Source organism: Micromys minutus (genome assembly GCF_963924665.1).
Source record: "Micromys minutus genome assembly, chromosome: 17".
Lineage (NCBI taxonomy): Eukaryota > Metazoa > Chordata > Mammalia > Rodentia > Muridae > Micromys > Micromys minutus.
The window spans coordinates 15,080,516-15,152,604 of NC_137952.1; positions in this window are offsets into that span (position 1 = coordinate 15,080,516).

A 72,089-nucleotide genomic window follows, 5' to 3' on the forward strand; every position below is an offset into this window, starting at 1 on the left:
GATAGATTTTTCCTTTGATGAGTATCAAATGTCCTTCCCTGTCTCTATGATTAATTTTGGTTGAAAGAATATTCCATTATGTATTAGAGTGGATACTCAAGCTTGGTTCCTGGGTCCATTTGCTTGAAAAACTTTTTAAAAGCTGTTTACTGTGAGATAATGTCTATCTTTATTTCTGAGGTGTGTTTTTTTTTTTCATTTTTTAATTTTTTTATTTTATTTTATTTTATTTTAATTGAAAAACATTATTTTAGAAAACGAAAATAAATGTACAAATTTTTAAACATTTTTGCACAAAATCATACGAATACATTTTTAAGGTTGTAATTAAGTATTTGTGGGTACATATGCATACACATATGTATATATGTAACAATAATATAGGAAAACAGGCTATTAATTTAAGAGGATAGGAGAGAAGCTGGGAAGGGCTGTAGGGAGGAAAGGGGATGTGATACAGTTCTATTTTAATTAAAATATATTCTATTTTTTTCTTGAACTTCATACAGTCTGTGAGATCTTTCTGGGGTGTTCAGAGCTTTCTAGGGTTAGTATCCCATTATCAGTGACTGCATATTAGGTCTGTTTTTTATGACTGGGTTATCTCACTCAGGATGATATTCTCTAGATGCATCCATTTTCTTAAGAACTTCTTTAAGCCATTGTTTCTGATAGCTGAGTAGTATTCCATTGTGTAAATGTACGACAATTTTTGTATCCAACCATCTACTGACAGACATCTGTGCTCTTTCCAGCTTCTGGCTATTATAAATAGAGCTGCAATGAACGTTGTGGTGCATGTATCTTTGTTGTATGTTGGAGCATCTCTAGGGTAAATGCCCAGAAGTGGAATAACAGGGTCTTCAGGTAGTACTATGTCTATTTTTCTGAGGAACTGTCAGACTGATTTCCAGAGTGGTTGTATCAGTTTACAACCCCATGAACAGTGGAGAAATGTTCCTCTTTTTCCACATCCTCACCAGCATCTGTTGTCATCTGAGTTTTGGATCTTGGCCAATATGACTGGTGTAAAGTGGAATCTCAGGGTTGTTTTGATTTGCATTTCCCTGATGGCTAAGGATGTTGAGCACTTCCTTAGATGTTTCTCAGCCATCGATATTCATTGATTGAGAACATTTTAAGTTCGTACCCCATTTTTTAATAGGGTTGTTTGATTCTCTGGTGTCTCGCTTTTGAGTTCTTTGTATACTTTGGATATTAGGCCTCTATCTAATGTGGAGTTGGTAATTATCTTTTCCCACTCTGTTGTCTGCCATTTTGTTTTCTTGACAATGTCCTTAGCCTTACAGAAACTTTGCAATCTCATTAAGTCCCATTTGTCAATCTTTGACCTTAGAGCTCGAGCCATTTGTGTTCTGTTCAGAAAATTTACTCCTGTGCCTATGAGTTCTAAGGTTTTCCCTATTTCTCTTCTAATAGTTTCAGTGTATCTGGTTTAATGTGGAGATCTTTGATCCACTTAAACTTGAGCTTTGTACAAGGAGATAAGAAAAAGTCTATTTTCATTCTTCTGCATGCTGAGTGTCAGTTGGACCAACACCATTTGTTGAATAGGCTGGCCGTCTTCCATTGAATGTTTACAGCTCCTTTGTCAAAAATCAGGTGACCATATATGTGAGGGCTCATTTCTGGAACTTCTATTCTATTTCATTGATCCACGTGCCTAATTCTGTACCAGTACTATGCAGTTTTCAGTACAATTGCCTTGTAATATAGCGTGAGGTCAGGGATAGTGATTCCTGCAGATATTTTCTTGTTGTTGAGAATAGATTTCACTATTCTAGATCTTTTGTTATTACAGATGAAATTGGACATTGCTCTTTCCAACTCAGTGAAGAACTGTGTTGGAATTTTGATGGGGATTGCATTGAATCTGTAGATTGCTTTTGGAAAGAGACCATTTTTAAAATGTTGATCCTTCCAATCCATGAGCATGGGAGATCTTTCCATTTTCTGAGATTTTCCTCGATTTCCTTCTTTAGAGGTTTGAAGTTCTTGTCATAGAGGTCCTTCACTTGCTTAGTTATAGTCACACAAAGGCATTTCATAGTTTTTATGACTATTGTGAAGGGTATCTTTTCCCTAATTTTTTTCTCCACATTTTTGTCCTTTGAATATAGGAAGGCTACTGATTTATTTGTATTAATTTTATATCCAGCCACTTTGCTGAACTTGTTTATCAGCTGTAGGAGGAAGTTGTGTGTCGTTTAAGTACACTACCATGTAATCTGCAAATAGTGATGTTTTTACTTCTTTCTTTCCAATTTGTATCCCTTTAATTTTCTTTTGCTGTCTAACTGCTCCTTCTAGGACTTCCAGTACTATGTTGAATAGATAGGGGGAGAGTGGGCAGCCTTGTCGAGTACCTGACTTTTGGGGATTGCTTCAAGTTTCCCATGTTTAAGTTTGAGGTTGGCTGTTGGTTTGCTGTATATTGCTTTTATTATGTTTAGGTATGGACCTTGGATTCCTGTTCTTTCCAAGACTTTTAACATGAAGGGGTGTTGAATTTTGTCAAAGGCTTTTTCAGCATCTATTGTGATGACCATGTGGTTTTTGTTCTTTGAGTTTGTTTATATGGTAGATTACAGTGATGGATTTTCTTATATTAAACCACCCCTGCATCCCAGGGATGAAGCCTACTTGATCATGGTGAATGATCGTTTTGATGTGTTCTTGGATTTGGTTTGCAAGGATTTTGTTGAGTATATTTGCATCAATGTTCATAGGTGAGATTGGTCTGAAGTTCTCTTTCCTTGTAGGGTTTTTCTGTGGTTTAGGAGTGAAAGTTATTTTAGCCTAAAAATTGAGTTAGGTAGTGTTCCATCTGATTCTATTTTGTGGAATAATTTGGAGAGTATTGGTATTATGTCATCAATAAATGTCTGATAAAATTCTGCACTGAACCCGTCTGGACCTGGGCTTTTTTTGTTTGGGAGGCTTTTGATGGCTGCTTCTATTTCTTTAGGTGTTATGGGATTATTTAGATGGTTTACTTGGTCCTGATTTAACTTTGGTATCTTGTATCTGTCTAGGAATTGACCCATTTCCTCCAGATTTTCTAGCTATGTTGAGTATAGGCTTTTGTAGTGGGATCTGATGATTTCTTGAATTTCCTCAGTTTCAGTCGTTATTTCTCCACTTTCCTTTCTGATTTTGTTTATTTGGATACTCTCTCTTTGCCCTCTAGTTAGTTTTTCAAAGGTTTTATCAATCTTGTTAATTTTCTCAAAGAAGCAGCTCTTGGTTTTGTTGATTCTTTGAATGGTTCTTTTTGTTTCTATTTTGTGAATTTCTGCTTTGAGTTTGATTATTTCTTGACATCTACTCCTCTTGAGTGTATCTGCTTTTTTTTTGTTCTAGAGCTTTCAACTGTGCTGCTCTCTCCAGTTTCTTTTTGGAAGCACTCAGAGCTATGAGTTTTCCTCTAAGTACTGCTTTCATTGCATCTCATAGGTTTGGGTATGTAGTGTTTTCATTTTCATTGAATTCCTAGAAAATCCTTAGTTTCTTTCTTTATTTCTTCGTTGACCCTGCTGTCCTTTCATAGAGCATTGTTTAATTTCCATGTTTATATGGGCTTTTTGTTGTCTTTGTTGTTATTAAAAACCAGCCTTAGACCATGGTGATCTGAAAGGATGCATGGGGGGGTATTTAAATCTTCTTGGTGGCTGATGGTCGGACCTCCTGTTGTGCACCCCAAAAGCTGCCAGCAGTCCTGTGTCTTTGGGTCTCTGCTTTTCCTGGTGGTGGATGGTCTGAGCACCTCTTCTGCACCCCAAAATTCACTGGGTGGGAACAGAGGCCCTGATGCTTGGTTCCTGGGTCTCTGGATCAAGCCGGGGAGGTGCACACTTTCCAAGTGCTCCACTGATATCTCTCTGCCCCCTGGCTAGTCAAAACCCATTCTCCTGAGGTGTGTTACTTGTATGCATTAGAGTAATGAATTCTATCTTGTTCTATCTTGGTATCTCTTTTGCTAACCTGTGACTTTATGGTGGAATTAAGTTAATTGACGTTGTAAGATAGTAATAAACAGTGATTGTTATTTCCTGTTATTTTAATGTTAGTAGTATTAGTGTGTGTGTGTGTGTGTGTGTGTGTGTGTGTGTGTGTGTGTGTGTGTGTGTGTGTGTATGTATGTATGTATGTGTGTGCCCTTTCCTTGATTTTGCTGGTATGGAATTACTTATTTCCTGTTATTTCTTGGGTATACTTATCCTTATTGGGTTGTGGTTTTCATTCAAGTATTTTCTGTAGGGCTGGATTTGTGGATAAATTTCGTTTGAATTTAGATTTTTCTTGAAATATCTTGTTTTCTACATCTATGGTGAATAAGAGTTTTGCTAGATTTAGTCTTTTACGTTGGCATCTGTGGTTTTTAGAGGTTGCAATATATCTATTCAGGCCCTTCTATATATTAGAATCTTCATTAGGAAGTTGGGTTTAATTCTGATAAGTCTGCTTTTGTATGTTACCTGGCCTTTTTCTTTTTTCTTTTTAAATATTCTTTCTTTCTTCTGTAGTTTATTTTATTTATGATGTACCAGGAGAACTTTTTTTTCCTGGATGAGTCCAATTGGTGTTTCATCAGCTTCTTGTATATTATAGGCATCTCTTTCTTTAGGTTGGAAAAGTTTTTCTCCACAGTTTTGCTGAGAATATTTTCTGGCCCTTGGAGCTGGGACCTTTCACCTTCTTCCATTCCTATTATTCTTAGGTTAAGTCTTTTCATGATGTCCCAAATTTCCTAGATATTTTGTATCAGGAATATTTTAGATTTGACATTTTCTTCAACTGATGTATCAATTTCTTCTATTGTATCTTGTATGCCTGAGATCGTCTCCTCCATCACCTATATTCTGTTGGTGATGCTTTCATCTATTGTAACTTCCTTTGGTTTTCCATCCCCAGGATTCCCTCAGTTTGTGTTTTCTTTATTGCTTCTATTTCTACTTTCAAGCCTTTAACTGTTATCATTATTTTTATTTCCTTCACCTTCTTACTTGTATTTTCCTGTATAGCTTAATTTTTTTTTATTCATTTCCTCTTTAAGGCTTATATCATCTTTATAAGATTGGATTTAATGTCATTTTCTTATTCAGTTCTGCTAGAATATACAGAACTTACTGTAGTAGGGTAGCTGTGCTCTGAAGGTGTCATAGTACACTGGCTTTTGTTGATTGTGTTCTTTTGAGGGTCTTTAGTCATCCGGATGGTGTTGGTACCTGGCTGTTCCTGTTATAATGGGTATTGGGAGAGGACCTTGATGGTCCTGGTGTGGCAGACTTCTGATGGGTAACCTTGGACTGTATGGTCCAGGACCTGCAGGTTTAATGAAGGCAGGGAGAGAAGTGGCAAGAGAATAGAGGTCCATTGGGCATAAAAGGATGCTCAGGGGAGCTTGGGGTGCCCCGAAAGAAGATAGGCTGGGGAAGGGAGGCTAATCTGTATGTTCAAGATCTGAAGGTGGTGAAGGTGGGCAAAGAGGTGGCCAGAGAATGAAGGTCCAGAGGTGATAGCAGGCTACTTAGAACAGTGTGGACTCCAAGAGCAGAGATCCCTCTGACTTTTTAATTATTTCTTAAAACTTGCCTTAGATAAAATTTTAATATGTAAATTGTATATTTATACTCTGTATACTTATAAACTGACTTTATATTTCTATATATACATATATAAAACTTTATGGAATATAATTTTCTATATTTTCAAACCAATTTTCACCCCCTGAGGGTGCTATCTCCCCCCAATGAAAATGCATAATTCATTCATCAATACAGATGAATATTTAAGAGAAACAAATATAAAATTCAAAACAAACATTGCATAGTATCTTATTTAGGATCCAAATATTTTGGGAAAAAATAAAGATTATAATAAATATAAAATTTCTTAGTTCCTTCTGCAGGGTAAGTAGACATAGGAATGGATAAATAATCAAGAATGCCTTGTTATTAGCAACGGTTTCATAAATTACTTGGTTACTACAATGGTGCTTTAAAATATTAATATCATTTAAAACACACACACACACACACACACACATATATATACACTATCTTAGTTACTTTTTATTGTTATAATAAGACCATGACCAAGGCAACTTATGAGAGAAAGCATTTAAATTGGGTCTTACAGTTTCAGAGAGTGACTGCCATGACAGAGAACATGGAAATAGACAGAAAAGCATGTGGAACATCAGTTGAGTTCACAGCTTGAACACAGAAAGAGCAAACTGGAAATTTCAGCAGTCTGTTGAAACCTCAAAGCCCATCCACAGTGACAAACCTTGTACAACAAGGCAACACCTCCCAGTCCTTCCCAAACAATTCTACCAACTGTGAAGCAAAGTAAGTTTTCAAACATTTGACCTTATAGGGGTCATTCTCATCCAAGCCACCACTTAATATCTTTGCATTTTTTGCAATCATGTTACAAAATAATTGCAACACAGTATGCTGATTGACAGGTGTCTGTAAGTAGATACAATAGATCACAGGGTAAACCACTTGCAGATTCAGAGAGATCTTTAGAGAGAGGAAGTACATGGACATGGTTGTAAAGTGCATGGGAAAGTTTTTCTATGAACAGAATTTAGATACAAAAAAGCTTGGGTTTTAGATACTTTAGAATACTTAAGTCCAGGGGCATATGAACCACAAATGCTTCATTAATACAGAAAGATTAAAACCACAGCAGGATGTTTCTTCATGACGGTTGCTTTCACACCTAAGAGTAGGATACAGTGTTAGGCTGAATTTTTTTCCTTGTAAATGAAGTTCCCAGCTCCACTTTAGGGCTTTCAGTTCTAATCTTTGACTACACAAGCTCTGAGCTGCTTTGTCATCTGTATCAGCTCGGCCTTCTTCCCATTTGCCCTTGCAAAATTGTTCTTTCTCAGAGTTCAAGATTTTTAATCCTTTTGGGCAAGGCTTCACTAATTAAAGCCCAAACAATCTGAAAAGTAAATTAGTATTTGGGAGCCCTGGGCACCATTCCATGGCTCTTGATGCGACACTCCAAAAGCCTTCTTTGTTTCAATCTGAGACTCTGCAAAAGCCCCTTTCTCACTTTGAGACTCTTCCCTCCTCTTGGCTCCAGTTCGGCTCCACACAATGCCACCTAAACGAAGCACATCTTTCTCGGGTCACGTGCTTTCTCTTTGTAAATACTTGGGACACATGCCAGACACTCAGCTTGGCTGCCTCGTGTAGTTACTTAAGAGTATAATTTCTGAGTCAGAGACTATAGATGCAACGTGCATGTTCGGTCCAAAGAGCAAGAAGAGTGAAAGAAAGAACTCTTGATATACTTCCTGAGCATATCTTAAAGAAGACTTACTTCCCCTTTGCCTTCCCCACACCCAGCCTTTAGGCCAGTTTCTATTTTGAGACACAACATCAAACTGTCTGGGAAAAGTCGGAGATTATGTAGGTATGGATATGGGATCCTGGGTAAAAGGGGCACTCACTTGGGAGATTACTAACAAAGAGCAAGAGTGCGAAAAATGGCAGGGACCCAAGGACCCAGGATGTCCTGATCGGGATTAAGTGCCTTGATTAGAGTGTCTCATTTCCTCTGTGACAAGCCTTAACTTCTTACCTTTGATAGGCACCATTTTCATTTAAAGACTTCCCATTGAGGTAAGAGGAGAGTAATTGCAGTACTCCGCTTAGGGAAACAATAAGGGAAAATGCCCATTATGTGGATTTTTCCACTCTTAAAAAAAATGCCAAGTAGCAAGTGTTATGTAAATGAACTGAGTTTAATAGTGTTAAGTTTATCTTCTCTGTCGTGTTCAGACAGACAAAATCAAAGCCTGTCTGACTGGCTTGACCATTTTTTTTCTACTTATATCTAAGTATTAGTTGTGTCTTTGAAAGTAATTGATAAATAGACCTCGATATAACAAAATGTCTTTTTCCCTCACCATGCCAGAAAAACAAAACAAACAAAAAAAAAACAAAAATAAAAACAAAAAACAAACAAAAACAAAAAACAAAAAAAAAAAAAAAAAGAAAAAAAATCTTTCTCTATGATGCTAGCCCAGCTTTTGGTGTTAGCACCTTCTGTCTACTTGGAAAGTGTCTAATGTTTCTTGACACACTTCTCTCTGGATATGCTAATCACCCACCAGCTCTGGACCTTTCGTCAAATTTAAGTTAATGTTTCAACTGACCTGGAAGGTTGGGCCTCTCCCTGATGACAATGGACTAAACCTCTAAACTGTAAGCCAACTCTAATTAAATGTTTTCTTTTTCAAGAATTCCCTTGGTCATGGTGTCTCTTCACAGAAATAAAACCCTAACTAAGACTCTGGGTGTTTCAGACATTTTTGCTGGATGATCATGAGGTCAAGGCCAGCTTATGTGATTTAGTGAGATCTTTTTTGTCTTAAAGTAAAAAGCAAGAAGAGGGTTCAGGCTGTACCTTATTGGCAGAGTTCTTCCTAGCATGCTTGAGGCACTAGGTCAATTGTGAGTGTCATAAAGACACTGCCTTCTTCTGCTATCCTGTAGGGCCTCTGTAGGGACAGGGTTTCAGTTTTCACAGCCTAATAAGAAGCACAAGTCTCTGCTCTTCTCCTTGGAGCTCTGATGTCTTGTCAGGGAACTTGAGCTCCTTTTTTTAGCCTCTTCCTCACCTTCTCTTTCCTCCTGTTTCTCACCTTCCTCTTTCCTTTTGTTTACACCTTCCCACCATACCCTGCAGTCCCCATTGCCCTCTCTTGGGCTCTCCAGGATATCAAGACCTTCTGGCTATTTTCTGAACAGCATGGCATTGCTCTACCCAGGTGGATAACTTAGGTCACAATTCAGGAGCACCAGCTCCTATACTGGGAGAAGACTGGATAGCTCAGGCTACCCTTCAGAAGTATCACCTCTTACACCCTGTCTTAGTCAGGATTTCTATTCCTGCACAAAACATCATGACCCAAAAGTAAGTTGAGAAGAAAAGGTTTTATTCAGCTTACACTTCCACATTGCTGTTCGTCACCAAAGGAAGTCAGGACTGGAATTCAAGCAGGTCAGGAAGCAGGAGCTCCTGCAGAGGCCGTGGAAGGATGTTACTAACTGGCTTGCTTCCCCTGCCTCACTCAATCTGTTTTCTTATAGAACCCAGGACCACCAGACTAGGGATGACACCACCCACAATGGGCTGGGCCCTCTCCCCTTGATCACTAGTTGAGAAAATGCCTTACAGCTGGATCTCATGGAGGCATTTCTTCAACTGAGGCTCCTTTCTCTGTGATAAGTCCAGCTTGTGTCAAGTTGACACACAAAACCAGCCAAAACACACTCTGAGAGGACTGCCCACATAGAGTCACTCTTCAAAGAATCCTACTCTTCAGGACTAGAAATACTTTGTAGCAGTTCTGATTTGAAAATGAATACTTTCTCTATCCTACTATTATTAAATAACCATAACACTAATAAATAAGGCCTAAGTGGACAATCAGCATAATTGCTTCATAAGTTTAGTTATAAAACAATTGTCTCTTCACAGGACCTTCTGCATCAGTTTCCTTATCTTAAAAAAGAAAAATTTTAAAAAATAGAATAATATAATGCAATGTGTGAAAAGCCATTAATGTAGTGCCTAGCGCTTTGTATAGTTCTTAACTAATGGTAGCTGCTGTTATCTCCACTAAAGAAATACCACCATCAGTGTTGCCTGCTTGCCAACATGGTTGACCAATGGTAGGAAAGAGAATATGTGTAAGCTTAGATTTGATCTCAGGTTGTTTGGATGCTTTAAAGTTCATCTTCTGCTTTTTTGAATCGAGCACTGTATTTGTTATCTTTCTAATTCTGTGACCAAATTCCCTCAAGAGGAAGAAAGGTTGATCTGGATTCAGGCTTTCAGAATCTCAGCCCAAAATTTCTCAGCCCTATGTCTTATCAAAGTTATGGCAGAGAATGTGCAGGGGAAGAGACTGTTCACATGGTGGCCAGGAAGTGGGGTAGGCCAGGTCCCCTCACGGTCCTCTAGGCCTTCCTCCTATTAGACCACACCTGGCAACGGTTTCTATACTCCCAAACAGTGCTAAGCTGAGGTCCAAACTTTTAACATGGGTTTTGTAGGGGCCACTCCAAACAAGCAAGGTTATATTCTTAATAAGGAGTAAACTTGTATCTTTGGTTTTAGGGTCAAGAGGTATGGAAAGAAAAATTTATAGGTTAAATTTAAAAACTGCATATTTAAGAATTAGAAATTTTTATGCATAACTTTAAACATAGGATTTTTCTCTTACAAATGAGGACTCTAGCCTGAGTCTGGGGCTAGAACCACCAGACAGAAGTGAGAATTGTTGAATTCTCAGACTGTGGCCTTTCAGAGTCACAGGCTCCAATGTTCCTTGCTTTGTTACTTTAGCAGCCTCATAAGTGACCTGGATGTACATCTGGCATCATTTGAGTAAAGTTTAGTTGTTAACCGATTCCCACTTCACGAGACTCAGGAAAAAAATATCCGGAGACTGGATTGAGCCATCTCTCCAGTGCTACAATAACAAAAGGCACAAATTCCTTCCACAACTGCATGTCTAACAGCTGTTTTCCCCCACTGATCCTGGCCACTGTCAAGTAAACGGAATTGAAAGACCCTGTACAATTCCTCAGGCCGTTTGCTCTGAGAGCTCTATCTGGGCTCTGAAAAGTCTCTAAACATGTCCATGGCACAGGTCTGGACACTAAGGAGTCTGTGGTCAAATTCATTACAGATCTGTTTAAGACATTTTCCAGAGAGCCTTTCCTTGACTCGCTGCAGTAAGATGCTAACCAGCCTCCCCAGCACCAACTCCCACAGCTTCAATTCATCCTGGACTCTACTGACAGAATAATCTGCTTCCAACATCGATCTTATTACAACCCTCACCTGCTCAAGACTCTACAGAACCTCTGTTACTGCTGCTTCCTCTCTACCCTCTGCAGTCCAGCATTCTCAACCCCCATCCATTGTGCTGTCCCTGTCGAACATGTCCAGCCTCATCACAAGTCTCCTCGGGACGCAATTCTTCTATAGATAAAATTCTGGGATGCTGGCTGGACCTTGTAAATTCATATCCATGTTTTACCTGACAAAAACCATCTCTAGATTTTATGGCAATCTAGTCACACCTATTTCTTTCTTTGTTCCCTTATCATGCTCATATTTAGTAAGTATGTGTCCCTGAAATTAGTCCAGTCTTCATTCTTGCTCCAAAGACACAATTTTCACAGTAATGCACATCACTTCCTAGTTTTGTGCTCCTAAAAGATATCACTCATCAATCACAGTGCAGCCTCTAAAGTTTTGCTCAGCATTAATCTCTAGGAAAATAGAACCACAAAACTATATGCTACCCAGTGTATTTGTGATTCATTTTTTAAAAAGAACATCATTAAAATGATAGCGATAGAAAGAAGAAAGTCCAGCAATAAAACTGAGAAAAGGAAGAGGGATTTTAGTTTTTCCTGCATTTTTCCCCCTGCCTTTCAGGTTCCTACTTGTGGTATGCATAGGTAATGGTTACTGTAAACACATTCAAGTGTTGGAGATATACCTCATTGACAAATGTTTGCCTAGCATGCACACAACTACAAGATCATAGAACTACCTCCACCCTCTCTCTTCTTCCTCCCTCCCTTACACCCTCCTCTCACACACATACACATACACAATAGGTAAGATTGGAAACTACCCACTATTAGTTTGTTTCAAAGGCTGCCTAGATTCAATATTTAAGTAGCTGCAGCCTTGCACATCATGCTATTTTAACAATAAATGAGAAAGATGTCCCACAAACCCTCCAGAAGTAAGAGGTTTCGTTAAATCTTGTGCTTCGTTAAATCTGCTAGAGTCACATGGCCATCCTTGTCCCAATCCCTTTACATGTGAGTAGGTATTAAAACACAAAATTCATGACTAAAAGAATAGCTTATAAACTTTTGCTCTGAGTGTTCATGAAAAACAAAGCAGAATGTGCTAGGAGGTCTGAAGGATGCTGGGTATTCCTTTTCTAAACGATTACGTATGCATGACTGCCGTTCACCAAGTTTATCGATCTTGTTCTCTGTTTGGGGATACAGAAAATAAACAACTGTGAACATAAGACCCCAGGGGAAGGTCATTGTACATAAAACCAGTGACTGTGATATAACATGGATTATGAGATATTAAAGGGGATGGGGGTCGCTATTGCATAGGATGCTTTGATGTAATACTTAAAATTTAACCAATGCAATTGAAGAAAAAATCTGACAGAGGTGCTATAAGAAAAAAAAAAAAGCCCCCTGCACACAGAAGGGACAGTAACTGGTGAGCACTAAATAGAAATGGAAGGACGTGAGCATTGAAAGATGAGTTGGTGATGAGGCTCCTTAAAGACTGGGAAGTGGAGACTTCCCAGGGAGCTGACATTGTAGAATCTTTGAGGGTACAGTGAAGGTTCTTGGCTGTGAGTGAGATAGAAAGCCACTGGCCAGACTGGAACCAATGGTACTCTACACTAAGATGGTTGTCTTAGAAAGAATCATTCTAGTTTCTCTTTGTAGTTAAAGTAGATTGGGGAAGGTGATTGGCTAGAAGCCCACTACAATTTGGGGAAAGAAAATTGAGATGAACGGGATGAATGAGAAATCGATAGTAAAAAGAAGATGCATGTGGGAAACATTTTGAATATAATGAAGATGAGAAGACCTGAGAGATTGGATGTGGGAGTGTGGAAAAAGGGGAGGCATAGATCTTCCCGAGGATAGAGCCAATAAAACATGGTGCTTTCTTCCACCGAGGAAGACTGGTCAAAACCAGGAGGTGGTGTTGAATATTTTAGATGTTAAGAAGAGAAATCCAGCAAAGAGTTACTACAAAAGTCTGAAGTTAAAAACAGAGGCATCAGTTGGCAATTTTAGGTACCAGGAGCTGTAGGCATCACACGAGTAAGGAAAGCCATGAGAAGAGATGAGAAAACAAATGAAGTCTTCACAGGTCTGACTCTGTGGCCTTCCCCACAGGAGCGGGGTGGCGTCCTGTATACAGCAGGTCTCTCCACAAGTACCACACACCTAGAATGTGTTTTTCCTATGGTTTGACTTTTTGCTGAACTCCAACTTTCCCATTTTGAATAGGACTTTTCTATTCCATTTTAAACGGTACGCGTGTTTTCCATGCATAGTTTCCTAAATATATTGACACACTAGGAAGGTCAGCCCATTTGGACTGCCAAAGCAAATGCTGACCTAGCCAAAGACAGAATTTGGGTTTATCTTGGATTTGTAGAACCACCATGGCCTGGCTACTACATCCAGTCCCTTCCTGGGCTCTTGGAAGTCATGAGAAGGCCATTTAGGTCAAATCCTAAACTTAGGCCTCTGAGGACCTGAGTCAGCATTCCTGTGACGGGTGCCAGACACACTGAGGGGCTCCTCCCTTATTGATGGCCAGCCTGATTAATCTGGCGCCTAATCAGACTCCTTTGAAGGGAGCTCAGAGGACAATGAAAGAATAACACACCTGTTTCCACTTGACTTCAATCCTGAAATAATTCTGTGGCCTCCTACAAGATTTGAAACAAATTAAATTTGAAAGGGCAGAGAGGGCAGCCTTGAATGGCTGGCTCTGTGGAGAATGTGGGGTTTTTGATCCAGGAAATGGCTGAATTGAGCTGTGGCAGCTGCTATAGTGTTAGTACAGGACAGCGACTCCAGCCTTCCGTGGTGGCTTCTTCTAACCTGTTGTCCCTGGCATCAAGCTTTGGCTTTGCTGGCCTTTGACAGCATAAGGAGGTTATAATAGTAGGAGGCAGAAGGCAACTGTCAAGAGGGAATAGTGTTGGTGCTATTTGTGGAGTCTCTGCGGAGACCCTTTTAGCCATAAAGGGAAGCAATGACAGGCACCATTCTACGAAGCCCAGAGGAAGATCTTCGCTGAGCAGGACACTTATCATTCCTCCAATCGAGATACCAAAGCCTGGAGAATTCTGCCACTACCCTCAACGCCAGGGTGTGGAAGGCAGGCCTTTCAGGCCAGAGCTCTACTTGGGTTTATCTGCCAAGTGTCCCCAGGGTGTTGTCACAGGAAGCGTTGTCAGAAGTGTCCCAGGCCTGCCTCTACCTCTGCAGAGTGGGAAGCAAGAGTAAGACAGAAGGACAGTTTTTCCAGCTGGACTGAAGGTCCAGAAAGTGCAAGAATAAGAGCCTGGCATTGCAGGCTTGAGATAGCACGGGTTCTTCTCTTTCCTGCTCACTCCGTGGCCAGAAACACTTATCAAGCATTTCCAGGTGACAGGTAGTGGGGTTTTAGCTTGGTAAATGGGTCTTTCCAGACTCACAGACCTGTCACTTTGATCTTTGTTGTAGATACAGCCAGATGTGATCAGTGCGCTAACCTGCTTCCTTGATCTTTTGCCAGGAAGGGGTTTGATGGAGAAGCTGAGCAATATGAGGCCACTGATTTCTAAGGTATCTGTTACTAATACCTCCTCAGCAATGGAGTTTTTCTGCCTGGGACCTGGGGCAGCTGATTAAGCACTCCTGTTAGCCTGGGTCTGGCCATGACTGATTTTTTTAAGGCCTCCCTTCATCCCTTACACAGAAAGAGGAACTAAAAACCTGATTTGCCAGGCCACTTTGACCTTTGCTTCCAGATCCTTGAGGGCTGGAACATTTCAATGAGGCAGAGCTCGAAGCTCTCTCTAATGAGGTTTGTCAGGACCTGCTGTTTGATAAGGGGTGGATTCTGTGACTGTCAATTTTCCTCTTCACTGATGTTCCCGTGGCCTTTGATAACTGAGATCACACACACGGAGGCGTGTCTTTCATGTTCCCCAGCCTCATGGGCAGGGGTCTGCCAAGCCATCATTAATATGCACCTTGGTGTGGCTGGTGGGAAAACGGATGGGAAATAAAGAAGCAGAGGCTGCCTTTTACCAGAGCCCGGTAAACCCAACACGCTCAGATGTTACAAAGGAGAGTGCTTGCCAGGAGACCAGAGAACAAATGAGAGTCAATTGACAGTGGCATTCTAAGATCAGAACTATTTACTGACGCCTTAAACACGAAGGAGTCGCCTTAAATCTCACCCGGGCTGGGATCCTCCCCACAGCCCTGTTTGCTTACCAGACACTGCTTTGGTAGGAGGTTTGGGGTTGGGGTCAATTGTGGAAAACTTAAGGGATATTAGACAAGGCTGGAAATGAGATTTAGAAATGGAATAGAAACCAGTTATGTTCTTCATTTAGGCAGAATTAACTATCACTAGCCACATTAACTACCACCTCTAGAGTGAATGTCTTCTATCCATAGCTCCACCCTTTCTCCATTAAGGAAAAGGAATTGGTGGGTTTTGGGGTGGGGGTTATACTATGAGTGTGGATTCTCAGAACATCCATCAGCAAAGCGACTGACATTTAGGGATCCAGTCATTCTAGTGCACGCTGCATGTTTCATGTGCTCCCGAAATCTCTTCCTGTCTGCCTAGCTCGTGGCCTTTCGAGGTGACATCTAAGTACCTTGGCAGGGTTGATGCCAGTAGCTAAGGAAAGAGCATATGAGATTCTCTGCATAAAATCTGGCACTTCAAGGAGCAATCGTTTTAATGGCATTTGAATCATAGTACCTCCCCCACCTGTGATCTCCCCACCTCCGACCCTTGATCCTTATCAATTGCTGGTGTGAACTTTCCAAACCGGAACCTCTCATTATGCCATGCCTCTGCTCAGAACCCCCAGGAGACCCCCTACTGCCTACAAAAGGATCTGAGATCAGCTGAGTCTAATCCCGCTTCTTTACTCTTCCCCCAGTAGCACCCCGTAAATGTTTAATAACCAGTACTCTGAGGAAGGGGAGGCAGGCAATTATGTGGGCATATGCACACTCTATTATAATGTTGTATTATCTAACAGATTGCAGCAAGCCCACAGTCTATGAATAAAGAGTATGTAACACCCCATTATAAATTTTACACCATCAGTTTAGTCATAGTGAATGCTTTTGTTCATCTTTGCTGAACAGTGTCTGTTGTCAACCTCTAGCTGGACTTAATGAACAAGTATAGCAGAGACACAAACACCAGGTGATGTTTCCTTTAACACGCAAGATGAAAGCAAAGCTCCGAAGCTTCACTTGTGCATCAAAAATTTATCCTTTTATCTATGTCAGAAATTCACAAATACCAAAGGAGTATTACTATTTTGCACAATTTGCAATGTGATGGCTAATAAAACGGAAAAAAAATAACTTGCTAAGATAGTATCACTTTCTCTTAGACGATCAAGAAAAATACAAACCAAGCCCGGAATGGTACTATTTGCCCATTTCTATAGCCAATTTCCAAAATGATATCACTGAAGTTTCCAACTTCTCCATGTACATTAGCTATAAATAATGTTTTATAAAAGTAAATTGGCTTAAATGTTTAGTGACCTGAGTTGCATACTTATTGCCTCTATCTTAATATAATTTTATTCTAAAATCAAGTCACATAATTTTTATAATGGCTGCATTTAACAGCCATGTTGTGAAATTCCTGACATTTTGATGATCGAATGCTGCAAGCCAGCTCACATTACTGCTCTATTGTATTTACCCATAAGGCCTAGCAAGAGGCCAATTAACAGTCCTTAGAGAATGTGAGTGAATGCAGGACTTTGCGAGACTCTGATAGGACTTTCTGATCTTCGCCCACTAGGCTTCCTCTTCTCTATTCACAAAAGAAGAAATGTTACTGGCCATTGGCTATTTTAATTTAATTTTATTTTATTTGCAGCACTGTCCTTTATCCTGGTGGTCAAACCTGGAATTTTCTTTAGAAGGCTCTCTCTCTTGTACTCTGTCTGTGAAGTTCATCTGGGGTCTCCCCACCTCCTTATACCTGGGTTGACATGTTGATACAAGTCTCTCTGTAGTGAGGGCGGAGTGGGCTGGGAGCAAACCAGTGGATCCAAGACAATGGCGCCAGGCTATTTTCTAGAATTACCGGCAGAGAGCTACTACTTCGCTGTGGAGATCACTTAGTTGGTTAAGCTACTTGGGGGAGGAGGGTGCTCCTGACCACTATATAGGGAGAGCCCATCTGAGTCAGAACCAGCAGAGGAAAAACAGAGCCAATAGCTAGAGAGTGGTTCTGGGGAGAATGCCCCGAGCGCCTAGACATGCTCAGACTCCAACATTTCATTTTGTGAAACAGAATAATACTAATGCTTCCTGTGAGCTGTATAAATTAAAATGTATAAAGCTCTCATTGGGTTATCTAAGCTGAACATCTACTCTGCCTAAAGAGGTGTTTTTCTCTCACAGGCCCCGGAGGAGGCAATTCCATGCCTAGTGAAGTATCAGTCCCCTTGCGAGACGTGACCTCCCTGTTGCCTCCAAGGTCTGTTTCTTTCTATCCCGCTTCCTTTCTCAGAACCCACGGTCAGATCAATCAGATCCCGTGCACAGAACAGTGAAAAACAACGGGTGAATGAGAGTTCCAGCATCTCTTGCATTAGCTATTGATCGCTGTGTAACGAATTACCCCAAAGCTCACTGCCTTGACAAGAGATATTTAAGTTTCAACTGTGTCTGCGGTCTGTGGATTTGGCACCTAGTTGGCTGGGCAGTTGTCCTGTGAAATCTCACAGTACGCGGAGTCAGAACGAAACAAGGACTGCAGTCTTCTGAAGTCTTTCTTCCAGCTGGAGGATGTTTGCAAGATGGCTCCATCACGTGGCTGGCAAATCGGTGCCGCCTTGGTTTCTCTCAACAGGTTTTCTTCAGCGACTCACAACTTGATGAGCAGCCTCCCCTAGAGACATGGCCCAGGAGAATAAGTGGGACACTGCAAAGCTTTCTGAAGCAATGCTGCACCTTACTTCTAAAGTCCGCAGACAGTACAGATAAGTCTACACTACCCCTTGTCCCACCTACTATCCCTGGCTCGCTTTGAGAAGAAAGAGTTCTAAGATGAGAATATCAGCGGACAAGGCCTGTATGGAGTCTCTTAAAGATGCCCTGCAGCATTCAGGAAGTCTAAATCCCCACTGCCATTCATGCCTTAGAGCAGATAGAGTGATCACTTTTAAGTTGCTTCCAGAGAGAGGAGTGGAGAGATAGGCAGAAGAGAAAGAATAGTGAACTGGGCCTGGCTTGAGCATCTAAGACCTCAAAAGCCAACCCTCTATGGCACACTTCAACCAATAAAAACGCACTTACTCCAGCGAGGCGGCACCTCTAATAACGCCATTCCCATGAGTCTCTGGGGCCTGTTTTCATGCAAACCATTACACGCTAGGAGGAAGGTTGCCACAGGGAAGTCTCTAACCAACAACATGTCTGCCTGTATGCTGTCATGCTTCCCTCCATGATGATAATAGACTACACTTCTGAACGGTAAGCCAGCCCCAATGACATATTTTCCTTTGTAAGTGTGTCCGTGGTCTTAATGTCTCTTCATAGCAATAGAAACCCTAAGCCACTGGGGTGAAGTGAAATCAAGCTTCAGTCGGTAATCCATAGTCTTTCTTAACCTCATCTATGCCCTGGCTTTAAGAGAGATGAGGGCATAGCACTTTAGAGAAAGAATGGCTCAGAGGGCTTTGTTGGCTCCTGAGAAACTTGGTAGAGCTGGTGTGTTAACTTCCTAAGGGTGTCTTTCCCTGGGAACTAGAATGGTCTGAGCCCTAGACTAGTTCAGGCTCCAACTTTTTCGTTTTACATAATAGAATAATGCCAATGCTTCCTGTGGGTCCTGTAGGTCGCTGGGAGGAGCTAGGCCTGTTTCTCCTGGGCCGAGCAGGTCTCACACACTGCACAGCCTGAGAAACCGGAAGAGGCTCGGTCTGGAATCCACTCTCCGCTTTCTTTCTTTGCTCTCGGGTCTACGAAGCCTCGAACTGCTTTTTGCTGTTCTACACAGACAGGGAGAATCTTCTACTAAAGATTTTCACATACCATTCGGAAATGTGGCAGCAAATGTTGTTTTGCAAAACTCCCCTGTCCAAAAGAAAAAAAAAAATTCTCCAAACTCTGATCATCTCTCTTCCGATCATGAATTAGAAATTCAAGGTTTTCCATACATGAAGCAAAGTTGGCATGTGGCTGGCTGGGCATGTGTCCTGAGTGTTATTGTTTCATCTGTGCTTCTGAAGTGTCAGATTCATGATCCATAGGACAAGGTGTCATAAGGTCATGTTCATACAGATGACTACTGTGCACTGAGCACACTCTTCCCCAGAGCCGCCTTGCTTCTCCCGTTTCTGCTCCTCCTGGCCCGTTTGTCCCCTTTGTTTATATAGACAGTCTCACTTGTGCATTAATGTTGTAAATATGTGCATGATTTTATGTACCTATATAAAATCAGAATCCGTGACAATGAGATATTTGTCTTCTGAAGACTGACTTGGCTCACTTTGGTTATCTCCAGTTGCATCTATCTTTTTTCCATCCAGATGGCATAGCTTCATTCTCCTTTGTGGCTGGGGAAATTCCATGTGTACAAGCACTGCGTTATTTTATCCACCCCTCTACTGAGGAGCTCTTACGTTGGTCTCATCACCTATCTATTGTAAACAATGCTGCAATAAACATACATGTACAAGCATTCTCTTCTGAAAGCACTAAAGAGAGATCTACTAAAGAGAGAGCTATGCCACTCTTGGGAATTTAATCAACGGTGTCAATGTCCACATATCATAGGGACCTTACACTGAGACTTTCTTTCAGATTCCCAAAGCACCTCTCCTCTTCAGACACAACTCATTCGGTACGTAGTTATAAATGCAGACATTGTGGCATCTGGTGTGAAATACACTGGAGACACAAACGGTTCCATGTGAAAGGAATAGTCTGTGTGTTCTATCTAGGACTGCGTGGCTCCTCTTGCCGACCTGACCATACATGGAATTAACTAAAACACACAAGTGAAGAGGGATTATTGCCTCGTTGGAAGTAGTGGGGGTCCCCTTCTAATCTGAATCTTTGTGGTGAGAATATACACTTTTAATCCAGATCTTTTAAGCTGGGAACTACATTGCTGGTCTGGGCCATACCTTTCTGCTAGAAGCTCATAGAAGTTCTTAGAAGAAGGAAGCTTTTGCTCTGTGCCTGCCTGCGCTTGGCTCACTAGCTTTATAGCAAGTGGAAAATTTTATTGTTGACCTTTCTTTCAGGACAAAAAAAAAAAAAAATCCCAAAAGGTTCTACTCCTTCAAATATGTAAAGGAAATAGAGATTCTTTTTCTATCTTTTAGGAGGAGGTTTGCAAAACTTCCTGCCCCCACCCTCTCTAATTGGCTCTCTCAGTCTCCATCTGCATACCTAACAGTGAAGCCACCAAATAAAGCAATAGCCCAAGAGTCACATAAGACAGAATCTGAGGACAACTGCTGTGGACAATGAGTAATCTATGTAAGTGAACATGTGATGTGGGTCTGTGTATGAGTGTGCACAAGTGGATGAATGTATGTGCATGTAATGTATATATTGTGTGTGTTAATTGGCATTATCACGGGGCTAAGTTTGCAAAGTAGACTAGGGATGATGGGAACGTTGACTGTGGGATCATAGAGACTCAGCTTAGAATGACTTGGTACCCCCTTCATAGCCTTTCCTTAGTATGACTGCCCAGACCTATATGAAGATAGCCAGTGACCAAATGACTGTGAGTCTCTTCTTGATCTGTTTGTACTGTATTCCTCTTAAGATAATTACGGCTGGAGGCAGCCTCTGTCTGCCTTTTTCTACTGTGTCTAGTGGGGGTCCAAGCATAAAACTCTCCATTAGTAGCAGTCCTTTCATGTTTGAGCAACTCAATGTTTATGAGGTTCTCCGTGCATGTCAAGCTTTGCACTTTGTAGTGGCGCTCCAAAATAAAGAAAGCCTTACCTTCAAAGAAGAAATGTGTCTTGAAGGTCCTTCTTATAACAACATCGTTACAACATAGCTGTGGGACACCAATTAAGAAATAATGAGTTCAGCCCGATTTTTTTTGAAGCTTGGAGAAGCCAAAGGGAGATTACATCTTCTCTTTTATACATAAACAAGTTAAATTCCATTTTGTTTAAAGACAAAAATGAACCAATGTTAAGGAAGAGCATTATGGGAAGTAGGGGTGAGATGAGCATGCTCTGGGGCTCTAAAAGCTCACCTTCAGCCCCTTCCTAACTCATTCATAACTCAGTCCATTCCAAGACTTCTAGTATAGCTTTGAACAACAGGCTTGTGTGAGTTGGTAACCCCACTACTCCACAAGCTACCCAACCTGCTACTGACTTGATTTACTGGGAAGTTAAATGCAAACAATAATGTTACCTACTTTACAGAGGTCGTTTTGAAAATTAATCTATCCAACTAGAAAAATGAGATCAAGTTTATGTAATAAGTGCCCCCAGAATGTTATCTGGCATTCTTTGAGGATATGGCTGTTCTAGATGGCAAATCATGGGTTCTACAAGTATTTCATAAATGTATTCATTTTTGACATGGAGATGGCTAGATACAGAAGGTTAGTGGAAAGATTGGCATTTCATCTGGTAGTCACTATCTCTGCCCTCAAACTACTTGTACTATGGTGTAAGCTGTGTCCGTTTGGGCTCAATGCAGATGGCCCCGTCCAGTCACACCTAGTCTCCCATGGGCTCCTTTGCAAAGTGTATTAGAACAGGCTCAGGAGCAAGTTGTCCTTTGCCTGGCAGTTGCAGATCCTGGCACAAGGACTGTGGATTCCAGAAGTAGCCACAGCGAGCTGGAGCCTCTCAGGGTTGGCATGCCTTTGAAGCTAAAGCCTTTGGGCATTTGCGTACTTTAGATAGAGGCCAGAGGCCACCAGGCTGAACAAGGTCACTGCTATCCCAAGAATGAGGACAGCATGCCCTTTTAGCCCAGGGGCCAACCTGCAGCTCTGGCTTGGATCCCTTAGACCTGAGGGATCAAGTGGATCCTAAATGACTCTTACTGTGCTATGACCGAGTCAGCTTTGAGTCAAGATACTCTGGCAAGTATGATCCGAACTGAGTGTGGGTCTTTTTTCCGTCATTTTAAAAGTAGATATAGCAACCCAGCCTGGATCCCCAACACTGTGTATTTCAGAGATTGATTGTGGGGATCAAATTAGTCTGTGAGTATGAACACCTCTCTAAAATAGTGGACTGGGCTATGAATGCAGTTCCCCTGATAGAGTACTTAGATACATACATGAGGCCCTGGGATTCAGCCCCAGAACCACATAAACTGGGTGTGGTGGAAAATATCTGTAATCCTTAGAAATGTAGAGGCAGAGAACCAAGAACCTTTGCTCATCTTTGGCTATGTTGAGCCTAGTCTGAACTAGACACTCTACCTTATCAACAACAAATGCCAGACTGTGTAGTTTCTGAGTGTTGTAAAATCTCACCCTTCCACCCTTACTGTTCAGCCTCTTGTCAATCACTAGCCATGGTTTATCCCTTCCTTTGTTCTGTTTGAAGTTTTGCTCATCACTTCTTCAGTGTAAACATTTTATATCTAAGTTTGATTTAAATGCTCTTACTAGGTAATTTAAAGAAATCTTTGTTCTTTCTGTCTCTCTGTCTCTGTCTCTATCTCTTGGTCTCTCTATGTCTATCTCTTTCTGTCTCTCTCTGTCTCTTTGTCTCTCTGTTTCTGTCTCTGTTTGTCTCTCTATGTGTCTCTGTTTCTGTGTGTGTGTATGTGTGTATGTATGCAAAGGCATATGTATGCACTGGAGATTGAACTCAGGGCCTTTCACATGTTAACAACTTATTCTATCACTGAAATACATCCTTACCTTCCAGGCACAATACTTTTTGTTTTCATGTTTTATGCAGGGTATCACTATGTAGCTTAGGCTACCCTTGAGCTAGTGTTCACCCTTCTCAGCTTTTCAAGTACTAGAATTCCAACATGCCCACTGTTCATATTACTTTTTATACTGTATTGAAATGACTTTTTAATCGGCTGTCTCAATGCAACAAGGTTGTATAAATTGCTCAGGGATGGATTGTCTCAAAAACCCTGTAATTGCTACAGCCCTAAAACAATCCAAGCATATATGTTTAATTTGAGTGAATGGATGGATGGATAGATTGACTGATGGATGAATGGATAGATGGATAAACTGATAAATGAATGCATGGAAGGACAGATGGATAGATGAATGGCTAAATTTTGATCAGCCAACATTTTGAGTGTGACTCCACTGTGTCTTTGTATTACTACAGAGGTGGACAAGAGTGTCACTTTCCCACATTCGTTCACAGAAGAACAGGAAAGACTAGTTTTTGGGTGGGTAAGGAACATGGTTGAAAATGAGGTCTGATGAGGGGTTGCCTTCTCTTTGTAGAGATGGATTCTGAGTGTGGGACTGAACCAGATTAGATGAGAGCTAATATTTCAAGGATATTTCTAATGAAATCAAGCTATCTGTATCTCAAGAAAAATAATTTCATAAAGCAATTTCAAGCAGCTAAGACATCTGGTAGGTATACCAGGATAAACTCTTGGCAAGGCTTTCTGCCCTTCTATTCCCACATAAAGGTTTTACTTTCCCAACCCTTCTCTTAAAATAGACTCCAGGAGAAATGGTGGCATTACCATTGATCTATTTTTAAATGAAGGCCAACATTCCCTCATCCTCTAATAGAATTCGCTTTTGATTAAGAAAATCTAGATCAATCTTCCTTGCTCTCTGGTTTAGTTAGTGGCCCTCTTCGCCTGACTTTTCTGTAGAGGTGGAATGAGTGGGCTCTATATTGGGATCCAGGGACCTTTGCTTTAAAACTATAATTAGTTCTCTGACCTTCAACAAGTCACTTAGTCACCAAAGCAGCTTCTTTATTTTTCAAGCAGGTCTTTTGATTCTTCAGAGTTTATTCAAGCCAAATGTGAGGTCCAGTGTCACCTTTGATGTCCCATTTTCACATAGCCACAACCCCAGACATCTTAAAAAAAACTTGATAATGTTAATATATGACATTTCTCATAATCATCATCATTTTTTCTACCCCAGGCATTACTTAAGACCTTGTCATTTATCAATCCATCATTTTGAGGACCCTGGGTGAAGGGTGAGGGATAAAGAAACAGCACCTAATTTGACAGGCTAAGAGAAACATGAGTGTGCAGGCTTCTGAGAATGTGCAGATCACATGGTTTAGATATAGTTTATAAAAAACACACCACCTTGTGGACTCTCAGGAGAGCCTGAACATCTCTGAGTCTCTGTTCCCTGGCCGTAGAGTGTGTCAAGTCAAGGAACAATACCAAGACGAGGAAAGACCAAGTGCAAGAAAACACTGGGCAGAGGGTGCTTTATCAGTGTCCCACACTCCTTGATTCACTGAGGTCTCAGCTCCCTTAGCACAGAGGCACTCTTTTTATGCACTTGGCCTATAACCATTGAAGGAAGAATGTAAATTCAGGTCTTTCAGCTTCGGGTCCTGCTGACTAGTGAAAGAACCAGGAAGTTCTCCCAACCGACTGGTACATACACGGGAGTCTGTTTCCAATATCTTTTGAGAGCCCAGTCAGACTTTGGCTGCTTTGAGTTCCCATCACACCAGTTCTTCTCTGTTTCCTTTTAATATTGACAGAGCTGAACATATGTGGAAAGGTCTCTCTACTGTATGTCATGATCCATCAGCTGTTCATTGTACTTCTTGTTCCTGATAATCTATATAAAACCTCGTACTAATTTGTGCCCCACTTTCTTAGACTAGACAGGTACATCTGATGAATTCTACCTTTGTTTTCAGATTAGCACTAAATTGGGCGTTAAAATATGGTCACATATGTAAGAGCACCTGCATTTAGTTATCTTCCTACTTTCAACTGCTAGCCTAAAGTCTTGGCTCTTATATATTTAAAACTGACATTGTTAAATACATAAGCACATCTGAATTATTTATATTTAGGTTGATACAGTCTCCAGCTGCAACCATATATTTCAATATCTTTAAATTCCACACTGCCATCTGGACTACATTGCTGCTAAATCAAATCAGATAAACGTTACCTTTCCACTACCCCTGATTTATATCAACCATTCATTTCCAAAAGCACAGCCCTGTTAAATCCAATCTACTTTCAAAAAGCTTATAAAATTAGCTCTGTTTTGAAGGTTTGATATGCTTCCTCTCAAGCTTCAGCTTTGAAAAGGGCCACTTGGATAGGCTGAGAAGCAGCCTGACCAGCAGCGACAGGAGTCCAAAATTTCATTGATTCTTGTGCAAATCTGAGCCTGACTTCATCCAATTACTCAAGACTTTCCCCTAATCAAGTTATTGTGAACTGGTTTATAGACCCCCCAAAATAGAACAGAAAGTGTTAGGGTGTTTCTTATAATTTAATTCCTAAAATTGAATCTGGCATCTCTCGGAGCTTGAGGAAAGTGTTAGGCAGATAGTCAAGCGTGAAGCTGAATGATGGGACTTTCGGAGTGATATATTTGTAGTTACTCTACCTGTACACTGTTCATACCTAGAGAATAAGGGTGACATTTTGCACTAAATAAATAGAAGTGAGTCACTTTCTACCAGAAAATTCCAGATCCTCATTTATTGGTAAAAATAACAATGATTTATAATTTGTCAATAAATGAAGTCAAAAGTAAAGCACCAGGGTGCTGGTTTGTTTTTTAATGTTTCATTACATGTATTTATTCTGTGTGCTTGGTGCATGTGATCATGTCTGTGTGTGTCACATGCGTGTGGGGCTCAGAAGACACTTTACAAGAATTAAGTCTTTTTTTTTTCCACCATGTGAGTCCTTGGAGATCAAACTCAAATGGTCAAGACTGTGACAAACACTTTTACCTGCCGAGACATCTAAGTGGCCCACCAGGGTGTATTGTATAGGAAGAAGGAGTAGGAAGGAGGAAAAGAAAAATCTAAACCCAAAACAAACTGAGCATCAGGTTGAACTCTGGAAGTCTACCTGGCTTGCACACGCACGTTGTCAATATTTTTATGCAGGCACCTGAAGACCTGCCATTCTCATCTCTGCATAGGATCCCAAGCCTGAACTCACTTAGCAAGCCTAATGACTGGAACATGAACTATTCTCCAAACAGCTCTGCTAGATGGATCTGCGGTTCATCATTGCACACTTGCAATGATGTCATACATAGCCACATTTTAATTCTTCCCTTGTTTCCTAAATGGGAGTAGAGAGCAGGCAGATGAAAGAAAGTGGTTCCCATGTGATATACTAGGCTCGAATACCTGGATGCAAGTCCTAAATGCAGAATTGGAAACCCATCCTTTCTCGGTGTGACTAATGCTAATTTTTCTCATACAGAAAAGAAATATCTCCCTCTTTAATGGTAAATTACCATTTATTGTAAATGTGCCATAGGAAGGAAGCCATAAGTCATTATTATTGGCCTATTATGATTCATTCTACTTTACCTTGAATTAAATAAAAATGCGCACATTAAGATAATACACTTTTAGTTCAAATGTTCCTTTGCTGGATGAGTGCCCGCTAGATTTTTCCAGTCTTTCCACTTTGGGGGCTGACACTTGACTTACAGAACAGCCATCCCATCATAACCACTGGAATTGTCTTTCTTTCATCCTGAGCACAGAGATGGTTTCTAATCTCTGACTTAATGGGCCCCCTCTCTGTGTATCATCTAAAATTCTATGTAGACTACGAACAAAGTCAAATCCTCAAGAATGTTAGTCCTGTGTGTCTTGTGGGATCGCAGAGGCCAGTGCAGAGGGAGGGGGAGCCCAGGGACTCATTTAACTGAGTGAAGATAAATATGTTCAGAGAAGTTGAGAGTAAGTTATTCTCAAAGGAGGGAGAAATTTAAACTAAGATGTTGAATGAAAGAAAAAGAGAACACATTCTGTTAACGAGTCCTCTACACAATAGTTGGTCTTGGTTGTAAACTTGACTAGATCTGAAACCAACAGAAAGACAAACTAGTGGTTACATCTGTAAGAGATCTTTCTTTTTTTTTTAAAACAACTTTATTTTACAAAACAAAGATAAATGTACAGATTTTAAACATTTTTTTGCTTAAAATTATACATTTTTGTCAGTACTTATTTTTCAGATTTTAACATAATTTTTACATAAAACTATATGAATATATTTTTTAGTCAGTACTTGATTTTTTTCAAGGTTTGATAGTATGCCTTGAAAACTTAATAGTTACAATGAGCATAAAGTACATGTAAAATAAGGTGTAACATGGAAATAGTTAAAGTTTTCTTGTTTTGTAAATATTTTTTTGTTTTGTTTTGTTTTCTTTATTTCTTGGACTTCATACAGTCTGTGAGTTGTTTCTGGGGGAGTACAAGCCTCTGGGGTTAGCATCCCACTATCAGTGACTGCATATTATGTCTGTTCTTTTGTGACTGGGTTATCTCACTCAGGATGATATTCTCTAGATGCAACCATTTTCTTAAGAATTTGGTTAAGTCATTGTTTCTGGTGGCTGAGTAGTATTCCATTGTGTATATGTACCACAATTTTTGTATCCATTCATCTTCTGAAGGACATCTGGGTTCCTTCCAGCTTTTGGCTATTATAAATAGAGCCGCTATGAACATTGTGGTGCATATATCTTTGTTGTGTATTAAAGTGTCTCTGGGGTATATGCCCAGCAGTGGAATAGCTGGGTCTTCAGGTAGTACTATATCCAATTTTCTGAGGTATCGCCAGACTGATTTCCAGAGTGGTTGTATTAGCTTGCAACCCCACCAACAGTGGAGAAGTGTTCCTCTTTCTCCGCAGCCTCGCCAGCATCTGCTGTCATCTGAGTTTTGAATCTTGGCCAATCTGACTGGTGTGAGGTGGAATCTCAGGGTTGTTTTGATTTGCATTTCCCTGATGGCTAAGGATGTCGAGCACTTCCTCAGGTGTTTCTCGGCCAATCAGTGTTCCTCAACTGAATACGTTTTGTTTAGCTCTGTACCCCATTTTTTAATAGGGTTATTTGATTCTCTGGTGTCTAGCTTTTTGAGTTCCTTGTATACCTTGGATATTAGACCTCTATCTGATGTGGTGTTGGTAAAGATCTTTTCTCATTCTGTTGGTTGCCGTTTTGTTTTTTTGACGATGTCCTTAGCCTTACAGAAACTTTGCAATCTCATTAAGTCCCATTTGTTAATCTTTGACCTTAGAGCTTGAGCCATTGGTGTTTTGTTCAGGAAATTTTCTCCTGTGCCTATGTGTTCTAAGGTTTTCCCTACTTTCTCATCTATTAGTTTCAGTGTATCTGGTTTAATGTGGAGATCTTTGATCCACTTGCACTTGAGCTTTGTGTAAGAGATGTTTCAATCCTGTTACTTGAAATGGAAAGATCTACTGGAAACATGGGTTGTACCCCCTCTCTAGGCAGCTGAAATAAAGGGGGATCTGAGAGGCAAATCAGGCTTTTGACCCCATTGCCTTTGGGTCTGCTGTTGCTGAGCTCACCTATTATTGTTTATGCTGCTGCCGATAGCTCAGTCATCAGATCCTTTGGGCTTCCAACATGGACCGAAGAGCAGTGATTTTCCTTCAGTACCTGGTTAAGACAGATAAGACATCCAGCCGTGTGGACTGAGAGACTGCTGGGTTCTCAGACTCCCCAGTGTAGAGACAGCCACTGCTGGACTGCTCAGGCAAATATAATAAATCACATTCTGATATTCATCCTATCAGTTCTGTTCCTCTGGAGAACCCCGACTAATACACTCCAGTTAAGAAAAATAAATATGAATTGTAAGTTGAAGAGCAGAAAGGGAAATTTTCTGTGGCACTTTAACTATGAAATGCCTCCCATAGGCTCAGATTTTGAATGCTTGGTTTCTAGCTGATAGTGTTCCTTGGGAAACTTGAAGACAATTCCAGCATTCGGGCCAATGCAGAGGAAGCTGGTACAGCTTTGAAGATGATACCAGGGCTCCAGTTGCTGTTTCCCATCTGCATGAACTCAGAAACTCCAAAGTGCTTTCCCACGATGATGGGTTGAACCTTCTGAAACAACTCAAAATAAACCTTTTCTCCCTTTAGTTATTTCTGTCAGGCATTAATTTACACAAACAATACGTGTGTGTGTGTGTGTGTGTGTGTGTGTATGTGTGTGCAAATCTATATGTGTGTGTATATATATGTGTGTGTGCACAAATTTATACATGTATATATATGTATGTGTACAAATAGATATATGTGTATATATGTGTGTATGTACAAATATATGTGTGTACACAAATATATATGCATGTGCATATATATGTGTGTGTATATATGTGTGTGTATGTACATGCACACATTCACTGAAAATTCATACATGTATACAGTACATTTTGGTCATATACCACCCACTCCTCCCGTATCTACCTCCATTACATTCTCCTTCCAACCTCACACACTTTTTTTTCTTCTTTTAAGCCACTTATCCAGTTAGTGCTGCCTGTACGTGCTCAGGTATAAGGCCGCCCACTGGAGCATATGCCTCAAAATATGTTCCCATCCTTGAAGAAAACTGGGTCTCTCTCTTCCCAACAGCTTCTTTATTAGTTAGAGCAAAGGACATTATCAATATTCTAAAGCAAACTCTACAGTGGTTATTACTGAGAGGAATAAAAGCAGTTTCACCTCCCCCCCCCGCCCACCTTCCAGGCCGAGTGTGTCTGCAAAGAGTATGTATTTCTAACTCAATAACATAGATTAGATTTTAAGGCTAATCTTAATTTGAACTAATTCAGACACAGTATGCTGATTTGCTATGAACTTTTGACAACGGAGATGTACCAAGTAAGCATCTTTATAGCCCACATGTTAGATACAGACAGAGAAATAGTGCCGGAGAAAAACTGTCCCTTTTGTCCAAATCCCCACCTTCTTCGTTTCCCAGCCAGAACGAAGCTACGTAAGGATGAATGAGAGAACAGGAAGGCAGATTGTAGCATCCAGAAAGGACCAGAGGTCTGCCTGTGCAGCACGTGGCTATTTTGACAGCGATGGTTCCTGTAAGGAAAGGAAGGGAGGAGAAATAGATGAACAAAAGGGGGAACCAAATGGTTTGGAGCAGTCATCCAAAACTTTTATCATCTATCAATGGAGAGTAAGCCTCGTTCAAGGGAAACAGACAGTGCACTGCCACCAACTAACCCCAAGTGTTACCAAATAGCACGAGATGTTTCCAGAAGATAGAAACAGAGGGTAAATAAAGGGCAGACCAGATAAATTACTGTAAGTATAAAAGTGTGCACGCGCCAATTAGTAATAAATATTATAGGAATAAAAATAGCCCTCGGCATGCAGAAGGAAGGTTACGTGGTAATTAAGGAAATTGAGAGGCTTATTGGACATCTAAAATATCGGGAAGGAAGATAATGAAAGCGTAATTGCAGATAAAATTATAAGAGTGTCAGAAATGACTGAGGAGCAGTGAAGTCGCAAATGGAATGGAAATATCAAAGCCATACAGATAACATATTACTCGTGTCTTAATTGCTATAGGTAAAAAAGAAAAGGGAAGAAATGATGACCGCGGAAAGCATATTTGAGAGGCACTCACCAAAGGGCAGATCACAGAGTGACAGCCCCAGACAGGGATGAAAGACAATTTATTCAAAGGTATTCTTTTTCAAGATAACCCGTTCCGAAGAACATGCCCAGCCAGGAATTCTGCTTTCTTTCCCCTTGCGGATGCTGTGAGGCTCAAGCCTGAGAGCTTACCAGTATTTGATGGCTACTGAACTGAAAATTTTGTATGGTCCTTTAAGAGAGTGTTTGGAGCCCCAGAGGCTTCACGCGGAGTTTTGTTTGTGCAGGATTTCCTGAGTTCTTTGCGGAGCGGAGCGCATTATTTTGTAGTTAGACGTAAGCCTGATGGAGCCAACGCTTTATTTCCCTTTGTTGTGTGTTAATCTCTCTGTTGTGGACATTGGTAGGTGCTACAATGTCCAGAAGAAGCAGTGTATAGTTTATTGTATGTCACTTATGACACACAAAGTTATGTTACCTCACTTAGTGGACTGACTCACTCACTCACTCACTCACTCACTCACTCCCTCCCTCCCTCCCTCTCTCTCTCTCTCTCTCTCTCTCTCTCTCTCTCTCCCTCAGTTAATTAACTAAAATCCATCCTCCTCCTACCTCAAATGTCTAAGTACTTAGCTTACAGGCATGAACCACTGTGACCATTTAATGGGGATCACAGATGCTAGGCAAGAGCCCTAATAACTGAGGTGCACCCCTAGCCTGAGAACTATATTTTTAACTTACATTTTACTCTGTATTATTACTATTATTGTTGTTGTTGTTGTTGTTTTCTGTTACAACTACTACTGGTGGTGGTGGTGAGGGTGGTGGGGGGTATATGCATGTGTGCACCAGGAAGAATGAACAGGTGCTCACATTGCCATATTACTCAAGTAGGAACGAGACAACTTTCAAATGTTGGTCCCTTCCTTCTACCAAGGCCACCAGGAATTGAACTCATTTCTTTAGGTTTGCACAGCAAGTGCCTTGTAAACCAGCCAGCTAGCATAAGACTATCTATCTCAGTTTAAACGTCGATAGCTTTGGGGAGTGGCACTTTGCTGGACGCTAATACATATACAGCTGTGGATGGGAATGTTAGACTACGTGCGACATCTTTCTATAACATTCCTCTTGTATTGGAGAATAAATAAAATAAACTACCAATACTGAGTCATTAAATGAGTCTAAAACTGCTTGATGGATTTTAATAAATATTTACATTAAGGGAAGCATTTCAGCATCCCTCAAGGGGTTATTACAGAGACTAATAAGACTAGACAGTTATTTTTCAGCAACAGCCAAATAATTGGTATTTGATAGAGTTGTCTGATTCACTGATAATTAAAATTATAAATGGGTCTTGTTTGAACTGACTGATTATGTTCATGGTTGGGTGATTCTGCCCTTTAAGTACTGGGGCATGTAATTAGACCCCTCTTTGACCTTTGACTATCACAGTGACCACATCTAGATTGTGACATCTATGGCCTAGATAAGCACTCAGAACCAGATGGCGTTTTCAGACAGAATTAATATGGGCTCCACTAACCATGCCATGGCTTGTCACGGACAGCAGGACCTGGGATGTCTCAGCTCGTGGGCATTGTATGCTATTCTATCTTATATCTTTTTTTTTATTCCCTGAAAAGATGCCTGTCTATAGGTAGATGACTCAAAATACCTTTCTTACCATTTCTTTTTCCTCATTGAATCATTTCCCCTGACAGGTGCTGTGATGTGTATGTGTTCCTAGTGCCTGACATGGTATCTCTAGGAACTAATACATTGGCCCATATGAAACTGGCAGTGTTCAGCATTCCTAGCCTCACCATCAATGCTGGATTTCCTGTATGTGTTCAGATTTAGAACCATGAGGATGGTGTTTCTATACCAATCTATCACTTTCAAAAGGAGGAAGCCGCGGTACACAGAGGTTGGAGATTCAGCAGCCTGCTGAGGGGAAGGCAGCTGCTGAACAAGGTAGGGATAGCTCAATGTCTTTTCTTTACCTTTGAACTTTCCCCCCGATGGTGACCTTTGACTGTTAAGAGACTGTTCTTCGTTACAGAAAGGTAAGTTGAATCGTTTCTTCTAATTTCTCCCTTTATGATATTTCAGTGTGATATTTTCAAGCATTTTATTCATAGTGCTGTCTTTTTTAGAGACATTACATAAGTTGTCTTGTGATGGGTCTCAGAATTACAGTAAGCTTCAATACCTTTCCATGAGAGAGCTTGGAGTAGAAATCCAGCTGATAGAAACCACACCCATCTTCTCACCAGAATAGTTCTGCTTTTGCATGTGAATACATGTTGATATTAACTTGCATTTTGGATGGTTGGTGATCACTAAAATTCATCAAATATTCAAGTACCCGGTGTATATTAAGTGAAAGGCTTACCTAAATTCAAAGTCTAACTGAAAAAAAGCAGTTGGCACTATAGCCAACAAATATAATCCCATCAGGATGCAGGCACATGGAATAGTTGCTGCTCATCACCTTCTGATGATGAGGTTTTTCCTTAAATATCATTGCATACTTATTTGAAGCCATTGCTTAAGGGAGACACTGCTTCATGCCACATAGCATTTGTAGAATTCTTTAACAATGAACAGCATCTGCTGTGTAATTTAAATAACTTGTACTCCATATGTAAGAGAGCAAATTACTTGTGAGTTGTAACAAGAAATATCAAGGTTTATATCTAACCCAAAAGTGGCCAGGGAGAGAAAGAAGCAAAGTCAGGATGCCTGAATGAGATAACATAAAAAGGCCATGGTGGAAATTCTGAAATAAGCAAATGCAACCACCTCCCATTTGTCAGTGGTCTGGCTACTCCAGTGCCACCTCTGTGTAAATGACTAAATGTCACTGATTATGGCAATTTGTTTTCTTGACATTGAAACAGCTAAATTATGATCCTGATGAAATTATAGCAGGTGAGTATGTGAGGCATTAATTAAAATCCTGATAAGGACAAGGGTTGTGTCACAGGAGAAGTCCAAAATGAAAATCATATTTTAAATATTATGATAATGAAGTCACAAAGACCACAATTTAAATAATCACTGAAATTATTTCTGGGTAATTTAATCTAAGTGCCAAAAATTAATTTATATGAATGGGCATTTTATTTCCTATTTTTAGTTAAAAGAAGACTGCAAGTATTAACTAATATTTAAAAAAATAAAAATCCTCCTAGCTGCTGTACACATCAATGTGGAGGTTCCTCAAAACAAAAACAAACCAAAATAGATCAACCATATGACCCAGCCATGCCACTCCTGGGTGTTGCCCCTTATGTCAGCTTATCACAGAGATACTAAATTCACTTCAATGTTTATTTTAGCATTGCACACAACAGTTACTTAAGGAGCTAACCTAGTGCTCCAGTGACAGAGGAATGGAAAGGAAAATATGGTGTGTGTGTACAATGGAATGCTTTTCAGCCCTTATAAGAAGTGGAGCTATGCTATTTGCAGAAAGATGAATATAACTAGAGATAGTTGTATTTATTGAATTAGGTAAATCTCAGAAAGGCAAATATAGTATTCTTATTCTCTCTATACATATGCATAGCAATACATAAAATTGTAAGGGATACATCACGTGACGGTAGAATGCGACCGAGTCTGGAACAAAGGGGACTAACAGAAGTGGGGGGGGGGAGGGAAGGATATAGCAGATGAGGAGAATATACTTAATGTACAAAATAGTATATGAAAATGTCCTTATGTACTATTGGATTATAGATTTCTTCACTTTCAGTCAGGTTCATTAACTTTCATTTTATTTAACACAATTGCTTATATTTATGGGCCACAGCATGGTCTTCCAGCACAAACATCCTGTTAGTTATCTTGTTGATGGAAGAAAATTTCTGAGTAAAGCAATCTAAGGAAGGGTTTATTGTGTTTCATGGTTCCAGGATACAGTCCATCCTCATGGGGTAGTCATGGCAGCCTGAGCTGGAGACCACTGGACACATTGTATCCACAGTAAAGAAGTATAGAGATACAGCGAAGGAAACACTTGTCCATTCTAATTTCTCCTTTTACCAGACCACATGATGGTACAATCTACAGTTCAAGTGGATTGTCCCACCTTAGTTAATCCAATCTAAATACATTGCTATAGGTATGTCAAGAGGCCAGTGAACCAGTCAAAAACAGGTCCAGAGGCCCATCTTCTAGAGATTTCTTTCAAGTTGACAATATTAACAATTACAACATATATATACCATTAGGTATCATCTCAGGGTAATTGACACATTCATCACAGACAGTTTTCATTCTCTGCATAAGAAGCATTTCAAATCCTTTCTCCTTCATATTAGAGAAAATACAGTTCCTTATCAATCATGACATGTCAAACATGTCAATCCACTGTTCTCTAGAATGTTAAAAGCTATTCCTTCTGTGAAAATTGCACCTTTAGACCCACTACCGATCCTCTCACCAGGTCTTTCCCCCTTTCCCCATCCAGTGTGAGCTGCTGGTAAGTAGTAAATATGCTGGCCTTGGAGGTCAGCTGTGAGAGCTTCCACTTCAAAGTGAGAATGCATGCAACTGTTCTTCCTGTGTCTGCCTTCTTCCACTTTACATAATGCCTTCCAGCATCATCAGCCAAAAATGACTTCTTCCGTGCTGTCTAGCGCTGCCCCATCCAACTCTTCACAACTGGTCGTTGAGCTTCAAAAGCCTTCTAGTTGATGACAATTATCACTATTTTTGCAATAATTTGTAAGGGATTTAGAATTGTTGTGAATTACTTTGTCTACATAATTTATTTCTTGCTTTTCAAAAATCTTCATACTATCACAATTTAATTTTAAATAAACACACACACACACACACACACACACACACACACACACACACATATCCCTTAATAATGTTTCTAACTCTTATTTAGGTAATTGGCTCTTAATTCACTAGAGCTAAACTTCCATGGTTGTTCTTAAAATCACATATATAAAATACTGTTGAAAAATGCTTCATGTGCCTAGGCAATGATGTACCTTGAAATTTTTTACTATTGCTCTTTCTACCAAAAATACAGATGCAACTTTTCATTTTGTGTATGCATAAACACACATGCAGATGTATGCAGTTGCAATAAGAGTAGTGTGCACTTTCCTCTATAAACATAAAGCATATCTGAAAAATTCAGATAAGCAGCAGAAAAATGTGAATGACCTACACCATTTAACCTATGCCTTTTAGCAGTTTTATATTCTTTCATGTGTTAAAATTACTTTAACCCTAAACATTTACTTTTTGTTATTATGTTGTTTCATAATCTCTTACTTACTGTTCATTAGCTCCCGTGCATGCAAAGGTCCTTCTTTAATTCTTTCTTTTTTATTTTATTTTATTTCTTTTATTTATTTTTATTTTTTGACAGGATTTCTCCTACATGCATCATGAATCTGCATTTCTACTTGAAATTAGAGCCACGTACCACAAGCAACGGACTTAGTCCCACAAGATAGCCCCCAGTTCAGATGCCAATAACAAGTTTGGGTCTCTAAAGGTATTGCATCACTAATTATAAATTGAGCTTTCCCAGCATTATCTCCTAGGGGCTTCATAATTAGCTAGGGCGGCTCACTAGAGTTGCTGAAACAGTCATTTGTGTTTCTGTTTACTACCAAAGGTGTTATTACCAAGGATACAGAGGAAAAGGGTGAGGTATGGATGGCCCTTATTACAAGATTGTTTTCCTTTCTTTTGGCATTACATGAACCACACAATTGGCAAGTAGATTTGCTTACAAGCTAAAAGTTATTCAAAACTTGCAGTTTAGTAATTGTTTATAGAAAGATGATAGATTATCATTAACTCAGTTTCCAGTTCCTATCCTATCTCAAAAGATGTCAGTGAAGCTGAGAGTTCAAAACTGCGAACATAGGTTGATTTTTTTTGGTAACTCTTCTCTATCAAGGAGTTAGGAAGAGTCACTTCCTTAATGTCCTGGCTGGTTTTCTGTCAACTTGACACAAGCTGGAGTTAGCACAGAGAAAGGAGTCTAAGTTGAGGAAATGCCTCCATGAGATCCAGCTGTAAGATCCACCTTTACTCAACTAGTGATCAAGTGGGGAGGGCCCAGCCCACTGTGGGTGGTGCCATCCCTGGGCTGGTAGACCTGGGTTCTATAAGAAAGTAGGCTGAGCAATCCAGAGGAAGCAACCCAGTAAATAACATCCCTCCATGGCCTCTGCATCAGCTCCTGCTTCCTGACCTGCTTGAGTTCCAGTCCTGACTTTCTTTGGTGATGAACAGTGATATGGAAGTGTGAGCTGAATAAACCCTTTCCTCCCCATCTGCACAATGATGTTTGTGTAGGATTAGAAACTCTAACTAATACACTTAAGAAATGTGACTTTTCCTGGTGGTAATGTCACACAAATGCTTATAATCTTGGTACTTGAGGCAGAGGCAGAGGCAAAGGCAGAGGCAGAGGCAGAGGCAGAGGCAGAGGCAGAGGCAGAGGCAGAGGCAGAGGCAGAGGCAGAGGCAGAGGCAGTGGCAGAGGCAGAGGCAGAGGCAGAGGCAGAGGCAGAAACAGAGGCAGTCAGATCTGTGAGTTTGAGGCCAGCCTGATCTATAGCGTGAGTTACAGGGCAGAGGCACATGGAGAAACCCTGTCTTGAAATACCAAAAACAAACAAACAAAAAGAAAATGTAGCTTTTCTATCATCTAAAATGGTAAGGGCTAGTTAGGATCTGGGATGAATGATTAGAATATTAGAATAAAAGATATATCCAGAATTCTCATTGGTCAGAATTAAAAGGTTTCTAGGAATTTTTTTAATGGAACAACTTCATTTTAAAAAACAGAGATAAATGTACAGACTTTAAAAGCATTTTTGCATAAAAGTATATGAATACATTTTTTCAGTACTTGATTTTTTTTAAACGTTTGATAGTATGCATTAAAGTCTTACTATTTACAATGAGCATAAAGTACATGTAAAACAACATGTAACCTGGAAACAGTCAAAGATTTCTTGGTGTGTAAAGATTAAGCAGGCTAGAACTGGGTGAGAACAGATTCCGACTAGCCAGGGGGCAAAAAGATCTCAGCAGAGCACAAGAAAAGTGTGCACCTGCCCAGCTCGATCCAGGGACCCAGGAACCCGGCAGCATTGGGTCCTCTGTTCCCAGCCGGCGACTTTTGAGGTACACAACAGGCGATTGGACCATCTGCCACCAGGAACAGCTGAGATCCAGGGACACAGGTCAGGTACAAGGGAAAGGCGAGAACCAATCACTGACAACAAAATGGCAAGATGAAAGTGAAAGAACATACCCCAGGGAAACCAAGAAAACCACTAGAACCCAGCTCTTCCATCACAACAAACAGCGGAATGCCAAACACTCCAGAAAAAGAAGACGCAGACAGGAAATCCTACCTCAAGATGATGATAGAGATGCTTAAACAAGAAGGGGAGGAAAATCATAAAGAATTAGAAGGTTTTAAAGAAGAAACAAGAAAAAAACCCAAAGAACTAGAAGAAAACAAAACAAAAGAGAAGAAGGAATGTAAGAAGGAACTTAAAATGGAAATAGACACAATAAAGAAAACACTAAAAGAGACAACCCTAGAGGTAGAAATCCTAAAAAAAAAAAAAAAATCAGGTGTCACAGATACAAGCATTTCCAACAGACTACAAGAGATGAAAGAGAGAATCTCAGGGGCTGAAGACGACATTGAAAACATAGACAAAACAGTCAGAGAAGATGCAAAAACCAAAAAACTTCTAACCCAAAATGTGCAGGAGATCCAGGACACAATGAGAAGACCAATCCTAAGGATAATAGGAATAGAAGAGAGCGAAGAATATCAACTAAGAGGTACAGTAAATATCTTCAACAAAATCCTGGAAGAAAACTTCCCTAGCCTTAAAAATGAGATGACCACAAGCATAAAAGAAGCCTACAGAACTGCAAATAGGTTGGACCATAAAAGAAATTCCTGCCGACACATAATAGTCAAAACACTAAGTGCCCAAAGCAAAGAAAGAATACTAAAAGCAGTAAGAGAAAAAGGTCACATAACATATAAAGGCAGGCCAATCAGAATCACACCCGATTTCTCAACAGAGACTATGAAAGCTAGAAGAGCCTGGACAGACATCATGCAGACCCTGAGAGAGCACAAGTGCCAGCCCAAGGTGCTATACCCAGCAAAACTCTCAATCACCATTGATGGAGAGAGCAAGATATTCCAGGACAAAACTAAATTTACACAATAACAGGCCACAAACCCAGGACTACAGTGAGTTATAGTTGGAAAGCCAAATACAATGAGGGGAACCACCTCATAATAAAAACAAGAAAACTTCTAAGGAAGAAAACCAAAAGAAGAAAGACACACAGGCACAATTCAACCTACCAAAGCAACAATAGCAGAAAACAGCAACCACTATTCCTTGATATCTATTAACATAAATGGACTCAACTCCCCAATAAAAAGATATAGGCTATCAGACTGGATACATAAACAAAACCCAGCATTTTGCTGCATACAGGAAACTCATCTCAGAGAAAAGACAGACATTATCTCAGAATAAAAGGTTGGGAAAAAAACCTTCCAAGCAAATGGCCCCAAGAAGCAAGCTGGAGTGGCCATTCTAATATTGAATAAAGTAGATTTTCAACCAAAAGTTATCAAAAAAGATAAGGAAGGATACTTCTTACTCATTACAGGGGAAATCTGTCAGGAGGAACTCTCAATCCTTAACATATATGCTCCAAATACAAAAAAAAAGCACCCATAGTCATAAAAGAAACCCTACTAAAGCTCAAAAGTACATGTTACCCCACACAATAATAGTGGGAGACTTTAATCCATGGAAACAGAAACTAAGCAAAGACACTGTAAAACGAGCAGAGACCAGGAACCAACTGGAATTAATAGATATCTATAGAACATTCATCCTAAAACTAAAGAATACACTTTCTACTCAGCACCTCACGGCATGTTCTCGAAAATTGACCACATAATTGGACACAGAACGAGCCTCAATTGATACAAGAAGATTGAAATACTCCCATGCATTCTTTCAGATCACCATGGTTTAAGGCTGTTCTTCAATAACAACAAAGACAACAAAAAGCCAGTACACACATGGAAACTAAACAGTGCTCTATTAAAGGATAGCATGGTCAAAGAAGAAATAAAGAAAGAAATTAGGGATTTTCTAGAATTCAATGAAAAATAAAACACTACATACCCAAACCTATGTGATGCAAAAAAAGCAGTACGGAGAGGAAAACTCATAGCTCTAAGTGCTTCCAAAAAGAAAATGGGGAGAGCATACACTAGCAACATGACAGCACAGTTGAAAGCTCTACAAGAAAAGGAAGCAGATACACCCAAGAGGAGTAGATGTCAAGAAATAATCAAACTCAGAGCAGAAATTCACAAAATAGAAACAAAAAGAACCATTCAAAGAATCAACAAAACCAAGAGCTGGTTCTTTGAGAAAATTAACAAGATTGATAAACCTTTAGCCACACTAACTAGAGGGCAAAGAGCGAGTATCCAAATTAACAAAATCAGAAAGGAAAGTGGAGACAAAACAACTGAAACTGAGGAAATTAAAAATCATCAGATTCTACTACAAAAGCCTATACTCAACAAAGTTGGAAAATTTGGAGGAAATGGATGAATTCCTAGACAGATACAAGATAACAAAGTTAAACAAGGACCAGGTAAACCAGCTAAATAATCCCATAACACCTAAAGAAATAAAAGCAGTCATCAAAAGCCTCCCTACCAAAAATAGCTCAGGTCCAGATGGGTTCAGGCAGAATTTTATCAGACATTTATTGACGACATAATACCAATACTCTCCAAACTATTCCACAAAATAGAATCCGAGGGTACACTACCTAACTCATTTTTTGAGGCTATAATTATCCTCATTCCTAAACCACACAAAGACCCTACAAGTATAGAGAACTTAAGACAAATCTCACTTATGAACATTGATGCAAAGATACCCAACAAAATTCTTGCAAACCGAATCCAAGAACACATCAAAACGATCATTCACCATGACCAAGTAGGCTTCATCCCTGGGATGCAGGGATGGTTTAATATAAGAGAACCCATCTATGTAATTCACCATATAAACTAACTCAAAGAAAAAAACCACATGGTTATCTCACTAGATGCTGAGAAAGCATTTGACAAAATCCAACACCACTTGATGTTAAAAGTCTTAAAATGAACAAAAATTTAAGGTCCATACTTAAACATAATAAAAGCAATATACAGCAAACCAACAGCCAACATCAAACTTAACAGTGGGAAACTTGAAGCAATCCCACTAAAATCAGGGACTTGACAATGCTGCCCGCTTTCCCCCTCCTTTTCAACATGGTACTGGAAGTCCTGGCTGGAGCAATTAGACAGCAAAAGGAAATCAAAGGGATACAAATTGGAAAGGAAGAAGCAAAAACATCACTATTTGCAGATGACATGATAGTATACTTAAGGTACCCCACAAATTCCACCAGAAAACTCCTACAGCTGATAAACAAATTCAGCAAAGTGGCTGGATATAAAATTAAAACAAACAAATCAGTAGCCTTCCTATATTCAAAGGACAGACATATGGAGAAAGAAATTGGGGAAAAGATACCCTTCATAATACTCACAAAAACTATGAAATACCTTGGTGTGTCTCTAACTAAGCAAGTGAAGGACCTCTATGATAAGAACTTCAAACTTCTAAAGAAGGAAATTGAGGAAGACCTCAGAAAATGGAAAGATCTCCCATGCTCATGGATTGGAAGGATCAACATTTTAAAAATGGCCATCTTACCAAAAGCAATCTACAGATTTAATGCAATCCCCGTCAAAATTCCAACCCAGTTGGAAAGAGCAATGTGGAATTTCATCTGGAATACCAAAAGACCTAGAATAGCAAAATCCATCCTCAACTACAAGAAAATATCTGCAGGAATCACTATCCCTGACCTCAAGCTATATTACAAGGCAATTGTGCTGAAAACTGCATGGTACTGGTACAGAAATAGGCACATGGATCAATGGAATAGAATAGAAGATCCAGAAGTGAGCCCTCACATATATGGTTACCTGATTTTTGACAAATGAACCGTAAACATTCAATGGAAAAAGGACAGCTTATTCAACAAATGGTGTTGGTCCAACTGGCACTGAGCATGTACAAGTATGAAAATAGACCCTTTCTTATCTCTTAGTACAAAGCTCAAGTGTAAGTGGATCAAAGATCTCCACATTAAACCAGGTACACTGAAACTATTAGATGAGAAAGTAGGAAAAACCTTAGAACACATAGGCATAGGAGAAAATTTCCTGAACAGAACACCAATGGCTCGAGTTCTAAGGTCAAAGATTGACAAATGGGACTTAATGAGATTGCAAAGTTTCTGTAAGGCTAAAGACACTGTCAAAAAAACAAAACGGCAGCCAACATAGTGGGAAAAGATCTTTACCAACCCCACATCAGATAGAGGTCTAATATCCAAGGTATACAAAGAACTCAAAAAGCGAGACATTAGAGAATTAAACAACCCTATTAAAAAATGGGGTACAGACTTAAACAAAAAGTTCACAATCGAGGAATATCAAATGGCTGAGAAACATCTAAGGAAGTGCTCAACATCCTTAGCCATCAGGGAAATGCAAATCAAAACAACCCTGAGATTCCACCTCACACCAGTCAGATTGGCCAAGATCCAAAACTGATGACAACAGATTCTGGTGAGGATGTGGAAAAAAGGAACACTTCTCCATGGTTGGTGGGGTTGTAAACTGATACAACCACTCTGGAAATCAGTCTGGTGGTTCCTCAGAAAAATGGACATAGTACTTACTCCCTGAAGACCCAGTTATTCGACTTCTGGGCATTTACCCCAGAGATGCTCTAACACACAACAAAGATACATGCAGCACAATGTTCATAGCAGCTCTATTTATAATAGCCAGAAGCTGGAAAGAACCCATATGTCCTTCAGTAGATGAATGGATACAAAAATTGTGGTACATTTACACAATGGAGTACCACTCAGCTATCAGAAACAATGACTTAACAAAATTCTTAAAAAATGGATGCATCTAGAGAATATCATCCTGAGTGAGATAACCCAGTCTCAAAAGAACAGACATAATATGCAGTCACTGATAATGGGATACTAACCCCAAAAAGCTCTGAACATCCCAAAAAACTCACAGACTGTGTGAAGTTCAAGAAAGAAAAAGAATATATTTTAATTAAAATAGAAACTGTATCATATCTCCCTTTCTTCCCTTCAGCCCCTCCTTGTATCTCTCCTATCCCCTCAAATTAATAGCCTCTTTTCCTATATTGTTGTTACATATATACATATGTGCATGTATATATACCCACAAATACTTAATTATAACCTTTAAAAATGTATTCATATACTTTTATGCAAAAATGCTGAAAATTTGTACATTTATCTTTGTTTTTTAAAATAAAGTTAAAAAAAGATTAAGCATAATGATTTTTCTTTTTTCATTTTTTTTTTTTGGCCTTTTTTTCCCTACAACTTCATATAGTCTGTGAGTTATTTCTGGAGTGTTAAGAGCTTTCTGGGGTTAGTATCCAATTATCAGTGACTGCATATTATGTCTGTTCTTTTGTGACTAGGTTATCTCACTCAGGATGATATTCTCTAGATGCATCCATTTTCTTAAGAATTTTGTTAAGTCATTGTTTCTGATGGCTGAGTAGTACTCCATTGTGTAAATGTACCACAATTTTTGTATCCATTCATCTACTGAAGGACATATGGGTTCTTTCCAGCTTCTGGCTATTATAAATAGAGCTGCTATGAACATTGTGGTGCATGTATCTTTGTTGTATGTTGGAGCGTCTTTGGGGTATATGCCCAGAAGTGGAGTAACTGGGTCTTCAGTTAGGACTATGTCCAGTTTTCTGAGGAACCACCCACAGTGGAGAAGTGTTCCTCTTTCTCCGCATCCTAGCCCACATCTTAGCCATTCTGACTGGTGTAAAATGGAATTTTAGGGTTGTTTTGATTTGCATTTCCCTGATGACTAAGTATGTCCCAGAAGATCTGAATACCCAAGAAAGAACTCAGAGACCATATGTCGTTCAACGAAAGAAAAGCTAAAAAGTGGAAGCCTCAGCCTTTCTTAGAAAAAAAATATAAGTGTATAGCACCCTCTCAGAGTGGGGGACAACTAGACATTAAAACATTAATAACTCAATAGCTAAGAAGATATTCTTGTGGCAATTTTTTTATTTAAAAATCGTCATGTTTAATCTATACACACCAAGAGAACTCTGACTGTTTCCATGTTATGTTCTATTCTAGATGTACTTTATGCTCATTGTAACTAGTAATATTTCAATGCATACTATCAAACCTTTAAAAAAAGTCAAGTACTGACAAAAATATATTCATATAGTTTTATGCCAAAATGCCTTTAAAATCTGTACATGTAGCCCTGTTTTTTAAAATAAAGTTGTAAGAAAAAAATTCAGATGGGTCATTAGCAGAAAGAGAATTACCTACACCATTTAATCCATGTACTTTAATACTTTTGTATTTCCATCTGATCTTTTTTCAATGCATTAAAACTATGTTCATAGTTACTCGAATATTATTAACTTTTCTTTTCAATTTGTTACTGTGCTACTTTATAATTTACTAACTGCCGCTAACCCCTATATAATCAATATCTAACTTCCGTATGTACCCCACATAATTTAATACAATTTTTGCCTGCTTTGAATGTTAAATTTGAGCCAGCATCCTCATTTATATTTAAATAAAGACCAAAAATAACTGTATTTGTTGTCTCTTTCCTAAGGCTGGTTTCCAGAAATAGAATTTATTAGCAAAAATAAGATTTCCTTTAGATTTATTTTCTGAGGTGTTCTTGACAGTTTTCCCTTTGGTATTTTTTAAAAAGTTACTTTGTTCTCCATGGCTGAAATTGAATTGGGAATAAAATACTGATTAGTAGCAACTACTGACTACTAATTGACTTTCTCTGTACCTGGGAAAAATAAAGTTTAGAAATCTCGAAGGAACCATGAGGGAATAAAGGATGGGGCAAGGGCTGACGTTCAAAAGGGTGTTTCAAGGACAAGAGCTGCAACCTCAGCACAAACAGCTCACTCTGCCCAAGAAGACAGCACCCACTCAGTGCCACAGTGTCTTTTCCTGTGACATGGTCACCCATAGACTCTGGTTCCTAGGGTTATGTGGACCTTAAATGAGAATAGGTTAATACTACTTCCATTTATTGGTGGCTTAAAAACTTTTTTTATGTTGTAAGCCTACATGAAGAAATCACATCAGTTTGCCTACATCGGAAACTTTCCTTGTGTTTTGGCATTGGCAGACTATGCATTGGCAGACAAAGGTCATGAACTTTGCCTGCCTTTGTATTTGTTCTATTTTATTTTTAATTTGTCACTGTACAACATTGCCAAAACAAAAGCTATACCACAGCTGTTCTATGGAGAGGTTTATGACCTGTCATCCCTTTCTCCTCCATCTATCTCATGGGTGGAAAACAGGCCTATGAGGTAGATTGTAAACCACATGGTATCACAAAATGACAGGACCTATGGAAACAGCTACAGTTTCTGACTCCTGTTCTTTCCTGTTCTGATGCTGCACCATGGGTAAGCCATTTACTTAATTCTCATGAGCCTTTTTCTTCTTCTAAGTAACTAGGAAGGATGGTGTGTTCCTGGGTTTCACTGAATAATAGTTAGCATCCAATTCTTTAATCATCTAAAATGATGATGCCCGAGTTCTAAGATTCTGTTTCACTACATCTATTCTACATACCTACATCAAAAGACCATTTCTAAATTATTCCTTGGAGTTCCTGGCATATCTTCTGCCTACACTTTACACATCCCTTCAACAAATATTGACCAAGGTCTTAAGCATATGCCATTGGAAATCAATAAAGGCAAATAAGGTACTTGCTTCTGGGATTCATTCTTAGTAAGAAAGCAGATGAAGGAACAACGTAAGTTGTGTATGACGCGATGAATACTATCAAGAATGTGAAACAGGATTTTGGTAGAAGGTGGAGAATGGGAAGTGAGGTACCTGAGGCATCTCTAGAGAGGGATGCTTCTGGAGCCATGTTTTACCTCTGTTTCTGTCCATGCCATTTTAGGGCGGGTACCAATGGTCCATGGCAGGACAGAGTTTACAGGAAAGCACAGCATAGTTTTCTTATATCTCTAATTCCCACTTTGGCCTCAGTCTGACTATATCACTGGGCTCCCCAATTAATGTCTTTCACTCTTTCATGCAACCAGATTCTTCATGCTTCCTCTCTTTCTATTTCAGGATGGTCAAAGCATTCACTTGAATTTGCTTCTTCTTCTAACCTTCCCCTCTCTAAATCCAGTCATTCCTTTTCTTTCAAAGCAGTTCCTTCCTTCTCACCTCCAAACTCTTCCTTGTTGTGCTGTATGTAATAAACAAACTGGCCAGGTTGCTGTTGGTGCCAATCCAGCAGAGCGCAGGGCCCAGCCAACCCAAGGCTGTGTCTGTGTGTCTGTCCTTTCTTCTTTCTTTCTTCAAGCCAGTTATGTTAATCCTAAAGCCTTGCAGGTCTTGGCACCTAAGGTTGCGTCTGACTTTCCCATCCAGTGGTTTTGAGATCCCAAGGCAAACTATTTAATGCTTCTGTCTCAGTGTATTTAATCTGGAAGAAAGAACAGGATAAGACTCGACCTCTTAGGCTCTTTCACAAGAATTCAACATGGACTCTCACTGCCTAGAAGGGAACACGGAAGTGATAGGGTTGTAGCTTAGTGATGGAACACTTGCCAGGCATGCATGAAGTCCTAGGTTCAATCTGCAATACAGAGCAGGGGCAGATAGAAGGATAAGAGCTTGTAGTTTGAATTTTGAGTAGTAGGAAGTCCTATGTGGACTATTGCTATGGTGACCAGACCTTGATATGTTATAGGACTTCTAATATCTTAACAACTTACAAAGGCAAGGAAAACAGTCAGTTAAAATCCAGTTGAAAATAGGAAAACCTGCCTCAGGGAAATTTGCAAAAAACATTTTTGGTTGGGGGGCGGGAGTGGAATGTTATTTGATTTAGTCCCAGTTCAAAACAATCTGAAAAAAAATTTTTTTAAAGGCCTGGGGACCTTAGGGGGCAGTCAGCTAGACTGCAATAAGTCAGAAACGAAATCTCTATCTTTAATGAAGCTCATTTGCTCATGTCCCAGGGAAGCAGGCAGCACTCCGCTTCATAATTTAATTGCTTTCTTTTCTTCACCATTTAAAGCCAGCATTAAGGTAAAAACACAAAACCCACCTTGCCCCTTAAGTGATGTTCAAAGAGGACGCAACTTCATCTGCATAACCTGGGAGTCAAAAGTCTTAGATCATCTCAGGAGCCTTCACCATACACAAACCAACCCTTGGAGGCTGCTATAGCTGGGTTGCCTCAGTAACCAGACTGCCTGAAGCTGTTTTCAAATTGTAAAGCCCATAAAGTGAAATTTATTGCACCTTGCTGTATTTTACTAGAGTTAGAGGGTTCAGATAAAATTTACTGGGTAGTTGTAAAGCTCCATTGATAGGAAAATGAACTGTTTTCACAGGCACTCACACCAGGCAGTTTTGATCACTGTAGTGAATCCAGGACCTGCCAGAAGGCTTCCCCACTGTTTCAGTTTAATTGAGGACAGGTAAATATACCAACTGCAGCTTCTCAGTCCTGGGCCAAGGCTTGGAAAGCTAATCTTACCAGTTACCCAAGGGCCCCAGCCAACAGCTTCTGTTAACCCTCACTGGCAGAGACTGAATATTTTCTCATCCTTCCTGCTCTGAACAATGGGGTGCTGAGAAACACAGTCTCACTAAGATGCTGCAAAGATAAGCATGTGACTGTGTGTCACCTTGCACCTAAAAGGGGCAGTTATTTGATAGGACCTTTGATTCTGATAGATATTACATTGGTGATCAGAAGTCATCCTGTTTAAATAAGGAAACTAGGGGAGCTGAGGTAGGAGCTATTTCTCTGAGGAGAGTGAAAGAGTGAGAAGGAAGGGAAGAGGAGACAGAAGGACAAATGGAAAGGAGAAAGAAGGGAGGGAAGAAAATGGTGTTAACAGAAAGAAAGGGGTAAAGACAATACTCCAAGAAAAAACCCAATTGTATTTTGTGTTCTGTACTACCTTAACCACCATCTGGGAAGTAACTACTCCTACTCCCGACATGAGTCAGGATGTTACTTCTGTGTGTGTCTAATATAATAAGGCCATATGGCCAAAAGTGTAAAAGTTGACCCACTAGTGGTACACAATTATTTTAGGTGAGATGTGGTGGATTCATTTTTTTACTTGTGATTTATTTTTATACAGTTCAGCAAAATACCATTATTTATTCATATAAGTAACAAAAGAACTGGTTTTATAAGATGAACAATGACAAAAGCCAATTCCAATGGGGAAATAACCTAAGACATAACAGCAAACATCACTCAGTGGTTCTAGGATTACTGACTATTGGCAAGCATTACCTTAGACGAACTGTAAACATCTAGGAGAATGGAGTTCCGTTATCTTTGTTTCACCTTCTATTCTACCCTGACTACTGTACTTCATGGGGCAGGGACAATGCTCTACACGCTATCACATTCCTCATGAGAACAGAAAGGGGATAAGTTCTTACTCTGTCACCCTGTGATTAACCTGGGTAACTGAAAAGGGTGTAGAGGGGAAGTTTGTCATTTTCATGCCAGCCCCTCAAACACTACTGTCTGTAACTTCTTCCTCCTTCTCCATGCCTTGTGGTGGGCTGCAGAGAATCTAGCCTGGGTTTATTATCTCTTTGGTAATATCAATATAAAAGAACCTAACAGCACCATAAGTCCAGTTAATAGACATGCAGAAAGGTTATAAAGTAAGACATTGGAGAGAAAAATGGAGATAGAGCTGAAACCCAAACTGAAGACTCAGAATGACATACCTGTGGCCCTAAGCTCTTATCACAGCTAGAACTGAAATGCTGGAGATGCAAAGTTGAGACCAGTTTGACTGCTGTGTGCAGTCCGATTAAATGCTGGGCTGAAAAGCAGGACATAAGTTAAGAAAGTAGACAAAGATGTTACTAGTAGCCACAGCAGGGCTTGGACCAGAGACAGAACTCCATCTTGCCTCCTGAAAAAGCCTGAGTTGTTCTTTCCAGAGACGTCCACTCAGATGATTCCAGGACTCTTGACTATGCTAAAGAAAAGCTGCAGGATGAGTCAGAGTGGAGTAGAGTTAGGTTTATTATGAATAAATATCACATGGGTTCACACATGAGGGTTATGAAAGAGATGGGTGCTCAGGGATCAGATAAGACCTAGTCATGCAAGTGTCAGCTTCTCAAGATGGAGCTTCCCTTAAGTGTCTTTAAAATAGTCAGTAGATGTGTATACAATATCAGTGGCTACTGAAGTCACATCTTAAAGAGTTATTAAGGAACTTAAACAACAGCCTGGCTCTCCACAACTAAGAAGCATAGATCAGTTCAAAGGAAGGTGTTTTTGCTGAGAACAGGGTTTATAATCGTGTTTGTGAGATTCTCAGACACTGGCAGGTGTACATCCAGAAATGGTGTAGGAACACAGAGGTAAGCCATGGGTCATATATATTCAGGTCTTAAGCATGATTCTTTGCTATTGTAACACTTGTGTTTGAAAACGTCAAAAGGAATACTGCCTGTGTCTGCAACCTTCACAGCAAATGTTGTTAGTTGTTGAATGTTTGAATGTCAGCTGGCAGGAGACAACAGGCCCAAGAAGCCCCCTTCCCTTTCTCTGCTCCCTTGATTTTCTGTTTTTTCTATCCCACTTCAACGCTGGTTTTTCACTAACACACCAGAGAGGCAAAGCATTTTAATGCTATGATTTAAAAAAAAAAAAAAAGAAAGACTACTTCATTTCTTGTTTAAAATAGATCATTCCATTTATATCATTAGAATTTACCGTGGTGAATGGGCTCTGTCTGTTTCAGCAATCGGAGTTAAGCACAGGGCTGACTCACCCCTTCCTACTGCCCAAGGGAAAAATGCCATAGTGTGGAATCCTGTATGGTAAAGGGAAAATGGGAAACAAGAACAACAATAATACAACTCCATTTCTCCTAGAAACCAGCAAATGGTTCTTAGAAATTCAAACCTGTACATCAGAAGAGGTCAGATCCCATAAGATGAATCTGACATGGATTGAAGATATAGTTTAGTAGATAGAGAGCTGGCCTTGCAGGCACAAAAGTATTGCCAGGATACCCAATGCCTAACAAACTAGTCATGGCGGCACAAGCCTATAATCCTAGTCCTTGAAAGATAGGCAAGAGGATCAGTTGTCCCAGGTCATATTCAGCTTATAGTAAACTCAAGGCCATTCTGCTACATGAGACAGTGTCTCAAAAAACAACAAAGAAACCCTCATCTAGAAATCACTGGCACAAAAAAAAATGCACAATGAGAAAACAGAGACAAAGGTATAATGAAGAACTAGGGAGTCAAAGGGGAAAGGATGGTGAGGCCTTGCTGAGATTGCTCTTGCTTTTAAAAAGATGGAGATACTAAGACGAGAACTCTCTATCAACTCAAAGGGCCCCTAGTTAGACTCAATGTAATTTGGTCACAAAGCAATCCTTTTAATACCCATTAAGTCTACATCACCAGGCTAGGTTCAATGGGATTCTGCACATAGGATTCCTAAGCACTCTTCCTCTTCCCAGGAAGACCATCCTTACTCTATATGTGTGATTATAAAGGAGGAGAAAAGAGGAAGAAGTATACCCAGGCAAATTCAAATATGGTTCTGCCTCTGCACCCTTTGAGACTAGATAGACACATAAGGGCCACTGTGATCAAATGGATTGAATGAGTTTGAACAAGCATGTAGGCAAATCATTAAAAGCTTCTCCTCTAAATTACCCAGTGTTGTTGGGGAGGGATATTCACTACACACACACACACACATACACACACACACACACACACACACACACACACACACACACTTTCCTAAGTCACCTGTGCTGGCAAAAGTATCCTCCATCTTTCCATTTTATTTTCTCAGTTTTAGGTTAGACCTGGTTTAGTCCTATTGAAACTAAGAAGAACAATAAATCCTTTTTTAAGATTCAAGGGCCACAAAACTGCACTGAAGTTAGACTGGACCTTGTAGAAGATTACATCCCAAGCCCCTTATTTTCAGTTGCAAAAAAAAATTAACCAGAGTGAAAAGAATGGATGTGTACAGATAGTTGTTGGCTGAGCAGGACCTGGAGTAAAGACCCTGCTCTCAAGTGCATCTCTCTCTCTACTGTACCACACACATCCTTACCTACAGGTTGCCCACCGAGGCTCAGCGGGCCTCTTGGTGAACAGAGATTTTAAATGTTTTCCTTCTGTGTCAAATAGCTTGCCACTCCATTGGCTACATTGGGTCCCTGGATTTAAAACCAGATCTTGAAACAAAATTGAACAAAGGCCACCAGTACCTAGTAAAGGCAGAATTCTACGAGCACCACAGTGTTGTTTCTTTAACATCGGAAACTCTTTCTGGATTTTTATGTGAGAGGGTCCTGGTGAGAAGGATGTACACACATTCAAGAGAACATCATAGAAGATCAGCACCATTTCCTTGCTTTAGTCTCTGAGTCAGAAACTTTGAACCTCTTCTCATATTTACCTTCCATAATCACTTTAGTCATGAACACGACTTGTACTGAGGCAGTAACAATTCTTGGGCATTTATTATTAGATGGTGAAAGCTACATTGAGTCGTGTGGTGTTAAATTAAAGGGGAAATGGCTAGAGAAATTCACTCCTGGCCTGAGAGATTATATGTCAAGCTGTAGCCTAAAGTGAATTTTTATAGCTGAGTTATAAACCTGCTAAAATACTGAGACACTTAACTGCAGCTGGCATCTTTATGATTGGATCAAGAGAAAATACCACCTTTAGAAACTGCCAGATTCTCTCTGGCTTTGGTGCAGTTGGGTGGGACACACCCGGAAATGAAGGGAAACTGTAGAAAAAGAGGAGCTGCACATGCCACCTCATGCTCAAGGGAAAGAACCATTGGAACCGGAGGAACAATGGGGGATGGGAGAGAAGGATAGAAAACAGGATAATAATACAGTCAGGGCACAAAACCACTTGAAAATCACAACAATTATAGATTTATAACTGTTGGAGAAACTATGAATCTATGACTCAAGGATGATATAAATGAAATCTTCTTTTTCATTTGTATGAAATGAAAGATGAAATTTGATCATAGCATGCCAATTAGAGACTTTAGAAAAAAAAAGATGGATGTGGAAAAACAATCATCATTCGGTGACTATTGCAGCAAAACCTGATTCTGGCAAAAATTAGTGAGTCGGCTAAAAATAATGGTTGAAAGTTACTAGACGTTAGTGACCCATTGTGACAGATGGTGATGGTATAGACGGGCTTTGATGCTCGGAAGACACAACACTGATTCAGTATTAATTCTGTCCCCAAGGATTTCAACCTGAACTTCATCATGATGACACGTCAGGAAAGCCTTAGCCAAAGAACATGTTCCCATGCAAGTAACTGATCGTACCTTTCACAGAGAAAATTAAAGGAAAGGGGAAAAAGGCAAAATTTTGTTATTTAACTCTATCTTAATGTTGTCTGAACTGATAAAGCAGCTAAATGATCTTAGATAGGATCTTGAAGGAGAAAAACAATGATATTGATACATGAATTTGAATATCGTTTGTAGATGAGTTACAGGTATTTCATTGATGAGGACTTCTTGTACATGATAACTTTACTGTAGTTATAAAAGGAAACACACTTGATTTTACAACTTGGTGGTTAAAGACTATTATTGTGTGTGCCACTAATTTTTAGAATAGCTCTAAAAAAATCGATATTCATGGAAAGCTAGATAGCAGGGGTGGAGGAGAAGGGAAGGAAAAAAGAGGAAGAGAGGGGGAGGCTGGGGCAGCCTGAACATGCATTATGTCAAGCCAGCCATTCAGGAAGTCCACTGAAGAGTGGGAATCTTGCAGTTTTCTTTCAGGACTTATACAGATCCAAAATAATCCTGAGGCTAAATTATCACTGGAGAGACAGAAGCAGCAAATGACCATTACAGAGGGAGTGAAGGAGACAAACATTAAACTTAGATAATAACAGAAGAGAAAATAAAGAATCACAATGGGAAGAATAAATGAAGAAATATACATTTCTAACAGAGAACCCTGGGGTTTGTATACTTAAAAATCATACTTCAGGCCAGTGAAATGACTCTGTGGGTAAAAGCTCATGCTATCAAGTCTGAGGACCTGAGTTCAATCCCCAGGACTTGTGTAATGGAAGGAAAGAACTAATTCTTACAGGTTGTACTCTCACATTTATACATAAACTGTGGTGTTTGCACACACCACACAGACAGACAGATGGATGGATGAATGATAGATAGATAGATAGATAGATAGATAGATAGATAGATAGATAGAATGACAGATAGATGATAGATAGATAGATAGATAGATAGAATGACAGACAGACAGACAGATAGACAATTGTAATCATATATATATATATATATATATATATATAATATTTTATTGTTTTTAATGGTCTAGAATGGATTTTTAGAGTCTAAAAACTCCCTGAAACACCTGTAAAATATTATAAGGAAGCATTTGAATTTTTCCTGGGGAACTCTTTCCTGGCTCTGTAGATCTGAAAATGTGACCAACCTTCCCTCTATCTATCTGCTGCAGCCTCAGAGTTTAAGAACCAGAGTTTTAAATAAATGCCACTAAATTTATTTGTGGCTGAGTCTACCAGAACTCTGTGTGTGTGTGTGTGTGTGTGTGTGTGTGTGTGTGTGTAGGGGGGTCCTCAGCCCCTCTCTTCCTCAAGGGTTCTGGGGAGGAAGAGAATAGTTTTATTCTATTCACAACAGGACAAGACTCACTGGAGCTTGTCCTGGAACTCCATGGAACCGGTATGCAAGAACCATTGGGAAGTACCTGTCCCTCTAGAATAGAACAGTCAAGTCCATGTCAAAGACAGAAAATAGTTAGAATGTGGTATTTCAAAGTTTTTTGTCCCTACAAGCGACATCTGTAATAGCTTTCAAAAAAGAGCTCTGTTTTGTTTTACAGTCAGAGAAGTTTTAGATCATGGCTAGGCCCATTTGCTCTGAGCCTGTTGTAGGGCCGCACAACCAGTTGGGAGCATATGCCAAACAAAGCACTTTGCATTGTGGCCACAGAAAGAAAGGAAGAGAGTAGGTTCTCACAATTTTCCTGGAGGGCACATCCCAAGAACTAAGCCTTCCCATCAGGCCCTACCTCTGAAAGTGTCCATCACCCACTAATAGCATCCCTTGAGGGACAGTCTTTAACACCCATAACATTAAGGAACACTTGATATTTAAATGATAGCCATGCTCAGAGGAGAAAATGGCAGAAAGACATCCTATGGAGGTCTAGACCTTTGTCATCCGCTTGTTTCTGTGGTAGAACAGCCATGCAGAGGTCTTTGGGAAGAAATATTATCTAGGCAAAATAGGCTGTCTACCTCTCAACAGTTTCTGTGGTATTCTAAATACCACTAGAGAAACCCCTGGTTGAATACAATCTTAAATAATAACCTCAGGCTCCAAGAGGCTCCTGGAACTGGACAGAGGTCCAGGCTACAGACATATGCCAAAATCTTAAAACAAACTAAGGAACATCAGTTTTTTATTCAAATACCTTCTTAATTTGTCTTCTGTTCTTCTTTCTGGAAGGTTTTCATAAGCAAAACTAGAATGGAACATTCCAGACAGGGAAAGCCGTGGAGCTTGGCTAGATAATTTCATAACTAAACCAGTGCTTCTTCTCTCTTCCCTCACCTCCCTTCCTGCTCGCTTCAGGATCAGGTACCTGTTCTCCATATGTGTTTCTGGATAGTCCTGGGTTTACTTGATTCTTCATTGGGGTGGTCACACATCATGGTGTGCCTAGGACAGACCCAGTTTATATTTATGCTAATGTTTTCAGTATGGCATCCCCCACCACTTTCAACCGTCTTCCTTTATGGATTGATCATTTACTTGACTCTGCTCCTTTAGATCTCAGGGGGAAGGACTACACTGAACTCCATGTTAATACTTCAATAAGGCCTCTGAACCTCTTGACCATCTCTGAAGCAATAATTGCCTTTGAGGGGATGACTATCCTGATTGGCCAACTGGGGTCATGTGCTTATCTCTGATATTGATAAGTCAGCCCAGTGTGATCAGTGGCCTCATTTGGGGAGACTTGGTGCGTAAAGTCAAAGAGGCTGAGCAAACCAGAAATCTAAAACTTACTATATGATCATTATGGAAACGTACCTGAGGAGACCTGGCCCTGGTTTTATTTATGGAACTAGCTGCTGATAGTAAATGTTTCCAATGGTTGCATCCCTCAGCTTAGCAACTTTCAGAAGCAATTCGCAGGTACAGATATGGATGACAAAGCTACATCCACAGGTACACACAGATCTTCCTCAGATGTCCTCTCAGCTCAAACCAAGTGTCCTCCTGATGTCCTTCTAAACAACTCAGACTTTAGTAATGACGTTGGGAAATTACCCCGTTTCTCATAACTATGCCGTGGCATGAATATTTCTCAGCCCTTGTGGAAATCTTGGCAAACCACATACCTTGTTGAGCAAAATAGTGGAAAGTCAAACATGGTTTTTACAGTTTAAAAATCTATGTTGTACCTCCAAGATCAGTGAACTTGGTTTTTTTTTTTTTTTTACAATCTTTTTCACTATGAAAAAAATGCAATTGCATTATGTCTGAGAAATGGCCTGGTTTCCCTTCAGTTTCTCCATGTCCCTTCTCTCCCCTCCATCCCTTTGTCTCTTACAATGTGTTTCACTCTCAGCTTTCCTTTAATGATATGCTGTGGTTTAAATGTTCCCTCTTAAAGTTGTGTGTTGGACTTAATCCCCAATTGGACAGTGCTGGGAGGCAGGGCCTAATCATGGACCTAAGTCACTAAAGTTGTTGTTTACTTTGAAGTTGCTGTGAAAGAATCCCCTTGCAAAAACAGGAAGGATTTTTTTTTGGCTTATGATTCCAAGTTCATCATTACTGGGAAGTCAAGACAGAAACTTAAAGTAGCTAGTCACATCCACATCCACAGTCACAGTCAAGAGAAAGAAGGATGCACACAGGGCTATTCACTCATTGCTCCCTTTTCACTTGAAAACAGTTCAGTGTCAGTTTATGAAGTGGTGCCACTCTCCCTGGGGAGGGGTGCTCTTCCCACTTTAATTAGCCCAATTAAGAAATATACACAGAAAAGCGCACAGGCTAATGAGACCTCATTGAGTGATTCCGCATTGAGACTCTCTTCCCAGGTGATTCTCAGTCTTGTCAAGTTGGCAGTCAATACTAACCATCACAACTGTACTCCTGTGAATGAATCAAAGTCACACACAAAGGGGCTCTGGCGGTGGCTTAGTCCTTCACTGCCTTATGAGGAGCAGCATTCCTCCAGTCTAGAGGATGCAGCTTTACGTGCGCCCCTCTAGAAGCAGCATAACCGGCCAGCTTCTTGATCTTGGACTTCCTAGCTTCTTGAACTCAGAAATACAGTCTCAGGTACATCATCATAGTACCACGAAAGTTACTATGACAATCGATAAGGTTATGTTATAGGCTGATTTGCAGAGCACCAAAATTCATCTGTGTCCCAGCTTCAGTTATTTAGACATAAGCCCTTTATAATGGTAATGGAAGTAAAGGAAGCAACAAGAGAAGGCCCCCAATGCCTAGTGTTTCTAAAGAATAAGCAACCTAAGATGTGAGAACACAAGGGATATCTACGTGAGAGTGCAGAGCAGATGAGGGGACACAGCCACCTGCCCACCTGTATGTCAGAAGGAGAGGCCTCACCAAAGCCCATTGTCACTGGTGTCTTGATCATGGACTTCCAACTTCTAAAACCAGAGGAAAGTACATTTCAGTTGTTTAGTCTGTACTGTTCTGTTTTGGGAGCTCAATTAAGGTAATATAAAACATATATCTTAATCAAAATTAAGATGATATGATAAATAGTATTTTGTATCCCATACCCCTAGGTTTTTAACTCTTTGATTTTTTTCAAAATGCATAATTATCTTTGAAATTCGATTTTTGAAATAAAGTAATATTTTTATCACATGGATTTAACCTTATTATATTAGGGAACATGTATTTGGTCTACAGCCCCATTTCCTAACAGAAAGCTCCAAAACTTCTTGGAGTCTCTAGAGAAATATTAGTGCCCTCTGTGTGGTAATGACAGGGCTGGTGGCCAGCAATCTTACCTAGCTTCAGGATGAAGGCTGGTTACTGAGAAGACCACGGCATGATTAAAAGCTTAGGATTTTCATCTTCCAAAAAGGGGTCAAGAACCAAAGGTTAAACTGATCATAGATGGCCAGTAATGGAATCAATCATGCATATATGATAAAGCCCATGTAATAACCCCAAAAGCACAGTGTTTGGGTGAGCTTGGGGTGGCCAAAGACATGCATGTTACCAGAAAGGAGCTTACCCGGAGAGAGTGTGGGAGGAAGCTTCACACCCTCCACCAACCCCCTTGCTCCATTCATTTCTGACTTCCTTTTTAACAAATGAACAGACACACATGCAGTATATTCCTGAGTTCTGTGAACTGATCCAGAGGAGGAATGACTGATCAATAGCTGGTCAGGTAAAGGCATAGGTGACAAGGACAGCTTGCTGCTAGCAGGGGGGTGTCTGTCTGAAGAGGGGATCCCTTGTGGGATTCAGCATTCAACCTGTGAAGTACAAGGGTTAACTCCAGGAAAACATGAGTCAGAATTAAACTGATTTGAAGGGTCACTGTGGATATGTGCGGAAAGTCCCCATTCATACACATGCACAAGGGGTGTCAGAATTGGGGGGGGTGGATATTTGATTTTTCTTTGTCCCCCAAGAGCTCTAGTCTGTAATCTAACCCTCGGTCTAAAAGGATGGGTTTCTATGTAAAGAACAGGAGGTTTTTCATTTAAAAAATGAATCCACAATAAAATTATTATAAGTTCAAATTGTCCTGAACCTGCAATGTTTTATTTATAGCACACGGAAGGAAAAGGTTAAAGTCTTGGCATGAATGCCAAATGGCCTCCCCAAACTGCTGCAGCACATTTTCCTTCCATACACATACTTTCCACCCTCAAGTAGGATTTTTTAAGTTACTAATTTGATGGGTGAAGAAGCTTTTCCTCTTATGTTTTAATGTACATTTATTTTGATGCTAATAAAAGGAAGAATTTTCTTATGTATATTAACCCTAACCTCTTCCTCTCCCTCCTTCCCCCACCGTGTGTGTGTGTGTGTGTGTGTGTGTGTGTGTGTGTGTGTAAACTGTCAATAACATTTGTAGTTGAGATTTTGCTTTTAAAATCACCCTTAACGTGAGTTACAGCTCATCTGTTTTAAACCCCCCCTTGGTTTTATGGTAATATTGGTTCCTATTTAAGCCATAAATGTACACTCAGATTTTTTTTTAAGTTCGTATTCTTTGTTATTTTTTAATCTGTGTGTTTGATATGAGTCTTATGTACCCCAGACTGACCTCAAAAGTGAGGTTTAGCAAAGGATGACCTTGGACTTCTTATCCTCCTGAGTGCTGGGATTACAGGCTGAGCTAACACAGGGCTGGAGAGCAAGCCCGGGGCTTTGCGCATGCTCAGCAAACCCTCTGTCCACCGAGCCACTCGCCCAGCCCCATCTCTGTTCTTCTAGTGCTACACACTTGTGAGATAGTCCCTGTGTTGCTGAAACTCCTCTGGCCTCCCAAGTCCTCAGAAACAAACTGAGGCGCCATGCCACCGAAGCTCATCTGGGGAATCAGTGAGTTTTATCGGGCTTCCTTACAGAACATAGGTGAGGGGTCACTCCTAGAGATGTGGGTAGGGCTTCACAGCCCACCGGGCCTAAAAACATCCAGCAGGCATGCGAGCTTTCCCAGTCACATAGACTCAAAGCCTCAACCTCCAAGTCCAGGCTTCCGGTCTTGCCCACCTCCCCAGGTACTCAGGCCCCGCCCCCAGGCCACATGCAGGGTTCCAGGTGAGAGGAAGCAGCTGGACTCTCAAGCAAAAATCTCCACTTCCTTCCCAAACCCTTCTGTGCCACGGAATATGCCAGCCCTGCTTGGAAAATCTTTCGCAGGTGTCGGGCTGGCACACAGCTGATCTCCCAAAGATAGCAAAGGCCTGTCGGTCACTTTTTAAGTTCGGTTGGGCCATATCAGACTCCCTGAACTAATTCCTGTTTGGTGGAGAGCCAACTTCTTACCTATCCTCCGATTTCTAACTCCAACAATGGCAGTAATGCTCTGTGTGGGGTAGAGGACTAGAATCCCTACTTACTGAAGGGACTCTGCCAAGCCCTTGCAAAGCTGGCCCTGAAATCGCCCTGAAATATTTAAAAGGCACTGTTTTAATCTGTAACACGACAACACTCCGAGGCTTTGACCATGATCAATAATTAAACTTTCTAACGGTTGCAAGAAATTCTTTTTTTTTTTTTGTTTCACTAAGGAACTGAGAATTCTACTATTTCACACCACATCTACTCTTTCAGGGTCATCATCTGACCCTCATGAAGAAACCTAAACAAACAAGGCCAGTGTTAGACCGACCTAGAGCAGTAATTCACCACAATAATGTGCCAAACTGGGTAGCATAATCTGAAATCCTATGGAGTCTTCTTGCTTTGCATCCTGCTCACATATTTAAATAATTACAGCAAGCCTCTCTTCCTGTCCTGTTTGTGATTGAGTAGACATAATCACATCTGTAAAGAATTTTCTGTATGCAGATTATAGTACAGACAGGAATCAAACAAAACAAAACAAAATGAAAAGAAAACCACTGGGTAAACCCTTGAATGGAACTAAAAGTGCTCCAATTTATAACCTAGCAGATGTATATTCAAATTCAGCAGCTACAATGAAGCATGGAGTAAGTCACTCAAATTTTTCCTCATTTTTATTCAGTAAAGAATAGTAATGGCTTCATATACATATGTAGCAGAGGATGGCCTTATCTGTCATCAGTGGGAGAGGAGGCCCTTAGTCCTGTGGAGACTTGATGCCCCAGTGTAGGGGGATGCTAAAGTAATGAGGCGGGATTGGGGAGGGGGTGAAGGAGCACCCTCATAGAGGAAAAGGGGAGGGGAGAGAGGGGTAGTATGGATGGGTGTGGAGGAGAAACCGGAAAGGGGAATATCATTTGAAATGTAAATGAATAAAATGATTAATAAAAACAGAATAGTAAAATCACAGATAGTATCTCACTGAGTAAGATACATCCTGTTTTCCCATAAGCCACACTCAACTCCTCAAGAACCTAGTAGACCATTGTTTGTCCAGCAATCATGTTTTGGTTAACACGCACGATTCTTGACAGCATAGAGTGTCTGCTGGAAGAGAGGGGCTTCCCAACACAGCACACTCACTGCTTTTCGAGGTCTCACTGACTACTTCCTGCTCTACACAAATCCTGAGTTACCTGACCCCAAACTATACTTCTTGAATCAGAGAACGGGGCTTGCAAGTGGGTTTTTTTTTTTTTTTTTTTCTTCTTTTTTTTTTTTTTTTTTTTTTTTGATAACAACAACTGGACAGATGTGAGAACCTGTTATTACTCATCTTTAAAAGAGCAACCCTGATACACGCAGAAGGTCTTCAGGGAAATTAAAAGCATTCACTTTCACAGCCACGGGCTGAACGATCACGCAGCAGCTTGCTTGGATTCCTGTCTAATTGTATGGTTTCCATGAATAACATTAAACACGAATAGGAATAAGCTGGGAAATTATTCAGTTTTCTCTCCCAGTCACACAGTGGGTGTGTCGTAAAGCTTTTCCTGCCCCAACACTTAAGACCCTATGAGGCATTCTTTTGTGAGAGTATAAGAAATTGTGTGTGCTGGCCCCACCATCCATGTGTGTCTGTGTGCAGCAAACTTTAGTAGTATTTAGATGTATGATTTTTAAAATACACTAATTATACAACTATAGGTTTTCACCCGTCCTAGCATATCTCCTTTTCTTTTCTTCCCTTTTTTTCTTCCCTTTGTCTCTGTTTTGTTTTGTTTCTTCCGTTGTCTGTTACAGCGGAATCTCTGTTGGGCTTTGGCAAACTATTAATCAAGGTGGATCCATTGACTAAGGCCCTTATGTGCCAGATGGGCCAATCAAATGCTTGTTCTCAGAACTGACTCTAGGGTGATGAGACCTAAGTAGAAAACAGCCAGAGCTGATTCTTTTTCCAGCTCCTATCCCAAAGGGTGGCTCTGGCTCTTCTCAAGAATTCTCTGACATTTTCTTTATTTTTTGAACCACCAAAGATCTTTTTAGCTAACACATTTTTTTTTTAAACACTAGATTCACTGGTAACAGCCTCTGCTTCTTGCAACTAAAAAAAAAATTATTCTTTTTCCTGGAGAAATGTAGCTTCTCCTCTCTCTGAATCTGCATGGTAGCATCAGCAAAGGCTCCTGGCAGGGAGGGGGCTACTGAAAGCCCACCTGCGGGAGAATTTTACATTCCCAGCTGAGGCCCTGATTTAGCCTGGCTTTATAATTCTTCAAGTCTCTTGATGCAGTCTGACAGTTTGTGGAGTACTGTTTCTCCACGATAAGAAAGCATTTGCCTTAGGGAGGAGGGAGAAGATTGAATGGAAGTGTTTTACATTCACTTGAACCACAATTATTTTGCTGACACAGGGCAAGGTACTAACAGGGCTTTGCTGTTAGGGAATTAAAAACCATTTGGCCTATTTCTTGTTCAGACATTTCTCATCTGTAACATTATGGCTTAAATATAGTAACATGTGGTTAAGAAAAATAATGAAACTATGCACCCTGACCTGTAGGAATATTCAAATGCCCCACTGATGGTGACGTCTAGTGAGGTCCCCTTTTTAAGGGCTAAGCTTTTAGCCTTCCATAGTCTCTTCCTGTTTTATCAGCCTCCTTCTCTCAAGTCTCCTTTCTCTGGCCACCTATCCTGTTGGATAAATACTAAGTATATATTTCAATCACTCAAAGATAATTTTTAAAGATTTATTTTGTTTTTATTGACGCACATGGGCGGGTAGCTGAGGGAAGCAGAGAGGACCCATGATCCTCTGAAGCTGGAGTTTCGAACAGCTGTGAACACAGTGGTATGGGAAACATACTGGGTCTGTTTCTGTTTCTATTTCTTTTTTTTTTTTTTCTTTCTCATAATCTAGGAAAAGTGTGGTGGCAGAAACACGAAGCACTGTATATAGGTAGAGACATAAATATTTAGAAGCAAATTTGCCAACATACCAGTTTATTTATAGGAAGCTCTCAAGCCAGTACTTCCGGTTCCTGGAACCCACTTTTGATAAGAAGATGTCATATAGTTCTCTGATTTCCCATCCCTAGCTTTTTGTTTACTCTTCTTCTTCTTCTTTTTCTGCTTGAAACTTTCAATTCTTTCTTGCCTTTTTCTCCAACTGTGAACTAATGATGTTACAGTGTTACTAGGATGCTCTTAGTACCCACTCTATGGCTTTTATTTCTAAAAACCGACTTTCCCTCTGATTAACCTAATATGACAATGACTTGTGCCCATGAGATGGAAATTACCTTCTGAGTTAGTAGCTTTGTGTGTGGCATGAAAAGTAACTCAAGAAGGAAGCCTTTGTTTTGTCTTTTCTGTCTTAATTCAAGGCCGGGTCCCCGGCCCATATTTGGAGTGAGTCTTTCTTCGCTAGTTAAACCTCTCCGGGCAAGTGTTCCCAACACATCTAAAAGTGTGTCTCTGAAGTGACTAACATCTGGGCCGTGTTGACAGTGAGCATGAGAGGTCACACTTCCGAGCTTTAGAGACTTTGAGAATAGTGAAGTAAGGATTAAAGGTCACTCTTTTGATTTTAGTCAATTGACACATCTTTGATCTTTTCTTTCCCCAAGTGATGTTTAACCTACAGTGGGGAGCTGAGGCCATTTAGAATCAAAATGGTGTTCCATCCCATGAAAAAGCTCATCATTGAAAGACCTCTGCTATGAAGGAGTGAGGGGATCTTTGGAAGATAATGAGAAGTGAACGAGTTTCCCTTGCACAGTGAAGGAGAAGGTAACTATATCTCTTTGCCAATGCCAAAAATGGTGGCAACTGTTCATTGACTTACGAGTGTCCCTGGAAATCCTGGATGCTGGACACTGGGGTATCCATGATATGAAAGGGTGACATACAATCCGAGAATTATCTGACTTCAAGGGATGCAGGAGTTGGTCCAGCACTGCAGACTGTGCACGCTGTGGTGGCATAGAATGACTGTGCCTCTCCTCCACATCCAAAGTATCAGAGCAGCATTTGAAAGCATTTTGCAATTTGAAAAGCTCTATGAGAAAATTGAGATTCCATTAGCTAGAGATTCGGAGACTTGGGATAAAATTTGAATTGATCTCAAGGAATAACACAAGTATAATATGTTTTCCTAACATGATTTTGTGAATTATGATCTATAGTCATATATACTTCAAATAATACTAAGGAAAAAAGTCATAAATATGGCCAGTGTGTCTGTAAGTACACTCACTATTGTCCTGGTTTGGTTCATCATTGTGATGACCACCATGACCAAAAGCAATTCGGAAAGGAATGAGTTAATTTCAGCTTACAGTGTGTCAAGAAGGGAAAGCAGGAGGAGTCTAGGCACAGGAACTGAAGCAGAGGCCATGGAAAAACTCTCTTTACTTCACTGATCTCCCTAGTTTCCTCAGCCTGCTTTCTTACACAGGCTAGGACCATCTGCCCACGAATGATACCATTCACAGTAGGCTGGGACCTTCCATATCAATCATGAGTCAAGAAAAAACTTCACAGACTTTCCTGCAGGCATGTTTGATGGAGACAGCTCCTCAGTTGAGGTTCCTTCTTCCAAGGAACAAGCACAACTATCCAGTGAACTATTTCATGGGTGAGATTTCATGAAGATATTCTCCTTTTTAGAAAGGTGTTCTATGGGCTGGAGATGTGGGTTATCGGGCAAAGGTGTTTACAAAGTAGCCCATACATTCTGATATCAATTCTGCCTGTCTGCTCCCATCTCACATGGTGAGGGGCTATACTAAAGCAGCAAGAATAATTATTTCTGCCTAGTGAGATCAAGGGAGTTTGAGCTTTATCTTTGCAGGTTTGTGAATTTTTCAAAGACGTGGTGGTTAAAAAGTACTTGTTGATATTAAATTAGGAATAATTTTAAGATATCTTAAAATTAAACAGTCTTAAAATGAAAAGCAAAGCTCCACACCTATATCTAGCTAGGAGCTGTGGCACACAAGTCTCTCGGACCAGGTCTTGATTTATCTGACATTTTGCTCTTCTTAAACCTCAAATGACAAACCTTTCTAGCTCTACCTGTTTTACTTACTATGGAATTTTTTGAGAAGTGCTATAGCTTCCTGCCAGAACTTTTTAACATTAATAACACCAATTCTTAGACTACAATTTAAGGGGCTGACCTGCTGAGTGTCATAAGGCATAAGTACCCAGTACTGAGGAGATGCCTGTGATCTGTGTTCTCTACTGAGTAGTTTTCTCTAATCCTCAACTTTCCATCTATACGGGCTGATAGCACCTCTCTTTGGATACTGGAAAGATGACCCATCTGGAACTTTTAATCCAGACATGCCTCTTTTGCTTTCTTCACTTTTAGATAACTCATTTGTGGCTTTTATTTCTTATGTGAGCAATGATGTTTAACTTCTGATCAGATAAAAACAAATTAAAACTGAAATGAGATAGTAGTCCATATCCACCCATGGATCAATGGCAACTCTCATAAATGGCTACATGAATTTCTGAGCATTGTAAATTGGATTGTCTGATAAAGTCAACGGCCTGAGCCTTGTCTGAAATTCTGCACCACATTATTTCAACTTCTAATCTTATGTTACACACTCATATATGTACCCGTGAACTAGAGCAGCATAGGGACTTGTATGTATACATGAATCAGAGCAGGCATGGGGAATGCTTACACCAGCAGTCTCTGAAGTATCGCTGAACTGAGAACAACACAAATGTCCACTGATGGAAGAATGGACAAAGGGTTGTGGTACGCCCATTCAGTGTGCTACTCTGTGGCAGATGGAAAGGTGTGCAGGCTCCAGATAAAGAAATGAATGTTGCAAGCATGAAAGGAATGAAACACAAAAGACCATCTGCAGCAGGATTTCATGTGTCTAGGTTTCAAAATCAGCACATTGGGATTATACACGAAGGCATAAGACTATTGTTTAGACAGACAAGAAAAATATTATTACTACCAAAAAATTAGTAGTATGTTAAAGAAGCAGGATATCCCTAGTCTTCTGCGAGGTTGCAATATTATTTGGTGAACCTTACAGGAGGGTTTGTTTGATAGTCATTTATTATACTGACATCTATGATTTATGCACATTTCTGCATGGATGTCCTATTTCATGTTTTAGGTCATTTAAATCATACTCATGGGACTGCTAGGTAAATTCCCCTGCGTGTGTTCCCACTGTCTCGGGAATCTTAGTTTCTACCCAACAGCTTCCTCCCCTGGCTTTGACAGGCAGCAGGGCCTGGGGGATAAGAACATGATTTGGGGTTTGCGGAGTTTAGTAAAGAAATGTGGGTCCATTGTCTTTCCTTAGGACTTGGAAGGGGGCTGGATTGATGTCAAATTTAGAATAAAATACTGTGAGCAATAGGAGGAAGCAACATTCTAAGAGGGAGCATAGCCTGCTCACAAGAGCACACTGGAAAGATTACGTCTCTCCCTTCTACGAGAGCATCTGGTCCCTGCTGTTTGCTACAGGACTAGCCACACAGATAGAGATGCTATTTGTATCTAGAATGTACCCATGGACTCGATTTGAGCCTCGGAGTAAGCAAAGGGAAACTGTTGTCCACGTAAGGAGTCCAGAGCAGTGAAGAAGAGGAGAATGAACACATAACATGCAGAAAGGTGGTTCCTATGCAAACAGAGGAGGCAACTCTGGAAATGGTTCAGTAAGAGCAACAAAGGTATTCAGAAGGTTCTATTTTTGAGCTAAAATTTTAATTTATAAACAGCGCGACACGGGAGAATTGGTATCTAAACGTAGGATAAATCTTTTAAAGCATTTCAAAAACACAGAGATGGAGACCCTGAGGCAAAAGCGAAAAGATCTCAAAGTGACTAAATAGGAAAAATAGAAAATCTAGAAACAGGGCTGGAGAGATGGCCCTATGATTAAAAGCATCTGAGGCTCTTCCAGAGGCCCTGCCTTTGGTTCCCAGTACCCACATGGTAGCTCACAGATGTCTGTATGTAACTCTAGTTCCAGGGCATCTGATGTCTACTTCTGGACTCCAAAGGTCCCAGGGATACACATACATACAGGTGAACATAAAATAAAATGAATACATCTTAAAAACAAAGAACTAGTAGAAAAAAAAAAAACAATATGGAGGAAGGCAATATGTAAAGCCCCTACTGGAAGGAGGGCCTCCCAAAAACCAAAGGAGTCACAAGAGAGAACTCAAGATAAGAGAAAAGGAAGAGGTAAAGAAACAATAAACCTTTCCAAGCACATACCTTAATAATTGTCAGAAAGCACCCATGTATTAGCTACTCAAGAATTCTTGATGCGCAAAGACAGAGTCAAGGAAAGACTGAGGCGTGGGTTCAGACTGAAAATGCCGCACACAGCAAATCTGAGTAGATTGTATATGGGAACGGAGTGCCTTCAGACGAAACAGAGGAAAAACAGGGCTCCACGAGCAAGCTGGGAGGGAAGACTTCATTATGTAGAAAAAAAAATGTACATTCAATTGGGAATTTCACAAAAGAGACACCCACCACTGAAGCAATAGAAATACAGTCAGCTTCTCTTCTGAATTAATGCATAAGAATTTAGTCACAGAAGTTGGAATTTTTTTTTTCTAATTAAAATTAGCAAAAGTACAATGAAAATAAGTAACCAAGACTCGGTACAAAATGTGTGTCATAAACTGTATTTTGGAGCTGAGAATAACAACAAGAAGAAGCCTGGCTCTGAACATTTTTATACTTTAGATCTCCATTTCTTCTCATCTACTTACTTTATATTGTTGAAGTGTAACTATTTTCACAAATTAATTGAAATTTTAATAAGGTATGGTACATATTTTGAAAAAATAATTATTTATTTTTTCTAACTTATGTGTCTTCCAGTAACAGCTCCAACCCAAATAAGCCCATTCAAAGAAAACCCAACTCAATTAATATGAATACAAGCAGCGCGCCTCGATTGGGCAGATCCACCACTGCACCACTCTGGTCCCCAGCTCTGGGATCCCTTATAACTTATGGATTTTTCAGGCCACGTGCTTCAGCTCCATCTTCCTTCTACCTCCTCTTCCTCCTTTCTCTCTCTTTTCCTTCAAACTTTTCCCTCCATCTTCCCTTCCCCTGTCCAATCACATGATCCAGTCTTTATTTCACAAGTTAAAATGGGGAGAAGGATCCATTGAAGTCACCTGAGTATGTGATTCACTTCTCTTCCTAGGCAGCCCTTCTTGGGGAAGCAGAATTAGCTCAAAAATACAAACAGCTCCAGGGAAATCCACAGCATTTCCTCCTTTTTGTCCAGTTAAAAGGCTCTTTTCCTTCAAATACAAAATGAATACATTTGTACTATTACCATTCTACAATGTATAAAGTATAAGATACACTTAACACCCAGTCCATCAATTTTGTCCATTAAATAGGCAAGCTACAACATTGGTGTAGGGGTATCTTGTCTCAGAGCATGTCTGTGTACTGTGTGTGTGCACCTGCTGGCTTGGAGGCCAGAAAGGGTGTTAGATCTCCTGGGGTTGGGGCTGAAACAGTTTTGAGTCACATATTGGTTCTTGGAGTTAAACATGAGGCCTCAGAAGAGCATCCAGTTCTCTTTATAGCTGAGCCCCAAAACTTCATCATACACACACACACACACACACACACACACACACACACACATACACACACACATTTATATATATATATATATATATATATATAACAAAAGCATACGTTTGGGAGGGTGGAGCATTAACATAATTAGCTATCACTATACTGGGGCCAATATCCTTTGTAGTCTGGTAGTGCTTGTTTGTGTAATTGGATATGTTGATATTGATATGAAGTGACCTTCTTTGCATCTTTTCATAATTCCATCTACATCATCGGACGGAAGCAGAGTAACTCTATCTTGCTTTCAAGCTCCATTTGTCTGGAACATCTTTTCCTACCCTCTCCTGTTAAGAACGTCCTTGCCAATGGGAGACCCATGTAAGATGTTAGATGGTACTTCTTAGTCCAGTCTTCTACTCTATTTCTTTTACAAGAAATGGCGATCATTAGTTCTCAATATTTGTTTATAGGTGTGCATAAATTCCTGTAGTGTGTAGTTTGATAACATTCTGTAAATTCTTAATCTTCATTTGGTTATCTATAGTTCTACTGAGATTTATTTGTTCCTGTATTCTCTTGGATGTGTTTGCTTTCCTCTTTGGCGAGTAGAATTTAATAGTGTCTATGATGGTAATTTAGTGGTCAGACATTATTTTAGTTTGTATTAATGGTTTTAGTTTTTTCCTTTTGTAATAGAGGGACTCTTCTGGATACACAAATCTCTTTCAGGGCTTGAAGTATATCAGTTGATGCTTTCATGTCAGTCAGGAAATCTGACATTATTTTGATGACTATGTCTTTATACACAGCGTGCTTTTTCTCTCTAGTAGCTTCCATATATCTAGTTCTGTTTCCCTAATGTTTTAACTATAATGAAATGAGGCCAATAAATTCATAGCTATTCATCATCTTTAGCCATTAGGGAAATGCAAATCACAACTACATGGAGACTTGATCTTACTCAAGTCAGAAGGTCTCTCATCAAGAAAACAAACAACCAAAAATTTGGGTAAGAAAGGAGGACAGACAGGGAAAATTTATTGGCTGCTGATGGGAATGGCAGTTCATCCAGCCAGTGTGTGAATTAGCCCATTGAGAATCCCCGCAAACTAAAAATAGGACTATATCATCTATTCATACCTCTTCTAGGTATGTACCAAGAGTCGGGGCAAAGGTTACTGAGATGTGTGCAGGCCTCTGCTTACTGAAACACTATTTGCAGTAGCCAGCTTGTAGAATGATGGATGGATGAAAATGAGAGATAGAGATGATAGAGGGAGATAAAATCACTGAACAAGAAGCAAGTTGGGGAGGGAAAGGATTTATTCAGCTTACACTTCCATATCGCTGTTCATCACCAAAGGAAGTCAGAACTGGAACTCAAATAAGTCAAGAAGCAGAAGCTGATACAGAGGCTATGGAGGGATGTTACTTACTGGCTTGCTTCCCCTGGCTTTCTCAGCCTGCTTTCTTACAGAACCCAGGTCTACCAGCCCAGGGATGGCACCACCACAATGGGCTGGGCCCTCTTCCCTTGATCACTAGTTGAGAAAATTTTTTATGGATGGATCTCATGGAGGCATTTCCTCAACTGAGGCTCCTTTCTCTCTGATAACTCCAGCTTGTGTCAAGTTGACACTAAACCAGCCAGTACAATCATATATAAAAGAATCAGAGATATAGATGAAGATGTAGGTAGGATAAAAACAGTCAAAGATAGACATAAATTCAGAATCAGAGATAGAGATAGGGATGATAGAGGTAGAGGGAAATATGTGAAAAAAACACTAGGGGTGTAGAAGAGGAATGGAAAGGGAGAGAGTAGATGATAAATGGTAATAGAAACTTTAGCATGATCAAATTACATAATCTCCCTACATAAAATAATATGATGAAGCCTCATATTTGTATATACTAATAGAATACTTTAGAAATAACTATATTCAAATCATATGGTGGAAATATAATAAAAAACAGATAAAATGTTTTACAATAAATTGACAAAACAATAAGAAAAACAGCAACTAAAAATAAAGAATAACAGTTGTCTTAGTTAGGGTTTTCTTTGCTGTGAAGAGACACCATGACCAAGGCATCTCTTATAAAGGACAACATTTAATTTTGGCTAACTTAGAGGTTCGCTGTTCAGTTTATTATCGTCAAGGTGGGAAGCATGGCAGCATCCAGGCAGACATGATGCTGGAGAAGGAGAGAGTTCCCCATCTTGATCAGAAGGCAACCAGAAGTCTACTGTCTTCCTCACAGCCAGGAGGAGCATCTCAAAGCCCACACTCAGTGATACACATCCTTCAACAAGGCCACGACTCCCAACAGTGCCAGTTCCTATGGACCAAGCATATTCAAACCACCACAACTGTGTTGTACTCAGGTAATTAATTTAGGTTCAAAATCCCAAAATGAAGGTATAATTGTTACAAGCATTTACGTATCAAACCATGTAGCAGCTGGATAAAAATCCAAGACGAATAGAAATGCAAAGTAGAGTAAGATCTACTGAATAGTGCATTCTTAAATGTGACTCTTAGAATCCCAGTAGAAATAGATTAAAAGGGGAGCATATGCTAAACAACTCTATCATGTTGAAATATAAAAATCAATTACACAGATGTCTACCAATTATATATAAAATTAGTCCATTTGAAAATATTAAGACCTGTGGTATAATATGATAAAGTTAAAAACTGATACTTTTTAAAAATAGAACTCACATGATATCATATAAAGGCTCTGCATTAATAAAGAAACTGACTATGAACCTATAAATGATCCAAAATGGAGTAAAAAGAAAAATACACCATCAAAATTGGAATTACCATGTTGAAGGTTGTGTTCAGGGTAGGGAGGGGATGAAATGTCATCAGTGACTTTGTCATGAAAAGGAAAAAAAGACTTAAAAAAAGAAGCTGAGGAAGAAATTTAATAAGTATTAAAATTTTTAATTTATTACATTATTGAGGATTTAAAAGAAATTAACAACAAAATCTAACAAAGCAGTAAATGAAAATTGATGATAATAAAAACTAAAATTCAGGGCTGGGTGATGGCTCAATCGGCAGTGTTCCTGCCTTGTGAGTGTAGCTCCCAGAACCTGCTGTGAGCATCTGGGTACAGTACTGTACAATTCCCAGTAAGGAGTTGCCTGTGGATTGCAGGAGCTACTGGCCAGCTAACCTAGTCAGTCTCCCTCTCTCTCTCTCTCTCTCTCTCTCTCTCTCTCACACACACACACACACACACACACACACACACAAAGATAGATGGAGGAACTGTGGCTGAGGTTGTCTTGTGACTTTGACATGCATGTACATGTATACAAAAGCACATAAACATACACCTACATAAACCTTATAGAAAAAGAATGTGTGTTAAAAGTCTGCATCTTTAAGAATATCTAAAAAGAAAAGTAATAAAGCTGTGTTTAGTTAGAGTTTCTATTGCTGTGATATAATACCATAGCCAAAGGTTTCTTGGGAAAAAATGGTTAATCCGACTTACAGGTTGAAGACCATCATTTAGGGATGTCAACTCAAAAACTCAAGGCCTGAACCTGGAGGCAGAAACTGATGCAGAGGCTGTGGAGGGTGCTGCTTACTGACTTGCTTCACACGGCTTGCTCAGTCTGCTTTCTTAAAGCACCCAAGACCACACCCCCCAGGCATGGTTCTTCCCAAAGTAATACAGTTCCTCCTATATCAGTCATCAACTAAGAAAATGCACCTTGGGCTTTCTCAGATGCCAATCTGGTAGGAGCACTTTCTCAGTTAAGGTTCCCTCTTCCAGATGACTTTGACTTAAGTCTAGTCACCATAAAATTTCCAGCACAAAAGGCAAAAGTCCACGATGCCTAATTTGAGAGCAAAAGTATACAAGAATTAGAAATGAGTTGGAAGACAGGAGTGTGTATATGAAGGATCAAGATGATGCCGAGAAACAGGGTGAAGAACTCCCTGGTTGTGAGCAGAAGGAAAGGGGCAAGTAAGTTCCTTATAAGGTATAAGTCTATTGGACAGTCCTTGAGCCAGGTTTAGTAAATGCCATCCAACATCATGAACGCTGTTATTATTATTGCGAGTGTCATTAGCTGATGACTTTCAAATATGTCTGACAGTTCAGTAGAAGGTAAGACTCAAACTTCTTCTCTGGAAAAAGACTGTCAGATGGTAAACTAACTATTAAAGCGTTAGCAAGATCTCCATCCTTATCAAACATTTCTTAGGTGCACATTATGTTCAAAGTCCATCCCTATGCAGTGAGACACCAGGTGTGCCCTCTGCCTTCCCCAAATGGAAACCCGTTAGGCTGTGATTGATACTCGAGACATCAATGCAGACTTTAGAGAGTAGACACCAGGAGACAATTAAGATGCTACCACACAGAACTATGGCAAGGGAGAAATTTTTGGTAAGCTAAAGACTAAATAAATAAATAAATAAATAAATAAATAAATAAATAAATAAACAAACAAAAAAAAAAGGTTGAGCATATTGGCTTCTAAGAGAAAGGGAATTAGTAAATGCATCATTTTGACCCAACTGGGAAATTGTGAGACAAAGAAGGGAAGAGAGTG